The following is a 71,170-nucleotide window of genomic DNA, read 5'->3' as shown; positions in this document are numbered from 1 at the left end:
TGATGTCGAGGTGTAAAGTGTAACAATAACTATAATTTATGGTGCAAAACGTGCCTTCGAAAAGTTTATAATACAAAGTGTAGTCAGAAGTATAGTTTAGGGTGGAAAAGTATAATTTTCACACACAAAAAAATTGATGTCGAGGTGTAAAGTGTAACAATAACTATAGTTTAGGGTACAAAACGTACATTCAAAAAGTTTATATTTTAAAGTGTAATCAAATATATAGCTTAGGGTGGAAAGTGTAATTTCTCCAAAAATAGGAAGTTAAAATAATTTTTTATGAGAAATGATATGTCTACAATATTTTCACAATATTTTTACAACAAATCTTAAGTGGCAAGTTGTTACTGGTTATTATGGTTGAGGCAAAAAAATAATCTTAATGTTAGGTTCAAATTTAAACCAATAATAACTAACTATCTATAATTTGTTGTCAAAATATTGTAAAAATATTGTGAACGTAGCATCTCTATTTTTTTTATATTACAATAAAGGTGTGCAAAATTGTGAGCTTGACTGATTTTTTGCCGTATTCTAATTTTCAACTTCCTTATATTTTGGATAACTACCTGTCGAACTATTATGGATTGTACTTTAATAGACCCTGTCTTGAACTTTCTATTTAGTTGAATAAGAGAAATGTTAAGAATACACACTTTTACATAATTTTGGCCACAACTCGGCATGTAGTGAGTTGTAATTAATTAAAGTGTATCTTTATATAGCCCATTAACACAATCTAACCAATTACAACTTGCCATATAACGAGTTATAGCACAAAATTATGCAAAAGTATGTGCCCTAAAATTTCTCGTTGAATGAATCTCCTTTTTACTAAAATTGAATAAAAATTAAAAATTATGAGCCTCTAAAATTTATATATCGAAATATCATAAAATTTTCTCTTTTTTTTCTTCAATTTTATTTAGATTGTAGAATTATATTACAAATTATAAGTATATACAAAGAGTAAATAAAATATACAAATATATGACTTTTTTTTAACTTAACATAAAATACAAGTATATCACTTTTCTAATACAGCTTTTACCAATTATATTACAAATCTTAAATACATACAAAGAGCAAATAAAATATACAAATATATATCTCTTTTCAACTTAACTGAAAATATATAGATATCACTTTTCCAATACAATTTTCACCTTAGCTAAAATTGATGATGATTATTATTTTATTTTTTTGGTTGCTAAAAATGAAATGATAAGTTGTGATTAATATACAATTACTTTAATGAATTGACTAATCACAAATTTGGTCAGATGATAAGAATGACACTATATTCTATTAATGTAGTTACTTTTATACTCTAATTTTTGTTATCTACTTGGGGGAAATGGTATTGGATAATGGATGTGAATTGTCAAATTAAATATTCTTTAAACTACTACCGAAATGGAGTTTTCTTTTTAAAAAGTTGGCTTTGAATTGAATCTACAAACTTTATTCTCCACTACTCTTTACTAAACAACAACAACAAAACACTTTATAATTTTATACATCACAGAAAGATTAGATATTATTAAATTTATAAGAATTAAAATTACATCATCAATTTTTTTTTACAATGAATTTCACCATCGATTCCTTCTCCAAAAAAAAAAAAAAAATCACCATTGGTTACTTTAAAAAAAAAACTATTCTAAATAACTTATATCTAAAATATTATAAGAATATGTTGCCATTAAAAATGTTGTCATAGTATGGAAGGGCCGTCTGTTAGCAGTGTTTAAGTATTGTTGTTCAGATTTCGCTATTGTAGAACTACATGTTTGAGTGTTATAAAAATACGTGTAAAAAATGTTATCATTGTTTAAACACTAAAAACTGTTGTTTAAACAACAATACCAAACAGCCCCTAAAATTGATATCCAGTGCAATAGCAATACTATTAATCATTGGATGTGTGAGAGAAGTAACAAAAAAAAAAAATTAAGTAAAATGGTAAAAAATTGAAGGTTAGAAATTATTTTATTAAGGACTAATAATTAATCATTATTTACACAATTTTTTTTTTTAGAAATAATTACAATATATTACTAACCCCGTAACTTGAACTCTTTCCCCCTTAAACTCCCAAGCACTTCGTACATGATGAGGTATCAATTCAGCTACAAGGCATTTGACATTATTTACACAAATTCAGTCAAATTTGATTTGAATTAAATATTAAAAATATAATAAATATTAGTTAAAATGAAACAAGGATTTTTGTTTCTTGTATTCCCGATATTGCAAGCTTGGGTAGTAGGTACGCTACCCCAACTTGCATTTAAAAAAAGGTCAATTCCAAAATTTTAAGCACAAAAAAATTAAAGAATAACTTGTGTGACCAAAAAGAAAATTACTTTATTCTCTCATAAAATATACTTATGAATAAACTATACAAGTAAATATTGAAAAGTGATATAAGTATATAACCACATTATGGACTGGTCAACGGTCAGAGATGACCCATACATTGTTTTTATTCCCTTATTTCTGAATCAATCAGTGGCATTGATGTTGTTGATGATCAAGTCAAATTGTCAACCCCTTTTCCTTTTATTAAAATTAAATTTGGCAGTGTATGGTATGGGCATTTTTGATGTCACAAACCTTAGTCCAATACATTTCCAATTATAACCAGGTAACAGACTGACATGTCTGCCTTTGGAGACAATCTATCATCTATGGGACATGGGTTTAGGTTATGAACTGTGCCCAACTTGTTCATCCTATTTCTAAGTTTTATTTTTGGTTTGATTTATATAAAAATATAAAAAAAAATTCTCAACTATTGAATTCACAATTTGTTAATTTGATAATTTATCATTAAAATACTATCACTTTTATACGAAATTACTAGCTTATTTTTATCGATACTTTTATAAGAAATGTTAACAAATATCCTTAGTAAACCATTTTTAAAAAGATAGAATTTTAAAAGTCTTTTTAATTTCTCATAAAAGCGATATAAAAATTTTATTAAAATAATTTATTAACAATTACCTTAAAGGGACCCTTTAACATGACCCTATTTTTATTAGAATAATGTTACAATCACAAATTATTTTAAAATATTTTTACAAACGATTATTATGGCCAACTTCTTACTGATTCTCATTCGGGTTCACTAATAACATCAGTTTTTTTTTTTTGGTAAAAAATTTGTATCTCTATAATTTTTCTTTTTATTATATACTCATCATAATGTGTCAACTCAATAATTATGAACTATGATTGTGAAAGTTATTGTATAAGTAGATTTGTTGTATGTTTATTTTTTTGATAGTGTCCTTCCATCATTTGTTTATTTAATGTTCATCCTGTTGGGACCCATTTTAATAATGTATAGCATGTTCCCTAGTAATTGATTAATTTTTTAAGATCACATTAAATGTATTTAATTATAAGAAATAGATATGAAAACTATTTTTTTGGTCCAGATGAAGAATGTTTGTGATAATTTTGCATTAAGAGGGGAGTTGTTTGAAATAATTTTGCATACTTTAATGGTATATAGTTTTATTGTACCTTATAATTGCATTGAATTTAATAGTCATTAAAAATGATAACATTATTTGGGTTGAGCTAGTCAAGAACATGTATCTAACTTTTACTCTTATTATAATCCTTATAATTATACTTTAATTATGAGAAATTATTACCAGGTTGAAAACCACCGCAATTTATGTTGAACATTTGTGTCAATATGGTGATCATAAAGAATGATTAGAGACATTAATACTGATTAGTTTACCTTTATAAGACTTATATTGTCTCGTTTAAAGCCATACAATCCTAAAAAGTCAAAAAGTAAAAGAGGCTTTTGTTCCCAATTAACCGAACAATTTACTTGGATTGCTTTCATGACATCAACCCCATTTGAATTATGAATTCTTTTTGCTCCATCAATTCAAGCAAATTAGCATTCACTTTACCTAGCAAAAAAAAAAGTGAAAAAAAAATTTTAAAAAATAGCCTTTCACTTTATTATGGTCTCAGTGTTTGGTCATTGTCTTGATGACAATATCAAAAGCTTTCTACGCAAAGGCTGTCTATTGCATTATTATTATGAATATTTGATGCCTACAACAAAGTTAAAAAAGGGCTGCTATAGATTATACAGAAGATAGACATGATAACCCTCTAGTTAAAAAAGAGAGCCCTAGTAAAAAAGAAAAAAAGCTAGTAAACTACAAATTGTTTCACCTAACTACTACTTCCTTGTCGGCCTTCTCTTTTGTTTTACCTTTTTTTTTTTTGTGTAATTGTGTGCCGCTCAAGTCTTACTCAACCCCTAACAAGCAGACAATGCTGCTTGTGCATTGTAGATGGACACTTTTACTTTTCATCTTTGGCGGTAATCAAGCTATAAAGCTCATCGTTGATGTTGTTTTCATGAAGTTTATATTAATTTACCACACCATCGTTACCTTAGGTCAAATGCACATTAAGTTTTTAACTTTTTCTTTTTTTTGGCTGAATGTAAAAAGAGATTCTCGGTGTATAGACTCATCAACCACACGTCACGTGACGGTAATGAATAATAATACTACATGTACTGCTGAGATCTTGCTAAAACTATCGCTTGAACCGCTTACCAATGAAGCAATTTAAAGACTCTTATTATCAAGCCACACCTACGATGGTCATTCTTAACCTTTTTGAGATGGGATATATTCAAACTCTAGAATGAACTATTAGAAACTAGTCAAGTGCTTCGAGTAATTTATTATTTAGCCTAAAAAAAAATGTAGGAGTTGTCAATCTTAATGATGTAAGGATGAGATTATATTGCATTACTATATTTATCTGATACAATAATCGTCATGCATGAGCGAAGTTGCCTCGTGCCTCTACATGTTGCAAGATCCCAATAAAAAAGTATTTGAAAAACATTCCATGATTTATGCAAGCATGCATAAAGATTAAAGAAACTTTGTAGTACAATTTAATAAGATGATATATTTATCTATTCACATCACATGGGTTCAAACTTCAAACACATGATTGCTATGTGTCATGTAATGCTTGTTGTTATTAATGGTGCAATAAAAATGGGCAAAAGTTGGTGTACCAACAAATCAAAAATAGGGTTATAGTTTGGCTAACAAGAAGCCCATGATTCTAAAAAACAAAACCAAAAAAGAAGAAGAAAAAACCCACCTATAAAAAATTGAAAGATTCATGTATTTTTTTTTGGCATTGGACAAGAGCTAGCTAGCTCTCTGTCATGTCATTTCTATGATATATGATATATGATCATGATTTTTGAGTTCTAAATCTAGCAGACATTACATGTAATTGAATATATTTTATTTATAGGGTATGCCTACATCTTAAGGAACAAATAATTCTCTGGAAACCCCCACACGTCCACCCCAAGATTCTAGCCCTAATAAATCTTTCCTACAGTCCACGATATTCCAAGGTGCATGGTTGTGTAATTGTGAAACAGCACCAAATTCTCTTCACAGTTGACTCGTACATTTTTCATGCTCATAATTTATAGGTTTTTTAAGAAACCCAAATCCCAACAACTCTTTCTTTTAGACCTAGTTTACCTTAATTGCCAATGAACCCTACCCTTTCTTTTTGGTGATTCATACACAAATTAAGTTAATACCACTTGGAATATAGAGGATGCATCTCATTTAGCCAATTAAATCTCTCTCTCTCTCTCTCTCAAATATTGAGCTCACGAATGGGTTGTATAAAGAACATTATTGGTGTCTCTAACTCTTAATTTAGTCTATATAAAAATATGACACAGCCGACATGTATTAAAAAAAAATTCAGACATCTAGTTGGTAGTTTGATTTATAAAGAATTTCAATTATGATTTTTCATAGTTGATCAGTTCTGGCCGACAATTTATGAAGATTTCCAACTATGATTTAGTCTATATGTTATTTTGGCCTTTTCTAAACACTTGGGTTTCAAATTTCAATTAATTGTACATGATAAGAATTTAAAACTCTTGAAAATCTGGGGTACCATTGGAGTATTAGTTTGCACATCATAATAATCACAAAAAGTTCAACTCTACTTCATGCAATTAGGTAGCTAGGGTGGGGAAGAATCTCTTCGTATATTTGATTCAGGACAAGATATGAAAGCTCAATCTCAATCATTGAAGTGGGGATGGTAATGGGTCGGATTTGTGGGTTGTCTAAATCAACTTGATCCTGAGGTTTAGGATTTTTTAAGGGTTTATGGGTTTGGAAAATATTTGAGTTTTTTTTAACTTAGATACCAGAATCAAACCTAATTGTCAATTTAAATGATTAAAATGCATATATTTTTAATTTTATTTACATAAAAAATTAAAGTATATGGTTTTTATAATAAAAGTAAGTGTTCCTATATTTCTCTCCTAAAATATTACTTAAGTGTAAAAGTGCTTACTAATGCTTAAATTTTGTTATATAGTCAGGGGTGGCTCCAAGACCAACCTAGGGGTTCAAATCAACCCCTTGACCTAGTCCAAAAAAAAAAAATTATATATAATTTTTTTGACCCCTACAATAAAACTTTGAACACCCTAACTTTAATTTTTTTGTTAAACCCAATTGAAATAAGTTTGAACATGATCCTTAGTTTTTCTCTATGTTTGATTTGTATTTATGTTTTCTTAGTGCTCTACACATTTCCAAGTCCAAAAACTCTTTTACTATTTACTCCAATTCCGAGAGAATGATAGTGTGCATATTTAAAAAACTATACACTTCAAAAGCAAAATTTTATTAGCCGTATACTTTTTGTATAAAAAAAACAAAACAAAACAAAATTTTATTACTGGAATATTATTTTTCTTAGTTTCACACTTAGGAGTAGGGCTACTTACTCCTAGGCCCAGTCTTGCTCCTAAGTGTGTTACTATTCTTATTTATTATTTATTCAATTGATACAACTTATAAATATAAATTATATAATAAGTTATTATTAATTTGATAAAAATATATGATTAGTTTTTTAATTCTATTCGTTTCCCCATCCAATAATTGTTGTCTTAACGATCTTTCGAATGTTAATTTTTTTTAAGATTATTTTACAATATAGTTGTGTTGTACATAACATGAACCTTATACATACAGAGAAAAAAAATCATTTTCTTTTTTACTCATGCCTCCTCTGCCAATAAATTCATGGTTCCGCCATTATTGACCCCTCTAAATAAAAATCCTAAAGTTGCCACTGTAAATAATTTTTTTTTTTAACAAAGTTAAATAGTAATATTTTTAATTTTTAATTCTAGGTTGAATCAATTAAATGGGACCCGTTTTAATAACTTATGATAGGATAAATTTATGTTTTTCAAATATTATATAGGATTCGATGGGTTTAGGATAGAATGTCTAAAATTTAAGGTTTAGTGAGGATTTGATATGTAAAAATATAGTTAGACTGTTTTATAAATAAATAAAAGTCAATAACTATTGAAGATTTTTATATTTGTTTTTATATATATTGAGGTGTTTTAGTTCAAAATAGAGTCTTTCCAAGATAGCATATATGTTAGATTTAGTCTAATAATAAGGTTATTACTTGGAAATCGATCAGATGAATTAAACCAAAATAATAATAATAATAATAATAATAATAATAATAAAGGTTATTACTTGGAGAACATGGATTTGTAGAGTTTATAAATTGATCTCCAAGTTGAAAAACCATATTAATTTTTGCCACATCAAATATGGACTGCTGGAAGGTTTTATGAAACATTACCATGAAGTAGCTTCATTTGTTTCACTAAAAAATCATATGTAGAGATAATTTTTAGCATTTTTCTATTTGGTAATATCAGAAGAAAAAATATATATCAAAGAAAAGCTCTCTCTTAATTTTCTTTATTTAACTAGGTGTGAGATAAAATATTTTTCCGCAAAAAATTTCTGAAAAACAACTTTATCTCACACAAAGCTTAATAAGGAAAACAATTCTATTTCACGCCAAGCTAAATAAAAGAAGTCAAAAAATAGTTTTTTCAATTTATTTTAAGGTAGCAATCCAATATAGGAAAATGAGATAGTTTTTTTAGAAAATACTTTTTAGAAATTGCTTCATTTTTTATAAAAATGTTAATATCAAAACAAATAGATCGCTAGACAACTAAGTATATTGCAAAACACAAACTTAGTTTAAAAACAAAAAACAAACACACAAAAAAAAAAAGAAAAAAAAAAAGAGAGATTCTATCATAAATGCACTCACAAGCTTTACTAAAAAGCTATGATAACTACTAAGGGAGAGTACTGTGTGCTGTCCAACTTAGTTGATTTCCTTATTACATTTTTATTTAAAATTAAAAAAAAAATTACCCTTTTTTGGGGAAGGGAGGAAGAGGTGAGTCTAACCCATAACACAAAGATTGAGAATAGGGCTAGATGTCAATTGGGCTACAAGCTTGTTAACGATTCACTCTTTACTTTCACTTGATTTGCTTCATCGGTTGCATTAAGAAGTTTTTTTTTTTTTTTTTTGGGCTAAGTATGGTTGCATTAATCAATTAATCCTTGATTTATTTGCTTAGATATAGCTAAGATTTTTTTTTTTATAAAAAAAAAAAAAAAAAGGTTCATGGGTGTAGTCACTGTTTTCGGCCCACTTAAATCCTATTCATGAATAGCGTGAGACTTGCCACCACTTAAACTCACAACTTCGGACTTGCAAAATGATGAGGGCTTCTTTCCACTAAACCATCTCCCGGGTGCATGCATGAGCACATCTGCACGTGTAAGTGTATGTAAGGTTAGGTACTGTATAAGAAGATAACGGGCCAACAATAGCCATTGCATTTGATCTTAGCAAAGATAAGACCATAAATATATGACAAGTCTTGCCATTAAAAAGATGATTCGTGTCACTATCATGGCATGGCCTATTGTTTCAATTAACTCAAATCTAGTGGAGTTCAGCGTGGACATGCAAATAAATTATTGCCATTCACTTATTGAAACAATACACGACGCCTACACTATTCATAATTTCATACCATGATGTGACATGCTCCTCATGAATTGTAAACTAGCCTTCGATTTCATCTGCGCAAGAGTTTTAATCCCACATAGCACATCTAAAATTTTCTGTTCCCTTTTGTCTTTCTGTAATGCGATAGGATAGAATTTGAATGCAATAGGAGCTCCAATTATTTAAGGATATGAATCATGTGAAAGATGGTTGAATGATTCAAGGTTTGGTTAAAGCAACATTCTACTTTGTGTTTTCAATGGTATAAGGATTTTGTTTGTTTGAACAATACAGAGAGTAACGAATCCCATATAGGTGTTAATGATTTACATGTAGAAGAATACATATGAATGTTTAATATGTCCATAATTGTTCGATAGAGTGAAATTTTGGAACTTGAAAAAATATGGAGTATGAGATCCATCAATATCTACTTTGGTAGAGGTTTATCGATTCCATAATGTTAGAAAACAAGAAACCAAATCCACATAAACATTGAAATTTAAACTTATGTGGGTCACCCAAAATTAGGATTTCATTCACAAAAGCACTATATCTTTATCATATATGACAACTATTAGAGGACCTCCAAAGATTGAATATAGCTTCTTCTTCTTTTTTTAAAGAGTTTCAACCTATAATATCCGTTTATAGTGATAATTATTTATTATAAGCATATATACACCCTCAGGCTACATGAATATAATCATTACAATAAATAGCCTCCAACATTTTAAGTACATTCAAGTATCAAAATTGTTGGTGTGGATTTGCATTTCAAACATTTTATCGTTTCTTGTAAGTCCCACGTTGGTTTGAAGTGGATTTGTTCATGTGTTTATAAGTCACTGTTCACCTTTAGTGACATCTTAAGATAATGGGTTTAATGTGAACTTCGACTCTTACTTAATCACGCGTGATTGTTTGGACAACATTTTTTTTCAATCTATGTCCTAAACCCCACCCTAATCGACACAAGATATCCACTCCAATTACAATTCAAATAACCCAAGACAATGGGTTTAGTGTGAACTTTGAGTCTTACTTAATCACGCGTGATTGTTCAGACACCATTTTTTTTCAATCTATGTCCTAAACCCCACCCTAATCAACACAAGATATCCACTCCAATTACAATTCAAATAACCCAAGACAAGATAGAAGGCTTATCTTTTTAATATCTTTCAAGAAACGAAATGGATAAAAAAGAAAAGAAAAAAAGTTTTAAGCCAAAACTGGCTAGGGGTAGTGGGATAGATATTTTACAAAGATGATTGTGATATTGATATTTATGTTGATTGGGCCTTACCCTCCGAAAGTACTACGGCTAGGATAAATCTATTTGAAAAGTAAGTGTTGTAAAACTTTAAGGAAGTGTTAGACAATCCTCCACCAAACAAGCTTGTGGTTGTGGGGTAGGTCTCTAATGGCTGCATTTCTCAGCATAGTGTTAATTGCAATGGGTACCCACTGGCCGCTTTTTGTCTTTAAGCATGGACCTTGCACCATTGCCCTCTATTTTTTTTTTTTCTTCTTGTCATTTTCTCTCGTTCTATTCACAGCTAAGAGGGCACAAGTTTGGTTAGAGGAATTAGAATCATTTAGATTGGTTTTAATTGACTTCAAAGCTATTTTAATTTCTGCAGCAGAAATTACAATTGTACACGTTTTCTGTACATCATGTTTCTCTATCATTATTCCCATGCCATATTATTAGTTACAAAGCCATGTTAAGAGAATAAATGAATGCCATAGCAAAAGCTTTTTGTTTTTAATTTTTGTTTAGTAACACTACAAAGCACTGCCAAGTTTGTAATTATTACTAATAATGCAATCCAATGCAATGCCAACTTTGTCTGGTGTCTTTTCTAAGTTTTCTTTATGATTTAATCACATTGAGCTCTATAAGACATGAAATAATGTAAAGAATCATTAAAGAAACAATTATAAGCATCAAAACGTCTGCTCAATTATTCAAGGAAAATGAATAATCCAGTACCTGGTTCATGTGCCCCAAGCTGGAGGGAGAAAAGAAAATGTCAAAAATGTAATTCAAGTAATTGATTTGGAAAACTAATTAAAAAAAATTGAACTATTTAGGGTCTAAATAAAAAAGATATTTGAACATGTTTATTGTATAAGTTAGCATATTATTAGAAGGTTTGGCTTGCATCCAAAGCTATATTCACTAGATGCAATATAAACATAACACTTATCTAAATTAATCACGTATTGGTCTTATGTCCTGTTTAATGTACTGGACTAAAGTTTTACCTACTAACAATTGGATCATCATTACCAAAGCTTAATGGATTCAATGAATCGCCTATTAAGTTTGATTAGTCAAATTTACCTACTAAAATAGGTACACAATTTGTTTTATAAAATAATTATAAATTGGCAAAAATATTTATTTTAATGTGAGCACATAGTATGAGACCTACTTCGATGATTTTGATGTGCAAAAATGAAATGTGCATTAATTACGATGGATACCATACCAGCCTTTCATATAGCATCATTATAGTTTGACATTGACCCAAAAAAAAAATTCAATCTTCAGGCGGTTTGGTTTCTTGCTCTTTTAGTGTTTTTTTAATTTTAAATTAGGAATTTAAAAAAGAAAAGAAAAAAGCTATTGAGCCAACTAAAAATCAAGCTCCAAAAAGGCCCAAAAATTAAAAAGAAGAAGAAGCTATTGGGCCAACTAAAAGTCAAGCTCCAAAAAGCCCAAAGTTTTTATTTCAAAAATTCAAAAAAGTGAACCCGACGTGAATCGAACACGCAACCTTCTGATCTGGAGTCAGACGCGCTACCATTGCGCCACGGATCCGTTCTTACATTTAATTGTAGTTTTATTATTAATATACTTTGTATACTTATAGCCTCACAGATAATAATAGCAACTCAAGAAGTTTAGGCCATGTTTAGCTCACAATGTTAAGAGTTGATTCAAGATTGTAATTCCACAGGTATCATTATATAACATCTGATATTATACACAAGATTGCAACTCAATCCTGGCTACACTCTTTTTTTGTTTCCTCCTTTTCTGTCATACAAACCAAAACATCACTTAACACACAAATATTCAGTTGCTTAACAATTTGTTATCTCTTCATATCATTCAAAGTGACGAAGTTCAAACTGTAGAATTGATGGTTTACTTTTTGAATTATTCTGAATGCTTATCTTCTTCTTTTCCTTTTTTAAAGGGCATTCTCAATATTTCATAGCCAGTAGTTACTGAATTTTTAATGGTTTGAATCTAAAGGAGTTTCTCAACCACAATGAATATTATTGCAAGGTGAGAAATTGAAGGTGGAGGGCCCTTGGAAGTCACTTTCAAGTTGGTAAAAGGTTCCAAAAGATCCAATGGAGCAGGCTATGAAAATTCCCCATCATAGTTAGCCACAATAAAGTTTTTACAACTCTGTCCACGTTCAGTACAAATGTACAATCAACTCTACTTCAATTATTGCAGTCACTCAAACTCCAAAGTCATTACTATTAACCGCAAGTTTCCTTCTGGAAGATAACAATGCTAAATTATTTTGCACGCCCTTGGAATCAACTTTGTTTAATTTGTAGGAATTTTACACCATTATAATTATTGTTACTATGTTTAAAAAAAAACTGCATTTTGTGCTAGTCTCAAGGCACTTGAACACTATACAATCATAGGACGTTCAAATTGGTCAAGAATGGCACTGGAATTGCAGTGACTTATTCCAATTTCTCGCCTAAATAAGTATTATTCTTCAACATTTGCAGTTAAATAAAAAGAGAATTGTGGGCTAAGGGAAAGAGATCATGAAAAATTGACAATATAATTAGCCTGTTAGTGGCCAAATGCTTTCATTGAACTCAGTGAGGCCGTGAGGGTATGTGTGACAAGGAAAAAAAGAGTTAGACAAAATGCTCAGTTGGGTATTCATTCTCATATCCATTATAATCATAGTACAATCTCTCTCCCTTTCGTATATCTCTGTTTGCAATCAGTAAGACCCGACACTGACCGTTGACATCAAACCTCACACATTTGAGATTCTGCTTTTTTCTCCCTTCCCTGCATCAAAAGATCAGCTTGCTTCATTAGATTGCACCAAACATAGCCCCTATCCATTCAAAAATATCTAAAATTTTATAGTGGATATGTGATGCCCAATTGGATGGCTATAGAAAATAAGCATTAAGCTGTATATGAGTGCCCCGTGGTAATTAAAGAAGCTTAATGCAGCTTATGAAAATATTGAGATATTTCTAGGGCTGGGAAGGGCAGAGGTAGATATTAGATTGTAATTTAGACTAGAACAAAAACAATAGGTGACTAGGTGAGTATCTTGTGCTCTTTACACAATTAAATGGCCTATTAATTTCTCTGAACACTCAGGTTCAAATCCATTCTACCAAATTTAAAACAACCTTACACAAATTTCCACACACGTATTTCAAAAAACTACAAACAACTCAACTCAAACTCTTCTACCAAACGGGCCTTTAGCTACTCTAAAGGTCTCATAAGTCCTAAATAAACTGCTTTCTATTTTCATTGCCAGTAATGACTCCTATTATGTATTGATACTGCCAGTGGCAATCCATGTGCTGGAATGCTATCTGACTATGATATGCAGTATATTATGTTTCACAGAACAAAACAAAATTCCGCAGTGTCATAAACGTCCTATAAGTGTCTAAATCATGAAAAAATAATGTATCCCTCTCATCCATCTGTCCCAGCATGAAGATTTTTCCGGAGGCTATTATTTGACAGGCGTAGCTAGTGCTGTGATTGAAAGGGAGAAATTCAAGATTTGAGATGGAAGATGAGCTTACGGCGAGTGATTGTTAATGCCATTGATGAAGCGCGCAATGTTACTACGCTTGTCAGGACAAATGACAAGGCTTTTTGAAGTGTCAGTCGCAGAAAGCAATGTCATCATGCTATCTCCATCATCATTTTCACGATTCTTCAAGTAATCAACATCTCCAACATATTCTGTAATTATCGTCAAGTCCTTTATAAATCTATCTGCCTCAACCGTGAACCTGTTTAATCAAACAAGGTTACTAAGCTAGGAACCAAATGTGCAACAATCAAATTTAGGGCTGAACTGTATATTGCTTACCCTTCTTGAGGATCAAAAACAACCATGAGAGGTGGCCATTCCCCTGTCTCCATCATGCTCTGACACAAATTTAAGGTTTCATTATCTTCTTTTGACAACACCTGAAATGCAATTATGACATAATGGTATTAGATATTGACCAATCCATTTCAAAACATTACCTCAAGCATCAAAAGAGTATTTCACGTCTATATCCCTCATGTGAGATTTGAGAACTAATAACAATGTATATGTACAGTTTTTGAATGACCAAAAATGTTCTTCAAATAAAGAATACATAAATCACATTACACAATCCTTGAATTGATACTGTCTTGCAGGGCATTAAAATTGTATTATAGCACATCAGTAGTCTACCTGCATTCCCCCCAGCTCAAGGGCTGCACGATTAGCTGACCGCGATGCCATGCCAGGTCTGTATGTGAGTTCATTACTAAATTCTGTCCGAGTGGCTGTCAATGCCGTTGCAAGTGAAGCCATTTGCTCCAATCTCCTCGCAGGATCCTCACTCGGGTTGAATGGTAACAACCTTCTTCTCTTCTTTGACATCACTATGCTACTAGGTCGCCTCCGTTTCTTTCGGTAATCTAAAACAAAATACATACCACATTAGTTTCAAACTAATAAGAGATAGAAAAACACAAATGTTAGACAGAAGAATTGCAACATTGTTCAAAACTCTCTTTACCTTCAATTACTTTGTTGCTTGAGTCTGAAGATCTTTGAATGCGAAAGAAATCCACAATTTTGGTTTGAACAAGGGGGAATGCTGCACATCATCATTGAAGAAACCAATTTGATATGAGACAAATTGCAATGCAAATGGACAGACAATATTTTAGGCTGTTCAATCTTCAATCTTTACCAGTTATGCTAAATGATTAATTAAATATTAACAAAGGGCAAAATTTAGTACAATTTTATAAGTATCGTCTCTCAAGCTCTCCAATTAAATTCAACAATGTGGCCCGTTAACCAATGCAATACAACCATGAGATTTATTAGCTTATCAACAAATAATGTCCTTAAGTTCTCAAATATTTTGAAAATGATACTCTTAGGCTTGAATAAATAAGGGACATATTAAAAGGGTTTACTTTATAATGTGCCCAAAAAAAAAACCCATATGAACTATTAGGCTAATTTTCGACCAACTCTGCTCTATCCCCTCAATCTAAATGGACTATTAGGAAAAAAAAAAATATTGCATACAATGTGCAAAATGGGCATGAAATGTATAAATCAACCATCAAAAGTCCTTGATTTAATTAAAAGGGGTCAAATCAAAAGCCCATATCTAATACATGCACACAATAAAACCCATAAATACGCATCAAAACAAAGCATTTGACACAACCCAGTTAGCAATTAGCATCAAATATAATAAAAATAAAAACCCAATAATAAAAATCTATAAAAACAAGCATTTGACTATCCAAATCTACATGAACTTACACTTCAACTTGTTGTGGCGATTTGAGCAAGAGTGACAAAACCAAGAGCCTTTGGGGACGGAAACGAGGATGGGTCTAAGGCAAAACAAATGGTACCCTTTGTCGCATTGGTCACACAGAAGAAGCTTCGACGCGAAATTACCCGACCCACATTCCTCGCAGCAAACGCCGCCGTACTCCAAATCCGACCCCGACCCCGACCCGGACCCATTTTCTGACTCCGACCCATCTTCCACTTCCACTGGCTTCGGAGCTTGAGTCCTTCGCCTCAGCACCATTCTCGCTGTTGGTCTCGACGCCATTGCTGAAAAGCTTCAAAGAAATTTCTCAATTTTTGTTGTTGTTGTTGTAATTACATGATTGGTATTGTGTGAATTTATTTACGTTGAATGAAATGATTTGGCGCTAAATTTTTGTTTCGCGGGAAATGGGTAATTTTGGCGCCACTGTTTTTTCAAGCGTTTGGGCTGCCCACGTGGACTGAACCCGCGCCAATTTTTGTGTTTTTTGCCGGCAAAGGTTCATGTTTTGTTGTTGGGCCTTATGCTGTGGCCTTTTTTGAGTATGATCCATAACAATTTTATATTAATTTCATTTCATGTTGTTTTTCTTTTACGGTAATAAATTAATAATTAATTATGGTCACGCCCAGACAGAAGACGTTAATTCAAGTCACGCCTCTCTACCTGTTTTTTTTCATCAAAAATATAAATTAATAATTATTTAGTATTTCGAGAGTACTAGTACCTATTATATTCATGTAAGAGAGAGAGAATTTAAGGAGAATCATATTGTTGTAATTTGATTATACTAGATAATTAATCATTCGCTTTGCAATAATGGCTTTTTCTTTTTATGGACTTTTTTGTTGTTGTTGATGATTCGATAGCTGAAGAAAGGAGGATTTAACCCTAAACGTGCCCATTAAAAACATTTTTTTTTTAAAAATGTCTATTGAACTACAAGATTTTTTATGGTTTAGAGATATTAACTGCCTTTTTTTTTTTACCAGAGCATTTTTTATGACTATAGGATGATAACAAATATTGTGTATTATGGTTTTATACAGGGACAAAATCGAGATTTGAACTTGGGGGAGCATGGGAGTATAAATGTGATATTTGTGAACATAATCTTGAATGATGCTTCATTAAACTAATATCAATTTTCATAGGTGTTATTTTTAAATTTGGTTTGAATTTTTTTAGAAATTGGGGTATTAACAATAGAGGTTGGCAATGCAAATTGACTTCTAAAAATTTTTTTTTTTTCTTTTGATTAAATATTATAAAGAATATCAAATATAACAGGCCAGCATTGAAAAAAAAAAAAAAAAAGGAGAAATACTTCATGGAGGGGGAAAAGAAGAAAAGAAAGTCAAAAAACACCCTATGGACAAAGGGTGTTTTATTTTAGAGAGGATGAATGCTACCTGCATTCTTTATTTAATTGGTATTGATAAAGAGAAAAATGACTGGATGTCTTAAAGGTATTATTTTTAAATACATTTTTAGGAATTTTTATGGGAAAAAAAAAAAGTAATTCATTTTTTTAAAAGTACTATTCAATAACATTTCCACAACACTTTCACTGTAAATTATAGGTGATAAATTGTTACCAATTTAAATTTAAACCTTCCACTTAAATTACTTTTTCTACCTACCGATAATAACTCATAACAAGGTGGAAAGCGAAGATCGCAGCTAGAGCTGATCCACTGGGTAGCATAATACTTTGAGGAGTTTTACGCCAATACGAGTTCTAAGTCTACTGCAAGTTCACCAAGTATTCAAGTGGTCAGGTGGCTATCTCCTCAGGGTCCTATGTACAAGGCCAACGTAGATGGGACAGTTTTTTCATAACTGAAAGCTGTGGGTGTTGGGGTGGTCATATAGGATTATGAAGGGAGGGTCATTAGTGTGCCATTAGAAACTGTCAAAGCAGAAGCTAAGGCATTTGAAATGGGGATGCAGTTTGCAAAGGATGTGGGCATTCAAGATCTTAGAGGGAATTTGCAAACTAGCATAGTGAGGAGAAATAATATCATAAGTTAACATGCGATTGAAATAAAATTGCAAACTAGCATCTCGAGTTTTATAGACTCGATTTCAGTCTAAAACTTGAGGGTTAAAAACTCGACTCCCACTTGGTGAGTTGGAAATATGATGCTAGATAGATATTGACTAGGGGTGTGCGTAGTTCGGTCGGTGCAACTTTTTTTTCTAAACTTATCACCGAACCAATAGAAATCGGTTTTCTCATAACTAGAACCGATGCACACCACCTAGGGTCGGTTTTCCAACCTTTTGCAGTCAGTTAAAAAAAAATTCAAGCCAAATATCAATACACCAACCTATTCGAGACTTCAAGCAAATACAAACTTTTATTTATTTATTAAGCTGTCAAAGTAAGCTATCAAAGTCAAACTCTAATTTTTTAGCAATTAACCTGTTCAATGTCCAATAGTTCATCTAAACAAAATGTCCAACAGAGTAACAGTTGAAGCCAAATATCTTTTTTTTTAAATCGCTACTACTCAATTCAACTCTAACAAAGTAACAATTGAAGTTGAAATGGACTTAGAGTCTTAGAAAAATATTCACATCGTTAAATAGCTCAAGAACTTAAGTTAAGGGCGAGAGGTGAGAGAGAAACAGAACCCTAACAAAAAAAATCATTTTCAACAGCACCATGTGAAACATATTATTGCATTGTTTTCTTCTTCAATACAAAGATAGAAGCAAATCCCAAAACCATCCCCTTTTCTACTTTATATCCTCAGCAACCAAAGTACCAAACACACTAAGGGTGAGTTTGGTTGGACTTTTTGAAAAAGTGCATAATGAAAAAGTGTTTTTTCAAAAGTGAGTTTTCAACCAAAGTACCAAACACGTACCTTCTCTTTTCTATTTTGTCCTTCTTTTCCCTTTTCCTCCAAAACATTCATTCCGCAGAGTTCTTTCTTCTTCTTCTTCTTCTTTTTTTTTTTTTTCCCTTCTTCTTCCTTTCTCTCTTTTCATTCCGCAGAGCTCTTTCATTTTTTCTTTTTCTTTTTCTTCTTCTTCCTTTCTCTCTTTTCATTCCGCAAACCTCTTTTCTTTTTTCTTTTTTTTCTCTCTTACCACTTCATCTGCAATGAGAGTCATTGTGCGTGAGACTCTGAAGGTATTGAAGGGCAATTTGGTAATTGGCAGCTCACCCCAACGGATATATTAAACGCTCACCAACTTTTAACAAAATGGACCGTATCAACTCCAAATATCAAACGCTAGAATTACACACAAATATAAAACACAACTTTTTTCAAAAAGTTGCATTTTATTATAACCAAACGCAATTTTTGGGCTGGCTTTTTTGAAAACTCAACTTTTGGGGTGAAAACGCTGAAACAAACGGGTACTAAGTTCACTAACAGTCTAACATAGTCAAAAAGTCAAAGCAATCAAACTTTATGCTTTGGATTTCTCTACAGACTATCACAAAGCCACAAACCATTTCTACGATTACCCATAAAAAATTATTATTTTAATCCAATACCTGATGTGGTGTTTGTTGTCTGGTGAGCGGTGAGAAAGTGAGAATTGAGAACCATGAGGCGAGAGAGAAGAGTTAGGCGAGATAGAAGAGTTAGGTGAGAGGAGGAAAAGAAAGAATATATAGTAGGCCCGCTTGACCTAGCACGAAACGACAACGTTTAGTGTTTTTTTTTTTTTTTTTAAACCCAAGAGAAACGCATCGTTTTGTTTTTCAAAAAAAAGCCGTTGCTACCCACTGCAGTAAGCACGCCATTATATACATATATATCAGTCGGTTCGGGAGATTTCGGTTTTGGGGTTTCAATTCCTTTGGCTTCATCGCACCGGCGTTGGACTGCCTTTCACCCTCCGCTAGTCGGCCTTGGCTCAATTGATCAGTCCCACCAGCGGTGCAGCTACATTGGTGCCGGTTGGTCTTGTTGGCTTCGGTACTGGTTTGCACAATTCTAATCTCAAGTCTTATAGACTCAAGTTCTAAAAAGCAAAACCGAGCCTCTAAGACTCGATTTTGGTACTTGAATAACAACATACCTAAAGAAGAATAGATTTGAAGCTCCGAAGAATAGAGGAAGAACAAAGAATGCAAGAGCTCTGATCTAGTCGATTGGACGATTGAGCGCTGGGTGGGCGATTGGACGAGCCGGTCTTTAGATCAGTAGCGTCGAAGAACGAAGAAGAACACTGGGTCAAAAGAACGCGAGGAAGAAAAAGGAAAATAAAATAGTGAAACTCGAGTTCCACATGGATTTATTTCCACTTCAAATGCCACCACTTACAAATCAAGACTTAGAAATTCGAGTTTTAGACACTTGAGATGTTAGTTTCCCACATTGTTTTGAAACGTGACAACTAACTAAATTGTTTGATATTTAAGGTTATATGGAAAAAAAAAAAAATTCTAATGTCTCATGCTGGAAGGTGACTCTCTCATTGTGTAGCGTGCTTTAAATAATCTGGCATTACCTCCTCTATCAGTGGACGCTATTATTTTAGGCATGCAAGCTTCCTATGCAGACTTTCGTCATCTTACATTTTCTCATGTACGACGTCAAGGGAATAAACTCATCTATTAGCAAAATATGCCAAGGGTATTGATGATTTTCTGTGCTTGGATTGAAGATAATCTTTATTTTGGAGAACAAACTTTTACCCACAGTGTAACTTCTTTTCAATAATTTAATAAAATTTAAGTCTTCCTATAAAAATAATAATAATAACAACTTACCACTCATGATTTGTTATGAAAGTGTTGTGGACTGAATATAATATTTCTCTAATTTTTTTATGGCATTTTATATTTTCAATAAAAGTTGTATCAAAACTTGATTAAAATAGTTTATTAATGATAGAAATATATATTATTTATTAAAATAAATTAATTTAGAGTAGAATTGATTAGGTTAGTTTAGATTAGGATTAGTTTCATTGATATGTTATAGGAATTTAGTTTTTTTTCTTTGACCCGACCCAAAAAAAAGCCTCTTTATTTATAACGAGAAGAGCCGATCCACGCTGCCGCCATTTTCCACATGGATACCCAAAACCCAAGTCCCCTCAAAATCCACATCGTCTCCTCCGCCGACTCGCCCGAGTTCACTCACCTAACTCAGTCCCTGACTCGCTCCTCGCTCGTCGCGCTCGACGCCGAGTGGAAACCCATTCGCACCCACCAATCCTCTTTCCCCACCGTCGCTCTTCTCCAACTTGCCTGCCAACTCGGCCCCCGACTCACCCCTGACTCGGACGAGTCAACCGAGTCACTTGACTCGGTGACTTTCCTTCTCGACCTGCTCTCAATTCCTCTGCCTTCAATCTGGGAAATTCTCAGGGATGTTTTTGTTTCCCCTGATATATTGAAACTGGGTTTTAGATTTAAGCAGGATTTGGTTTACTTGTCCTCCACTTTCTGTGCACAAGGCTGTGATCCTGGGTTTGACAGAGTAAGCGCTTTAATTTTTTTTTTTTCCTGTATGGTTGCTGAGAAAAGTGTAGGAATTTGTAAAAATGAAGTGGGTTTCAATTGGGTTTTTCATTTTGCGTTTATGGCCTTCAATTCATGATCATCTTAGTGGCAAATGGCAATTCAAATTATGTTTTTGACCAACATGTTGTAAAAATTTGAGCTTGGAGTGTATATGAAATTGAGTTATATATATATGAGAATTATGGGGATTATGTTTAGTACAATGTGGAGTTATTTCTGTAACAATTATGGGGATTATGTTTAGTACAATGTGGAGTTATTTCTGTAACATTCTATTTGAAAATGCTGACAATTTTGTTGCTGCATTCTTCAGATATCTATTCATTAAAAGAACAAAACTTGATGTTCTTTTGAGTTAGTTAGTTAAGGGTGAGCTTGTTACGCCTAAGATATCCTTAATTTTTATTATGAAATGTGAAGCTTGAATCGTATAATGTATGATAATTGATAAGTGGTAGAATATTGTTGATGTCTTGTTTTTTTATTAACTAAGCAAACAACATGTTTTGGAATATACTTCATTATATGGTAAAAGTTTTCAAATATTGAAGCTGACATGCCTTAAGTTTTCAGTAGAGAAGCGAGAAACCACTTTGATTATTAGGAAAGAGGGGGATACTTATTTAGTAGTAGGGGAGTGGGAAAATGTTTTTCATGTTTATATCAATTTCCTCATTGAAAGTCAAAACCGGGGGGGGGGGGGGAGGGGTGTAGAGGATTCTTGTAGACGGGAACTAAGGCGGTCTCCACAATTTTTAAGGTAATGTATGTGTGTATATATGGAGGAATCATAGAATTCTTATATTTATGTATATTTTGCTATTAGTTTAAACTTATTGGACATTTCTTTATACAATATTATACTATGTTTAATAGATCGATGGAAAATAGGTTGAGCCCTTTTTGGATATTACAAGTGCATATAATCATCTGCAACATAAGCAGCATGGAAAGAAGAAACCAAAGCAAACTAAGAGCTTAGCAAACATCTGTGAAGAAGTGTTGGGCTTTTCTCTTTCAAAGGTTTGGTCTTTAACTCCTATATTTTGTTTGTTTAATGCTCAAGATAAGATCCTCTTCAATAGTGTTTCCTGTTATTTCATGAATCCAGGTTGTCTTGTTGTTGCCATTTTAATATGAAAAATTATAAGATTTGTTGTTTCCTTAAACTTAATTTATTTATTTATTAATTGGAATTAGTATTAATGATAATCTATAACATGTTAAACATAAGACTGAAAAATATGTGCACCAATGACTATCTTTATTTGGTTCACCATACTAGAAAAGAAGAAAAAAAGAGAGGGAAAGATCTTGAATGTTTTCAATCTTTAAAGCCTTAAGTTGAAATTACTAAAATATTTTACGATATCCTTTGTATCTGTGCAGATGTGATGCTTAATGATGATAAAAAGTTCCAATCTACAGTATACAATTCCCATGCCTTGGTCATTGCATAAAGAGAAAAACTTTTGAACATTGATTAGTAATGTTGGTGTAACATTTGAATGAGGAATCAAAAGTCTCGCTAATCTCTGGGACATGTTTTTCCACTATTTGCATACACTGCACTAGACTTTTTTTTTTTTTTTTTAATAAAATTTTTATAATACAGGATTTGTACACAAAATACTCCAAAAAAATACAAACACCAGTCATTAGATTCAAAGAGAGAGCGAACTGATAAAACCTAAAAGATAATTCTCTTGGGCTTTTGGTGCAATTAATGGCTGTCGCACCTGCCCAAGTTAAATGACAAGATATGTTGTTTCCTAGGGATTTCAGTTCCCAGACTGGATCAGGATGACAGTTTCAATTCTACAAGTTGTTAATGTAATTTATATCTCCTTTAGGAACTTCAATGTAGTGATTGGTCACGTCGTCCTCTTACAGAAGAGCAGAAAACATACGCAGCGATGGATGCACACTGTTTGCTCGAAATATTTAATATCTTTCAGGCAAAGGTTGTGAAAGAAGGTATGTGGTGCATTGAAATTTTGAGCTTTGTTAAACCTATTTTAGAATTGTATGCCAGTGAGCTCTGGGACAACATTAAGAAGTCTTTGATTGTGTATCATATTTGCTCTTTTGTACCTTTGAAGATAGTTTTTAGCTTTATAGAATCGCATGAATGAATACACACACACACGCCTTCTTATTTGTTTGATGGCTTTAGCATATTATGCCTTTTCAGTTTTGTTGCTGGAAACTATATAACCACAAGTTTAATTTATTATAAAATGTTCTTCTTGTGTGTGGATTGACAGATATATCACACGTACTGGTAAGTTGTCCTCTTCATGATCTCCACAACTTCTGAAGCATGAATTTCCCCACAGAATTGTGTCATCCGAAATTTTATTGTTCTACTGCATGTCCTAGAATTTTAGTTGGTCCAATAAGCTTATTTCCATTCAAAGTTTCAGGAAATGATGCGTCTGATGTAGTAAATTAATTCTTGCACCACTTTAATGAGTCATCTAACGACTACTCTGAATTTTCATGAATATTTAGGAACTAATTTGATGTGATGGCTATAAATAATTATATTTGATCCTTATATCAAAAAAATCAGAAAGGATGACTCATTGCCAATTTATATTGGTGGATATATATTGAAGGTGGTAAAAAGTTGGACAGAGATACCATGGATTTTTTACTGCTTCCCTGGCTATCCAAATTGGACATCTCTTGAAAGGCTGCAGAAGCAGCTAAGAAAGCTGGGACAATTATTCTCCCTGGATTCAATATTCAAACATCATTTGGTTAACATCAGATATGAGGAACAATAGATGAACACCGTTAAGCTGTTTTCCTGCCCTACTAGATCCCTAGATGATACACGGTTCTGGTGGGTGGGTTCGTGTACATGTGGTTTACTCCCCAAGGATCAAAGGGCCCTGCCTTGGTGAGGTTTCATGACATTGAAAAAAAAAAAGTTCTCTAGATAATCTCACTGCCTTATTCATCGACGATTATCTGAATGATGAAAGTGAATTACATGCTTGACCGTTTAATTGTATATCAGTTACTGGCAAATAATTTTTTTTTTTTTTGTGCCACTTGATTTGTACTTTGTCCTTGATGTATACTTCTTGTATACTCAGGTGACACCCTTACTTTTTTAATATATTTTTTATTGCTTATCAAAAAAAAATTTGTTTTTGCCAGTAATCTTCCAATATGGCGGGCAATTTCACATTTTGCAACACTATTATATCATCTTCATTCTTTGCATTTCCAAATTATTTTGTGTTTCAAGTCAATACTTCTCCTTATGTCATAGTTCATGGATTAGCACTGTGAAATCAAATACACTAGTGAAACATTGAACATCCAGAATTACTTATAAGAAAAGCAAAACATAAAACAACCAGAATCCTCTATTTCCCCTCTTCACTTAATTATTGAGGCAATATCCAGTTTGTAATGGAAATCTCTTGGGCTCTTCATTGCAGGGAATTATTTTCACAATATCAACAAACCAGCTCCCCCTGATGCGAATCTTGGCTTGAAAGGGGTTCTTGAGAAGGATGATATGAATAGTAAAATTTTAAGGATCAAATTTTGTGAAGCTTTAGATATAGTCCGGGCTACAGCTTCTGATTTTCCTCAAAGAATAGTTACAGTTGGGGGAATGAGGTCAATGTGCACCATGCCTATAGATGAATCTCTTTTGAAGGTTGTAAAAAAATATGGGGAAAAGATTATGTTGAAAGAGTCGGACAAAAAGCCCAAGGCCTCCAAAAAGAAGGGAAAGAGACGGTCATCGGTGGCTGAGAATTGCAAAGAAAACCGATTAGAAAACTTAGATGGTTGGCAAGGCCCCCCACCATGGGATTTGTCCTTGGGGAGTGATGGATGCCCTAAATTTCTATGCGATGTGATGGTAAGTACTTTATCTTATCTGTGTATGTGATACATCATTCAAAGTTACAAGGTCTTAGTTTTTTACTTTTTGTACACGGTTGAATGCCAATTACCTGAAAATTTTAAGGCAAAACACTTATCAGTGGCAGGTTATTAAACTTGTCACTGACCAACTAACAATGAAACCCTCTCTTTTCAACTTTTCTTTCCCTCTCTACAAGAATCACCCCAGTAATATTGTAATACAAACCCTTAGATTCATTACCTCCATGCAATCTAGGATTTAAATGATTGTGATTATTTTGTATGCATGAGGCTGATAGAACATTTACACAGGTTGAAGGCTTGGCAAAACATTTACGGTGTGTTGGTATAGATGCTGCAATACCATATTTGAAAAAGCCCGAGTCCAGGTGCTCCTTAAATGAATGATTTCAATAAATAAATAAATATATTTTTAACCTTAAATTGTTGATTATAGTGTCAACTTTGTCGTATTTCTTATGCAAACTGAAATTTTTTTTCATTCCTTTTAGGGAGTTAATAGAACAAGCACTCAAAGAGAAGAGAGTGCTCTTGACACGGGATGCTAAGCTGCTAAGACACGAGTATCTGTTAAAGAATCAAATATATAGGGTGAAGAGTCTTCTAAAAAATGAACAGCTACGTGAGGTATGCATTCAGTTATTACAAAAGAAGATTGTTTTGTTTTGACATTCAAGGTTTATCTATGAGAACTGCTTTACAATTATAAATCATTAAAATTTTAAGAAATCATTTTTTTTTTGATAAATAACGTAAGATATATATATATATATATATATATATATATATATTTTAAGAAATCATGTAACCATGCAATTGATAAAAATGGCTAAAAACAATTTTAGTACCCCCCAATAAATCAGATTCTTCTCACCTTAATTATCCAATTTAAGTACTGGTTTGAATTTAAATATTTGAAGTTGAACTATTAGTAAGTAGCACTATTTGGTTAGTGTTGCATTTGTTTTAAAAATTAAGCCAAAATGCAAAAACATTCCCTAGGGTTTAGGTCAATTGCCAAAATAACCCCCCTAGGGGTTTCCATTCTTCCTTATAACTCCCTGAGGTTTCCATATCTGTCAAATTGACCATTGGGATTAACTTCTCTTAGCTCTTATGAACAGAAAAATCATATAACTATCACATGACTACAATAAAAAGACTCACCTACTGATTCGTGCAACTAGTCACATGATTTTTCCATCCATAAGAGCTGAAGGAAATTAGTCCCATGGATTAATTTGGCGGATGTGAAAACCTTTGGGAGTTATAACTTGTAAGGAAGAATTAAAACCCCAGGGGGTGTTTTTGCAACTAACTCAAACTCCAGGGGTGTTTTTGCATTTAGGCCTAAAATTATCTTGATGCTTGAAATATTATCAAAATTTTAAGAGATCTAAATTTCTGAATCAGATAAATTTGATGAAGATGATCATAGATTTAATAAGTAATTCTTCAATTGGAACTCTGTTTAGAAGCGTGTACCCAGATGTGTCTGTCATGACACTACTATCCTTAAAAAAAAAAAAAATCTTAGTAAAGATGCAAGGGGAGGAGGATGAGCGCTGTTAATATCTAATACTATAAAGAATACTGAGTGATAATTCCATTAAGAAGAAAGATAGTACAAAGTCTGAATATGAAATCTGGTTTTTGAAGGTAACCATGTAAAGAGTATGAATGGTAATTGACTGGATATAACTATAAATGGGAAATGTAGAAGATGTCTGTGTTGCAGAGCAAAAGACAGGTTAAGGTTATGGTGAAGTGTGATGAGAATGTGCTGATGGCTAAGATTGGATGCCTTGATGTTTTGTCAATTGTTTCAGGTCATTGAAACTTTCCAGTTGAAAATTAGTGAGGATCAGCTGATGTCAAGGTGCTCCAAATGCAATGGGAGGTTCATTCAAAAGCCCCTATCCACTGAAGAGGCTGTCGAAGCTGCAAAAGGTTTCCAAAGAATACCCAACTGCTTGTTTAACAAGAATATAGAGTTTTGGCAGTGCATGGACTGCCGCCAACTTTACTGGGAGGTACAATTTATCTATTCATTTTTTTCTCTGCCATTTCTATAGATTTATATATGTTTGAGGCAATTGAACCTTAACTCACTAGCCAATGATTGGAGGCACTGGTCTTGAGTGTAAGGCCAAGTTGACTAGATAGTTTTGAAGCAAAAAAATATTGTATTGATCCATATTATCATCATATCAAATTTTGTTCTTGCTGGGAGAGAAGATTCTTATATTTCATATTAATCCACTATCTAAAAAGACGTTTTGGTACTGCATGTGTGGCCGGTTTACCTTGTGGCAGTATTGGACATCACATATAATGTAGGCATGTGGTGTGTTTCACTAAGGACCAGATGGACAAAAGGCCAAATTTCATATAAATTGGTGTGTGTAAAATCTGGATTTCATCAAGAATGACATTTCTTGTAGATTGCTTGACAACTAAAATGCTGAAAACTTGGAAAATGGGGGATCCAATTTTTTATTATTATCTGGGGATAGATGGTTCTCTCTGGCCTTTTCATTTGTCAAATTAAGAGTTGCAATCTTCTTCATAGACTTCTCTCTGGAACCATCCTGAATGAGAAGGATTCATCTTTAGCTCTGTCTTTGAAATATATGGCCAGAAACCCTCTTGAATGGATCATAAGATCTGGATCAAATGTCTCACTCATTGCATGAATTAAAAAGTATGTTCTATTGTCGGGTTATTTTGATTAAAAAATCACTTTGAACTTATCAGAACTGTCGATATGATGTGACGCTGGGGTAGATGGTGCTGGTAGCTGACTTTTTAACATGAGTTTAATGTGCACATTATTCTTACAGGGAACCCAATATCGCAATGCAGTCCAGAAGTTCATTGATGTATGCAAGTTGAACTAGTAATCTGTAAGTTCATAATCATTTTGCACTAAGAAGGCATTGGTGCCACTTTATGACCCTCCTGTCTGAGTCGGCGTCCTTTTCACTTATCCGTATCTGTGTAATTATACTTGATTCCATGTGTTCAGTTTGTGTATTTTTCTCACCCATATCTAGCATATGATCATGACATCTCCCCTCTTCCACCCACCCCCCCCCCCGTCCCCACCCCCACCCCTACTTTGTTTCAGTGTTGTTGTGTATAAAACTGGCTGGACCCTTAATCTTTGGGGAAAAGCTGTCGGCCAAATTGAATAAACTAAAAGGTGTTGTAGAATGGGCATGCCTTTTATCTATAATATATTGTTCCAATTCTTTTTTGATTCCTAGTTATTTTTATTGTCACCAACTTGATGTTCTTCCAATGAATCATACCTTCTTTGTTGGGGGGCTAAAATTGGTGTTAAGAACTTTTCAAGCATCTGACTATTCCTGTGACTGTGTGTAGTTCCATTCCACGCACACACCAAGTAATTATAAGAAGGAATCCTAGAGAATGACCCTAAAATGTTAGCTCGAGGTTTTGAATTCAAAACCTCATGGATCTCCTGAGATCTTAAAAACCACTAAAGCCAGCTTATACTTGTTACTAATGAACTACAAAACTTTTATTGATAGATAAGGCATTTAGGCATGTTATCAACACGCAATCCTACTTGTGTGACATAACAAACTAATACAACTATTGGACCTCTCACCTTTGGTGCAAAGCATTAATGTTTGACGACAAAAGTCATATTGATTCGATAATAATAACCATTTCACTGCTTTGCTGGAAATTCTTTTCGCATTTTATAAAGGGAATGTTCCATGATAATAACTAATACAGATCAGCTGTTTTGTTATATTAATTTATTTGTTTTTATAAAGTTTTTAAAAGCCTATAATTGTATTTTTTGTAAACTTTTGACAAATGAGTAAATGACTTCCCCACCAAAAAACCAATCCAGATGGGCATTTAATTTGACCCCAAACGATGGGTTACAAAACATTGTCATGCTAATTATGGGTTAACCTCACTTTCTTATGGCCATTTTTACAAGTTTATGGACTTATACTGCCTGTTTGGTTTGCTGTGTTGATTTGATTTATGTCTTCTTTATAAAATTAAACACCATTACCTTTTGAGTTGGGTCATCAATGCACTAAGCTTTGATGTGATTGGCCCAAAAGTATATTATAATTTAATGAATCAAATATTAGTTGTTAGGCAAGCAGGATACACAGGAAGATATGGAAACCTTACAAGCATGATACTTGTATACTTTGGCTGATAGGTGCCTTCACAGTCCACACACATGCTTGCTTGCTTGATGGATAGGCCTTTATTGATTTTGAATGTCTTTTGGGTCCCACAGTTAATTTTTGCTTAGTGGTGGGTCCACCTAAGTTGGACCAACTCACTAGGTCTCTTTCTTGTAAAGATTGTAATATGACCCTAGGTTGATGAGAATTTCTGGTAGAGCGGTGAAATGCGTAAAGATTGGAAAAAACACAAAAGGATAAAATTAATATTCATTCTCTTTTTGCCGTAAGAATATCTATTTGAAAAGTTGGCAAAAAAGTCTTCCTTAGTGTCATTTTACAAAACTTTATATGAATTTCTCACTTCTTTTTAGAGAAATTTTAGGGGCGATGACATTGACTATGAACCAATTTTGGGTTATTTAGCGTACCGAGGTTAGCCCAAAAATTAATTACATAACCTTGATTGTCAACTATAGATTAGTTGAAATTTTAAAATTACTGTGAGAAGAAATTAATTAATTATTAATCAATATTCCATTTTTCATCAATTCTATAAGAGCTTAACCCTTCTAGACTATAAGAATATCCACTTATTTCTTCCTTTAGCTTTACATCCATCCCAAGTATCATTTCTGTTACAACTATGAGACAAGCTCTGACACATTAACTATATCTATTACATGTATCATAAATCTTTACTGAATGTGACATAGTGCAATAAAAACAAATCCATCAATTTTCACCAAAAAAAAAAAGTTCTCTTTTTGACAAAGAAATTCCTTTATGGTCTTAAATCTCAAGTTTAAATACATATGGTCGGATTTTCTGGTAAACCCTAAAACTAAAACTATGAGTAATGTTTGAAATATGATACAATCATTGAACATTTGTAGACTTTGAACTATACCCAACCTTTTGAAGCTTTGATACTTTTCCTTCTTCTTCTTCTTCTGGAAGAGATAGAATCATATCATGTCATATCTATATAATAAAAGCCATATAATTTGTTTTAGTTTGTATCAAATCTATATAATAAAAGTCATATAATATGTTTTAGTTTGTATCAAATCTATATAATAAAAGTCGTATAATATGTTTTAGTTTGTATCAAGTGACACAATGCAAACATTATTAGTGTTATGATATGCTTTCATCATGTAATGCACAATAAATATATCAAAATTATTATTATGATTTTTTTTAAATGAGACTTATTTTGACAAAGCTTAAATTTTTAGTCTCCTGAAATTTATAAGAGGTATATTTTTCAATTTTAAATTATTTTTCGTTCATTATTTTAAAATTATAAAATTCATTTTATTTATTAATTTATGTTCATGGGAACAACATTTTTTATATTTATTTATAGAAAGTCATTTAGAATCTTCTGTGAAACCATTAACTACAACTTTTTATTATTATATATAAAGTCATTTATAGCCTTATATAAATCCATTAACCACTCTTTATAATAAAATCACAATAAAAATTGTGAGATGAAAAAGAAAGTGAAGAAGATGTTAGACATGTTAGAAAAATCATATATGATATATATCACAATTTATGCTTCGAGTGAGAGCGTAAGTTCACATAATATTCTAAACTAATACTTTAACTTCTAGTGGCAAAATCAAAATATTGATCTTTTAATGAAAAATCATTAGTTTTTCTTTTTTTGTCGGACACGGCTTGTTTCTAGTGCACTAGACACGTTAGACATAGACATATATTTGCATTTTAATATGTTAAATGCAATTGATACACTGGACACAATTCCAACCATTTTTTTGTCAAGTTTTACATTACATTTTAATAGTAATAGAAGAAAGTCAAGAAACAGTGGTTGTGAGTGAGAACGTGGTAGGAACAACTATCAATACCAATGAGATATTCATAATTCTTCAATTAAAAACAACGCACTATACCACCAAAAGCAGAAGCACATTAGAGCAAACTAATAAAAATGGAAAGGTTTATGGAATAAACATCCAAAAATTTTATAAAGACAAGTGTTAGTGTGCTATTAAAAAGCACTAGTCACATACTTCTCGTATGCCTTTTTATAATAAATTTCACAATTGTTGAGTTGTCAAATTATTGATTCTTATTTGAATCCATCATGAACATTACATGATAATCTATCATTTCAATATACCATCTCAGTAGTTGTGGACAATTTTGTAAAAAAAAAAAAAATCATGACTTTGGACGAATTGCTAAACATTTAGTAGACTTGTAATAAATCTCCATAAAAGAGAAAAGAAAAATGATTGAAGGGATTTTTTTGAACCAGTGGATGCCCCTAACTTGTCTAAATTCCTCAAACTGCACAAGGAAAAATTGCTTCGTTACAACTGACTTTTGGTGGCCACCAATTTTCCAGACCTTGCAGATTTCCAAGCCCAAGATTTATCCATTAACACAGTATTTTTACTCTAGCTCTAGGGCCTATTTGAATGACGCTTATTTGACTGAAATTGAAAATTTATTACTGAAAATACTGTAGATAAAAATAAAAGTTAGTTGAAATAGTACAATGAAGCTCATAAATAGTATCAAAAAGTGCAGTAAGACCCATATATAATAATAAAAACAGACTGAATAGTGAAATAATTTATAATTTTCATTGGTTATCAAAGTCATACTTAAAATTGCTTGTTACATCATAAAATAATCGCTCTATAGCCATACTTTTGGAAAATAACACCGATTGGGTGCCAATTATTACACCAAAGAAAGATCCTGCTACCATCTCCCACATCAAATTAGGACTTCATAAATTTCCTAGAACCATCTCTCAGTTTCAGAATAGCTCACTCTACTCCATGCATTATCTTGAGAAGATTCCAGAGACATTTGCCTTTTAGAAGGCACTCATGCATGCACCCAAGCAATCCAAAGGCTTTAATTTTTCAACCCCAAGTCACCTTTTTTAAGCAAAAAGATTTTATATCTCATACTACCTAATATCCTCTTTTACTTGAATATTGGCAATTCTATATAGACAGTTAAGGGTCGTAAACGAGCCGTGTTTTGTAAAGTAGCAAGTTTCAATCAAAAAGATTTTATCTCATGCTATCTAAGATCCTCCTTGACTTAAATGTTGCACATTCTATATAGAAAGTCAAGGCCCAAGGGTAATAAACCAGCTGTGTTTTGTAAAGTAGTGAGTTTAAAGCAAAAAGATTTTATCTCATGCTACCTAAGATCCTCTTTTACTTGAATATTGTCAATTCTATATAAAAAGTCAATGGTTATAAATGAGCTGTGTTTTGTAAAGCAGTAAGTATTCCAGCTCGACTCAACAATTAAAGTAAAACGTTCAAACTTGACTTGAGTTCAAACTTGTCAAAAAGTTTGAAAACTTGAGCTCAGTTTGGCTTAGATTGATTAATTAGTCAAGCTGAGCTTAAGCTCAGTATCAAGCCTTTTTTAAATTTTTTTTTTATATTACTATTAAGCTTTTAAGTTTGAGATATAATACAAGTACATTATCAAACTTATATCAAACTTATCATCAAGCCTATTTTGTTTAAGGGAGTGATCCCAACTCTCATATACATATAATCTTAACAAAATATGGGTTTAATTTGTTGAACTCATATAAAGCTTATTATCAAGCTCATATATGAGCCTAAACTCAACTTATTTTATATCAAGCTTTAATGTTCATGAGTATATTCATAAACAAATATTTTTTTGCTTGAGTTTAACTTATTTATCAAACAAACCTATAACTAATGCTCAAACTTAGCTTGTTTATAAAAAAACAAAAATAAACAAGTTTTTATCGAGCTAAATCCAAATTATTTATAAATAGTTTAACTCATTTACAACCCTATGTGAATGAAACTTTGCTCCAAGAATTATAATTATATTTCTTATTTTGCTAGTCTTACAGCACCGTCACAATACATATTCTATACATGTCGGTTTCGCATAAAGCACATATGACAAGCATGTATAAAAATTTCGCCTAATGCAAGGGTATGAGAAAATAAAGAAATATTTCTTGAGTTCCTTCGGTAACACAAATAAACTCACCACTTTTACCGCAATGCTTTTATACGATAAATTGTGACGGATTACAACTCATATTCATACAGACTTAACTTTTTTTTTTTTATAAAATTTCCGCAATCACCTATATAGAAAATTATGGCAAAAAAAAAATAGTGCCTTTTGCGTGTTAGTAGATTTTATTATTATTATTATTATTTATTTTATATTTCCCTTTTCTGTTTTCAAAGTATGATAGTAGACTAGTAGTCCAGAGACAGACATGTGGGTCCTATGATGTGAACCCACTACTCTACCCCCATCAAATCACATTTGCCATATGGTATTTAAGCTGCACTATTCGCCATGAAATCACATCTCTGATTGATGCCAAAGCAGAAGTTTATAAAGATGATGCTAGCTACAGTTCAACCGTTGCCGGAACTTGCAGTTCCTGCTATGGATAATGTTATTGCACGAAAACTATAAACTTTTGTCTTAAGTTATTGATGTTACATTCAATTATTTACAAAAACTGTCTCATCCTTTTTTTTAAAACCCAATTCCAACTTCTTCTTTTTTTATAGCTAAAATTTAGTAAAATTTTCTTTAAGATTTATAACTTTATATATAAGTTATTGACAAGTTTTGAGAAGAGAATTGAAGTTATGGAGTTGCATATAGGATGTAGCAATGTTTTTTCTCACAAACTTCAACTTCATCATTTCATTATTAGTAATTCAACTGACATTTTTCTTAATGTTTTCAATAAAAATGTTCATAATCTTAGTTATCCTCTTATTGTTTGTTCTTTATTCTTTGACTTAATGATGGATATAGAATTATTAAAAGTTTGAAAACCAAATGTTAAAAGACTAAAATTCTCTCTCATTTATTAAATATGCAAATCTCATTATGAATTCAAATCATGAGACTCACTATTAATATCACTATTATGATAGTTTGTTTAACTCATTAGATCTAACTCGACCTATTATGTATATAAATGCATTTTACTGCCTTATTTTCATACTTTAGTTTAATTAATTTTGATATTTTAATGAATTTGAAAATTTAAAATATAATTTAAATTAATTTTCATTCTCTTTTTGCTTTAAGAAGATCTATTTGAAAAGTTGGAAAAAAAGTCTTCCTTAGTGTCATTTTACAAAACTTTATATGAATTTTTCACTTCTTTTTAGAGGAATTTCAGGGGCGGTAACATTGACTGAGAACCAATTATAGGTTATTTAACATACCAAAGTTAGCCTAAAAACTAATTACATAATTTTATGTTAAAAGATTTAATTGTCCGTGTTTGAAAAGTTTATGATACAAAATATAATCTGAAATATAGTTTAAAGTAATAAAATGTAGTTGTTCTTCAATTTTTACACAGGATTGGATTATATAGCGACAAAAATAAATTGAATTGAAAAAACTCTCCAACTCGATCTGAAGAGCGGCATTCGATGATGGGTCGGAGAGGAATATGGGGGGTGACGTGTCAGGAGTAAAACAGAATCATCGGACGGTGGGTGAAGGGAAGATGATGATGATGATGATGATGATGATGATGATTTGGTGGTGTCTTGGGGACGCTGTACAATGCACACGCGGGGTGCTATGATTGATGGGATGTGTGAGGTTACGACACGTTTCGCTATCTTATGGGCTTCTTTCTCGTGGGGATATTCTCATTGTCCGAATTCTTTTTGCCACGTGTCCGATTGTCTTGTTTCATAGGCTCTCATAGCTATAATATCCTTAGCTTGTATTTACGATTTGGAGCCACTGCCTCTCTCTCTCTCTCTTAGTCTCTGCCACTCTGCCACTGCCGCCGACACTAAAAGGAGAATCTCTCTGTCTCTGTTATGTTATGTGGCGAACTTACTGCCTCAGCTTTTAGCTCTCATCCCTGCACTCTCAAGTAGGACGCAAGCTCTCCCCTTAAGGAATTAAAAAAAAAGAACATTGAAACAGTAATATTCGAGCAAGATTAAGGCGTGTTTGAATAACAATAAAAAAAAAAATTAAAATTATTTTACTATTTAACTTATTCAATAATATTTATAATTTTTTTGTACTATTTCAATTAATTTTTACTTTTATTTACAGTATTTTCAGTAATAAATTTTCAGTTTCAGCAAAATAAGCGATATTTAAACAAATTCTAAGTGTTTGTTCGGCTTTAACTTAAAAAACCAGCTTATTTTACTATTCAGCTTATTTTTGCTACTATTTATGGGTTTCACTGTATTTTTGATACTATCCATGGTTTTCACTGTACTATTTTAACTAACTTTTATCTTTATCTTCGGTACTTTCAGCAAAAAGTTTTCAGTTTTAGCAAAATAAGCGGATCCCAAACAGACTCTAAGTCTTGTTTTACAAAATTTTCCACAACTTTACCTCAGAGCACTCTTGAGGGTCGAAAATAAAATAGCGAGTCTATGATTTCACCATTCATGATTGTGGTAAAGTTGTCAAAAGTTTACAATGTTAGACTTACTCTAAGTAAGAGTAAGTTTAGTGGTACAAATTTTTCTATAAGTTTGCCACAATTTTGTCATGTGACGACTCGTGAGGGATAAAAATAAAATAGTGGGTCAATAATTTCACCATTTACAAGTCTCCATATAGCAAAGTCGTGGCAAAGTTGTCGAAAAGTTTGTGATACTAGACTTACTCTATGAGTAAGAGTGAGTCTAGTGACAAAATTTTCCACAACTTTGCTAAATGATGACTCGTTAGTGGTGAAATCATAGACTCACATAGGCCAATTATTATTTTTTTTTAAAACCCTATAATTATATTTTTATGTGTCCATAAAAATTTAAATGCTTATTATGTGACCATCTAAAAATCCTATAAAAAAAATGCCACAAAATTAATTGTTACATTTTTACATAATAAAAAAGAATTATTTTAACTTTGATCACTTTTTATCTTAACGAGCATATTTTTACATGCGATGTTAACACTTTATTTATTTATTTATTGATGTTTATATTTAAAATATAAAATGTATGATGTGTACATACAATAATAGAGTCTTTTGGGTAAATATTGGTAAAAATCAAGTTTTTTGGGATTATAGTCACTGTTCAAAGTTATTTGGGGAAATGAGGAGAGAGAGTGAATTTCGGCAACAGTGTTGCCGAAATTCGAAGAAAAGTATGAGAGAGAAAATGCAATCTGAGGAGAGAGAAATTTTGAGAATTTCGGCAACAGTGTTGCCGAAATTCCTTCTGCCCAGCCTGCCCGCGTGAGTGCTCAAAAGGAAAAAATAAAAACGGTTTGCGGCAATCCCATTGCCGAAAATGGAGGGAAAAAAAAAAAAATTGAATTATGGCAATGGTAGTGCCGAAATAGTGGGGGAGAAAAAAAAAAAAAAAAAAGAAGAAGAGAAATGTGGCAATGGTAGTGCCGAAATAGTGGGGAGAAAAAGAAAAAAAAAATGTGGCAATGGTAGTGCCGAAATAGTGGGGGAGAAAAAAAAAGAAAAAAAAAAAAGAAAGAAATGTGGCAATGGTAGTGCCGAAATAGTGGAAGAGAAAAAAAAAATGTGGCAATGGTAGTGCCGAAATAGTGGGAGAGAAAAAAAAAAAAAAAAAGGAATTGCCGGAGGGGAAAACGACAAACTCAAGTACGCTGAGTGTTTGATTCTTGTCTTGTCCGTCTGTTTGAAACAAATTCAAGTACCGTTTGATTATTATTCAAAGTACTTAAATTCTAAAACGTACATGAAAGAAAGTTATAGAAGAGAAAAAATGATTGATGTGTACCATAAATAAAAAATAAAATAAAAACTGAGATTTTTGTAGAGATTCTTTGTAATGACATTGCCGAAATAAAAGGAAAAAAAAAACGTAAACAACATTTTTATTTTTGCAATAAATTATAGGTGGTTAGTTGTTGTTGGTTCAAATTTGAACCTAACGCTAAGATATTTTTTTGCCCTAACAATAACAACTAGTAATAACCTGACACTTATAATTTGTTGTGAAAATATTCACCTCTTCCTCTCATTTTTTTTTTTTTTTCTCCCCCACTATTTCGGCACTACCATTGCCACATTTCTCTTTTTTTTTTTTTTTTTTCTCCCCCCAATTTCGGCACTACCATTGCCACATTTCTCTTTTTTTTTTTTTTTTTCTCCCCCCTATTTCGGCACTACCATTGCCACATTTCTCTTTTTTTTTTTTTTTTTTTTTCTCCCCCACTATTTCGGCACTACCATTGCCATAATTCAATTTTTTTTTTCTTTTCCCTCCATTTTCGGCAATGGGATTGCCGCAAACCGTTTTTATTTTTTCCTTTTGAGCACTCATGCGGGCAGGCTGGGCAGAAGGAATTTCGGCAACACTGTTGCCGAAATTCTCAAAATTTCTCTCTCCTCAAATTGCATTTTCTCTCTCATACTTTTCTTCGAATTTCGGCAACACTGTTGCCGAAATTCACTCTCTCTCCTCATTTCCCCAAATAACTTTGAACAGTGACTATAATCCCAAAAAACTTGATTTTTACCAATATTTACCCAAAAGACTCTACAATAATAAGTGTCTAAAATAAATAAAGAGTGTGGAACACGTTATCATCTATTTGGCCAATAGACTTTCTCTAAAGTTTCTTGAGTTACTTTCCCGTTTATGTCGTTATCTCCTATGGAGGTAAATGATAAAGAGATGTTTTAAACCTGGGTGAGCAAAGATGCTAGAATATTTTACTCGTTAGCGTTTGAATTGACTCTTGCGTTTTACGTTTAGCGTTTTCAGCGTTTTTAGTGTTTTTTTTTTTTTTTTGAACAACATCTGGCGCACTGTCTACATGATCAGTATATTAAGACAAATGAACAGTATTGGTAAGTTTGAATAGTAACCAAATTTTTTTTAATTTTTTTTCAGTTTTTAGCAAAATAAGCGGTATCCAAACGCACCCTTATTGTTAAGTAAAATGGAAATAGTTGGAGAGTTTAAGGGTATTTTTGGTTGGGATGAAAACAGGGAGGATAGAAAATAGGGTGAAAAATGACATTTCCACCGTTTAGTTCAGGAGAGAAAACAAGAGAGACAAAAAATGTGGATGAAAATTATCTCTTTGAGCCCACATTTTTTTATCCCCTCAATTTGGGAGGAAAAGATGCTGAATGATGTAATTTACACAAATACCCTCACTTTGTTGAACTCACCTACCCCTCTCACTTTTCCACTATTTCTTATATATTATATAACAAGGACATAATAGTCAATTTATATAAACTACATTTTTCATCCTTTCCCTTTTCTCTCCAACCAAACAAAAAAGTTTTTCACCCTCACACTTTTCCACTCCTCCAGCCAAACACACCTGAGGGAAAATCAAATCTTTTATATCTTCCTACTTTTTCATCTTCTCACTTTTTTACTTTTATAACCAAACGGATCCTAAATTGTTGCAATAAAGGAAGTTCTGAAGATTTTCTAGTAATATATATTTTTTGTATTTTGCTGGTAAGTTGTAATTAGTGCAATATTCCTTTCATGTGAACTACTATTAAAAGTAACATTTTTTATTTTAAAATAATCACAAAATGCCATTTCAAAAATTGTTAAAAGTATTGTGATTTGTGTGTGTGTGTATTACATGTATGTTAGAGTGAGATTTTTATTTTAAGGCTTGTTTGATATAATGAATGATAATTACAATAGGATTGATAATCTATATTATTGGGAATATAAGGTGTTGTAATGTAATAACTATTATTTTTTATATGTTTGGTTGTAAAATTATAATACAATCATACATATATATATATATATATATTTTTTTTTTTGAAATATCTTACTTATAATATCATATTTACATGAATTAAAAAATTACAAATGAATAATTTTGCATTACTATACCATATAACAACACACACACACAGATATATGTGTGTGTGTCTATATGTATGAATTGTAATAAAATTATACACAATCTTACAACACTTATCTAAATATACACAAGCACAGTAGCTTATGTAAAACATTTCCTCCATTTCTATTCACTCTTTCTCTATCCTCTAAACATAAAATCAAAAATTTGCTCCCTTCTCTTGCACCCTCATCAGATTGTGTTTGTGGATCTTCGTGTTGGGCCACAACAGTGACTACCAATCTAGTCATTGGTGATTATAGTGGCCTTCGATTTAGCCTTGTGTGGTTTGTTTTGTGTCATTGGACATGGATGGTGTTGGGTTTGTGGGCGGTGGCAGAGCTTGGACTCAAGGTTTTGAAGTACAGGCCATTCAAAAAATCAAAAAAGAATAAGAGAGATTTAAAGTTTTTGAAGTCGGTTTGAGGTTCAATTAAAGTCGAACCATAACGTGTCATTTAATTTTTGTTAAATTTAATTCATAAATTGTGTTTATATATAATAATTTTTTTTGTAGCCTAATGGTTGACATATCTTCCCAAAGATGTCAAATGTGAATCTATATATATATTTCATTCATTGTGAAAAGTGGAAGAGAGTTTTACTATGATTTTAAAAACTATATTTATTTATATTTAATTACTATGATACATATCCATAGCATGGACAATAAGAAATGAACACAATACTTTCTCCATTAGAGAGTATGACTCAACTGTGGAGGCAGTCCTTGTCACAAAGCCTATGAGGGGCAATTTTCTGTCTATGCCAAAACATCATTCCAAAGCACTCAAAACTGGATCCCACACACTGTTGCTTCTGTCGCTTCTAATTTACAATATTGCAGAACCACCCTCCTCCCTTTCCCTCTTTTCACTCTCTGTTTGTCTACATGATACTTCTACTTTCCTTGGCAAGTGGGGGCCTCATACATTCATTCTCATTTTGGAATAAGACATTTTTCATTCTCTATTTCTCACTTGGTCTTGGCAAGTAATACAAGTAAAAGTTCTAAAGTTCTAAGTTTCAAACCCTGTTTAAAACCATGTACCGCTGCTCAGTCATCCAAACCCAGTGTTAAAAAGTCAAGAAAATAGTACCTTGGAATGTTTTACGTGTCCAATTATTGGGTGCTTTTTATAAAAATAATGTTTATTATTATGATGTCCAATAACATCATGGTAACTGGTATTAAGATGACTTTTCTAAGCAATTTTATTTTCAGTTCAAAAGAATTTAAAAATTTGGGAAATCAATTATCAAAATGGCAGGTTGGAAAAGAAGGAACTTTGAAGTAAATTAATTAAGCTATAATGGGATAGAACTTAAGGGACAAAAGTCACAAAACAAACAAAAACCAAAAACTTGTAGGTTACTTTACCATTATAGTTTATAGGTCCCATGAAAGAAATTGGTTTCTCATTTTAAACACATCATGCCTACACAAGGTGATTCAGCTTGAAATTGACTTATATAAAGACACCTCTCTCTCTCTTTTCAACACAGAAAATTTAATAAAATATATATGAGGCAAAATGAGAATAGCAAGAATCATTGTTCCTCATTCTCTGGTCAGAAAAAAGAACCCACTAAAGTCCACAGTCACACGCACAAACACACCCACAAGGAATAAGATTGACTAACTGAAAGTGAACATTTTTTCCTGCTAATTATTGTACAGCACGCGTGTACACAATATTAGTATATTTACAAATATTAGGATTTTTTTTTTTGATAATTACTAATTAGTAAAATAAGTATAAACAGTTTCCATTATTTTATAGATACAAGTTTTTATACTTTGTTAAAAGATCTCAAAAACTAAGATAGCACGAGAGATTTAGAGAGCAAAACTGAGATCATATCTACACCTATTCAAACCTATTCTCTCAGGTGGTACTCTTAAAATAGAACATATATGACTATGATTATGAAGAGTGAAAATGACAACAATACCCTCTCACTCACAGATATAGAGTTGGCCAACACATGGAACCACCACATATGCCATTTCTCAAGTGTTTCATATTGCTTTAAGACTATCAGCTTGAAAAGTGGGTGATTTTCTTCTCTTGGAAGACCATAGCTTTTCCTCTTCCTTTTTTTTTCTGACTCTTAAATCCATGGATACAGCTCAGTGGCCACAGGTAAAAGAGACTACTTTTTCATTTTTTTTTCCTCTATGAAATTATGAAATTTTGTTCTTAGCTTGGGATTTTCAAAGCTAATAAAGAATATTTTGCTTTAAGTTTTAAAAATTTTTACTCTCTGGTTGCTTGTTTTATAAGTATACCCTTTTCATTTTTTCCATGAGATGATGTTGTTTCAGCTCAGCTCCCCACTTATAGTTTGAATTTATGGTGCTATCTTTTAAGATCTTTCATGTTGTTCATGAAAGTACTGCACTTTTTTTTTCCCACCATCTATAAAGCACTCAGAAAAAGTTATTAAAATTTGTTTTTATTGCTGGTGTAATCTTCAAAGTGTAAAGCAGCTTCCTTGTTTTCTTTGTCTTGTTTGTTTCCTACTATACTTTCCTTTCTCTTTTCTTTGTCTTTAAATTCTTTTTCAGTGACAAATACTTTTGTTTTGATCTTAAACTGATGGCCTTTTCCTGTCCTTTCTTTCTTTCCTTTTTATTTTTTGAAATTTATTATCAGGGAATTGGAGTGGTTAAACCTATGGAAGCTTCAAGGCAAATGAAGACAAGGCCTCAAAAGGATCAAGCTCTCAACTGTCCAAGGTGTAATTCAACTAACACCAAGTTTTGTTACTATAATAACTATAGTCTCTCTCAGCCAAGATACTTTTGCAAGACTTGTAGAAGGTATTGGACTGAAGGTGGGTCTTTAAGAAATGTTCCTGTGGGTGGAGGTTCAAGGAAGAACAAAAGATCAACTCCATCAACACCACCATCAGCATCAACATCACCTGCTTCATCTTCAAAGAATAAGCTTCCTGATCTGACTTCTCCACCAAGTTTCCCTCAGTCTGCTTCTCAAAACCCTAAGATCCATCAAGGCCAAGATCTTAACCTAGCATATCCACCAGCTCATGAGGACTACAACACCATATCTAAGTTTATTGAGGTACCCTATAGTGACAACAGCAACAACAACAACAACAACTGCAAAAGCCACCATCAAAACCCTAGTACCTCCTCTGCTTCACCTCAACTCTCAGCCATGGAACTGCTCAAAACTGGGATTACATCAAGAGGGTTGAGCTCTTTCATGCCCATGTCAGTTTCTGATTCCAGTGCAATGTATTCAACTGGGTTTCCTTTGCATGAATTCAAGCCAAGTCTCAATTTTTCTCTTGAGGGGTTTCAAGGTGGATATGGGAGTAGTCTTCATCAAGGGGTGCAAGAAACTGGTGCAAGGCTCTTGTTTCCTATTGAGGATATGAAACAAGTCCCAAACACAAGTGAATTTGATCAGAATAGAGGCCAGGGAGATTCTTCTGGTTATTGGAATGGAATGTTAGGAGGTGGATCATGGTAAATAATTTAAGCCCCAAAAAGAGAAATGGATGATGAACAAGAAGTTGGTGATTTTAATCACTTTTTTTTCTTCTCTTTTTTTTTTTTGGGTTTTTCTTCCACTTGGGTGGGTGACTTGTTTTGAGTTAATCAAAACTAACAAATAGGGTACATGGGTTTCTTTCTTTCTTTCTTTTAAAGTATTTGCTTCCCTTTCCTTCTCTCTCCCTTATTTTTCTTAGTTCTATGTACTTTTTGTTTTTGTTTTTGTTTTTTTTTTTTTCTTTCTTTGCACTTTGATCAATGTGGATGTTTGAAGCTTTATTTTAGGTTGGCTTCAAAAGTGTGTCACGGAATGCTGTGTAAAGATAGAACAAGATGCCAAGGAAAGACTGATGATATCTCTTTTTAGGGCTTCATTAAGATGAAAAAGAAACCTGACTTCTAGTTCTTTGGCCTTTGTATCATGGTCCTCGGTAGTACTCCTTATGTTTCTTCTATCACAGCAAAGGGTTCAGTGTATCATGTTGTTCATCTTGCTACAAAATTTTAATAATCTTCCATGTTTGTTAGGTAGCAAGAGTTTAGTAAAAAATATATATATTCTGCAGAAGCATGTACTAAAGTTAAATTAATGAGCAAATGACTATCTTAATCTTTGTCTATTATTAATTAACACTGGGATTTGTGGCTTTGATTATTATTGATAATTTATTTTTATGGATTATATCTATTTCCTTTGCACTTTAAAGCTTAAAGGTGAGTTGGAATGATGGCTGTCAATCCTTTACAGCAAAAGTTCTCTCTTTTTTGTTCTCTTTTTTGCTTTGCCAACAGGTCAGAAGTGTCAGGTTCTTTATCAACACTATCTGGGTCGTAGAGATTCTTCAACCCCATTAAAGCACTTTCATGAAGCAAATAGGATCTGATCAAAGAAATACCAGAACTACTAGGTATGACCCCATGAACCATTTCTGCACATGCCACACCCACTTTAATCACCAAAAAGTGGGAATCATAAGGAAAAAAAAAAATACTAATAACAAAAGTGCCGTACCACTTTTTAAACAGAGCTAGATCAGTTTAATTCACAGTGTAATAGTGTATAGTAGTCAGAGTCTTTCACCCAAAAAAAAAAAAAAAAAAAACCTATAACCTTAGCTCAAAAACAGTTTAAAGTTTTAACCATCTCCACCAAAACCTTACCTAAATGTATTTTATTCTTTTAAAGTCACTCATAGTTCAACTCTCATTCATCACATTGTGCTCCATTTTCCTGAATCATCATCATTATTACTCTCCATGTCCTATATATATTCTCTTTTTTTTTTTTCTTCTTTAATATGTATAAATATTTTGCTTGACTGTAACTCATACTGTTTGGCTATGGTGTGGGACCCACAAACATTCCCCTAGGTAAGCGTGCTGTGGAGTGTGGAATAATCTCCTCCACTCCAAAAATCCTCCAGATCTATTGACCCTCCATTTATTAATATATATACTATATAGTAGTAGTATATAATATATAGTATATATAGTATAGTATAAGGGTAAGAGAACAATTCATTGATTTCCTTTATTTGTTGTCTAGGGTGTTTAGCACTAGGGTTTTAATTAAAGTGTGGTTTGATTGCAATGGGGGGCACCACCTTATCATGGAGGTCCTTTTCTTTGCCAAACATGAGTATCTACTCTATTAATCTCTCTTTCAATCTTTTTTCTTTTGCTCTCTCATTTTCGTCAATGAAATGGGTGAAAATATTTAAGACTTTCACTAAACTTCAGCCCCTAGTGTCGGCGACAATTAGGGTTCATGGGGAATAACTTTGACTAAGAATGTGGTGGCCAAATAGTAGTTTACTAGTAGCGTAGGCAGTGGTACTGCAAATCTTACTACATTAAACTTATAAATTAATGTGTTACTAACCACAAAAAGTAAAATTCAAATATTTATACACAAGTAAGTTGAAACCCACCAATCACATTCGTTGTCATATTAATTTGTAATTTTTATATAATAAAAGTTATATTATCTTCACATATTCTGAGAAATTATACGTCTTTATAGTGGATTACTATTCCACCAAAATACTCTTATTTATTTAAAATTACCAAATCAATTTAAAAAGAAAGTCAGTTTCTGTTTAATTTTTTTTTTTAATGTTATCATAAATTGACTTGGCAATGTTAACCAAATGAGAGTTTTTTAATGAAATGATGGACAAGTAATATGATTTACCATAATAACTGTATAATTTTTGAGCATTTTCACAGTTCATTACGCACGTAGTTTTCAACGCCACATTAATTTCCCATCATTACCCAATATGTTTTGGTCGAACCATTAAGCAAGGTCCTTCTTGGGTAGGGATAGCTTTTGTTAAATTTGAATTTCAACGGTAGGCATTGTGGTCCTAAAGAGCTAATAAGACTATTTTTTTTTCAATTCACCTATGTTCATGTTGTACGACTTCTTAGCCGATATCATAAAACCATGTGACAATAATTTTTCTAGTGGTCACCTTTCACAATCACATTTAAGCTTCACGTTTAATTTCTACAAATTCCATTTAATTAGGTCTAGACAGGCCAGAATTCAAACGTAGCAAATTCAAATACAGGCTACAATAATGTCATATATAATCACTGGATCAAAATTGTGTATTCTGCACGTTGTTGACGTTTCTTTCTTTATCACAAGCATGTTATTAGAATTGCTATAGAGCAGACAAGACAGTATGTGCACAAATGAATAAAACTTATGTTTGATACTTAGGATTCATTTTATCCTCCATAAACTACAATATATCATGTATCTAACTTTTTTTTGACTAAACTTGGGCCTTACAAGGGAGCAAAAATAAAAGAAATATGTGCACAAACAAATAAAAAAATCTTTTATACTCTACCAAATACAGTATGCCATGTATCTAATTTTTATGATTAAACTTTGGCTTTATAAGGGGATCAAAAAAAATGTGACACTGCTATTGATGGAACATCGATAGAACATAAAGTGAAGTACACAAAATAAAACATAATTTTTATTCCCAAGCTCATAGTGTAACAAGAATAAAAATGTATAGTTAAGCCACTAGTAAGAGCTCGTCAATATGTTCATCTATTGGTGATACTTGAGCAGTGGGAAAATTCATGGGTATTTTGTAAATTAATAATACAAATTACATCCTAGTTCCTGCATTTTCTTTTCCTCCGACCAATGAAGTCTCTTATTATTGACACAACATGATACTTACAAAAATGAAAGTATTTTATCGATGCAGCATGCATGATAGCCACAAAAAATAAAATACGTCTATTTCAGATTGAGGTTAGTTGCACCTAGGTATTGAGATCCATCTATTTCAACGAATGCACTTGAGTGCTAAAACCCTTGAATTCAAAATACACAGAAAATTGAAGAAACTCTTTTGAATTTTCTTAATGAAAATAATGCAAGGGAGCATAGTGCTATAATTAATGTCATCAACAATGGACAAGATTCTTTCTAATAATCAAAGTAATACGTGTAGCATGATGATCATTTGGTAGGAACAAAAAGATGTACATTGAATTATTGGGGTTGAGCATTTGTGCGTTAACAACTTTCGGAGTTTGGCTTTCTGTGATTAAAAGTTTAAAACTCAAAACTGCCATGACCAATTGTTCATGATTCATTTAAAGCACCGTATTGTTCGAGGAAATCGAAATCATGGCCACCTTTACGTGACTAGCTCTATCCTAATAATCCATCTACCAATGTTCTAAAGTCGCTCCCTTGCATTATGCACAGCAATTTAGCTCAACAAGTTTCATAGTTTTTTTTAGGGGAAGTTTCGATCACCATTTCAAAAGACACTTTTTTCTGTCGCCAAATATGTTAAAGATCTAGCAATAATAGGCTTTAAAAGCATGCTACCAACCCACTGCCTTATAGTCCGCTATAACTTTTCCTTTTCATTTCTTCTTTAGGTTTTGAGGTCATGGGATCCTTTATCTTCTCTTAGTTACCTTTTGAAACAAGGATTGGAATTTGGAAAGTTCAAGGACCCATGTTCTTATGGGTAATCTACACTATGGACTTTCTTTACCATTTGGCCTTTTTTTTTTTTTTTTTTTTTCCTTTTAAAAATTTGAGGTACAAATTTTTAAAATTTCTCTTTTGTTAGGTTCATAATGCGTAGGTTGGCAAACCATAAACAAAAAGTTAAATCTTGTGTGTTTTTAGATTTCATTTCAAGTTCAAGACTCATGCCTAGAATAGCGTAGCTATTCAACAGATCGAGAATTGCAAATCCTAATTCTCAATCAAACCCATTAAGTCATCCAATCTCTAGATTTCGAGCTCTAATTGCTAGACTATAAATGGGCCGATTATAATTAAATAACTATAAGAAATTTGGAGAGAGTTGTGTTTGTAGGCCTAGAGTTTAGTACTAAGTCACTACTAGAGGTAACATTAAAATTTGGTTAATTTTATTGTAACAGCTTCAACTCCAACTCTACTAGTGTATATTTCTCCTTGACAATTAGCAGTAAACCTCCGAAATTTTTTTTTCTGTTACAGTTTTCACTTTGCAACTATATTGTCGTGTTATTTATTTGTAGCACTTTATTTGTTTGGCTATATTGTTACGTGGCATGATTAACCAAATATGAACGTACAAATCATAATTGGTTTGTTAATCGATCTGGTATAAATTGGTTAAAACTTAGCCACAAAGCATTAATATTGGTGGTGGTAAAATATATAGCTATTTTACCACCTCAAACACCAAAAAGAGCCCAACATCAATGGTGCCAAACCATTTTTTTATCCAACTTGCTATAGTGAACTGCCAAGACTAGCAGTTCACTGTAGCAAGAAGGGATAAAATTTTTTATTTTATTTTATGCTTTTACATCAATTCTCTCTTCTTCTTTTTTTTCTTTTTTTTCATCAACTAAACACTATTCATTTTAGCTCCACCAACATAGATGTTCTCGGAGGTCTATATTTCTCAACAACTTTTTAAAGGTACAACTGTATTTTTATATGATAATCAATTAAACAGAATAAATTGATGATAATAAGTTCATCCAAACATGAGATAAGGTAATTTACAATTAAATTTCTCATAATCAAACTTATGCATTTAGCATATATGGAATGGTGCATTCGTCAAGTTAAACTGGAAGATATATTCATCAAAACCTTAAAATTTTGATTAGCAGGATTAAATAGAAATTCATCAAAGCATCGGAATCTGATTCAGTATCACAGATTCACAGCTCCACAAGTTACCAAAGGCATTAAAATTGAAACAGCAGAGCACCATGAACAAGTCATCAAAAGCCCTCAAACACAAATCATCCGAGTGACTAAACAAGTCACCAAAGACTTGAAAACTAATCACCGGATCAATGATATAGAAGTCATCAAAGGCCTGAAAATTAAAATAGCAGATTGTTTGAAAGTTACCAAGGCCGGAAATATTGAAATAGTTGGTCGATGAACTTGAGTGCTTTGATAATCAGTAAGTTGTGAATTAAACAATGAAGTGTGAGAAAAACGTGCAAAGATCAAAACAAGGGAGAAAGTATGATCTAAAAGTAGTGAATGCAAGGTACATGTTCATAAAAAAAAAAAAAGTAGAGTTCTTTCCTTTTCTTTTTCGACTGTGTGAGAAAATTTTACAAATGAAAAAAATTCTATCATGTATCAGATATATATAATACCACTTTCTTAGAAATTGTTAATTTTGTTTCACATGTTTCAAGAAATGTCCACAATATTTTATGGCACTTCGACCCACAATATCATATATTTATATTTTATGCATGATGTAAAAAAAAAAAAAATGTAAACATGGTAAAATACGAAACAAATCAAAACCTTTAACAGCAAAACAAATGAACAAAACATTGATTTTAAAAATATAGTAATAATAAAATTGTGGACGGGATATATACCATTCGAGTCGAAATAGACTTTTTCTATATTTCAAGTTTTCTTGTCTTTTCATTTTGTCCATTTCATGATTATGATTTTATTATCAGTGTACAAACCGCCATATCATTTAAAGTTTTAAATGAAGTGGTCTTTGTCCCCCATTCAATTTGGTTTTATGTAACCTGAGTAGCTCGACCTGTTTGCGAGGTCTATCCACAAATATGTGGTGACAGACTAACTGGTAACAGTAAGAAGCAGAGGCACATCACTATCCTTCAGACCCAGTTGCCCACTACCATCTTTCTCTTTTCACTTCACAGCCGCAGCCAAAGCCAAAATGCCGACCCAATCATTGGAACCCATCATTCACCTACCACCATTACCACCACAGCCACTTGGTTCCAACAGGCCTAACAAAACCACTAGCCTCTCCTTTCAGAGGCCTAAACTAACCCACCAACCCTTGCACACCCACCTCTCCATGCTTGATAAACCAGTGGATTCAAACACATATGCTTCAATTCTAGAATCTTGTAAATGCCCAAGTTTAGGAAAACAGATACATGCCCACTCACTTAAAACTGGGTTTCATGGGCATGAGTTTGTAGAAACCAAGTTGCTTCAAATGTATGGAAGATGTGGGTGTTTGGAATTTGCATATTTGTTGTTTGAAACAATGCCGCTGAGAAACTTGTATTCTTGGAATGCCATTCTCAGTGTGTATGTGGATAACGGATTCTTTGAGGAAGCATTTTTGCTTTATCAAGAATTACAATTTGAACATATTGGCTTGGAGTTTTTCGTGTTTCCGGTGGTCTTTAAGATTTGTAGTGGTCTTGGGATAGTAGACTTAGGAAGACAATTACATGGGATTGTAGTGAAGTATCAGTTTGCTTCAAATATTTATGTGGGTAATGCTCTGATAGATATGTATGGCAAATGTAAAAGCTTAGATGATGCCAAGAAGGTTTTAGCAACGATGCCCAAGAAGGACCGTGTTTCATGGAATTCTATTGTCACGGCTTGTGCTGCCAATGGGATGGTTTATGAGGCATTGGAGTTTTTGAAAAGAATGTCTTCGGAGGATTCGATGCCCAATCTTATTTCTTGGAGTGCAGTCATTGGGGGGTTTTCGCAGAATGGCTATGATGAAGAAGCAATTGAACTGCTTTACCAAATGCAAGCAGCTGGAATTGAACCAAATGCACGAACCCTAGCAAGTGTTCTTCCAGCTTGCGCTAGACTAGAAAAGCTAAGTCTTGGCAAAGAACTCCATGGCTATATAATAAGACATGGGTTTATGTCTAACCCTTTTGTCGTGAATGGATTAGTTGATGTGTATAGGAGGTGTGCTGATATGGGAACTGCTTTCAAGTTATTTTCTAAGTTTTCAATGAAAAATGTTGTGTCATATAATACAATGATTGTTGGGTATTGTGAGAATGGTGATATCTCAAAGGCCAAGGAGCTGTTTGATCAGATGAAGCTAGCTGGCAATGAGAAGGATATAATTTCATGGAACTCGATGATTTCAGGGTATGCAGATAGCTTCATGTATGATGAAGCTTTGAGCATGTTTCGAGATTTACTGATGGAAGGGTTTGAACCTGATTCCTTCACTCTAGGAAGCATTCTTAGTGCTTGTGCTGATATGGCTTCTTTGAGACAAGGGAAGGAAATACATTCTCAGGCCATTGTTAGAGGTCTGCAATCTAACACCTTTGTGGGTGGAGCTTTGGTAGAAATGTACTGTAAATGCCACAATTTAGCGGCTGCTCAGGTGGCTTTTGATGCAGTAAGTGAAAGGGACACACCAACTTGGAATGCCTTAATCTCAGGCTATGCATACTGTAATGAGAAAGAACGTGTTCATGATCTTATTCAAAAAATGAAAGGAGATGGTTTTGACCCAAATGTATATACATGGAATGGTATTATTGCCGGCTGTGTGGAAAATGAACATTATGATTCAGCCATGAAATTGTTCACTGAAATGCAGAAATCAAATTTGAGACCTGATATTTACACAGTTGGAATCATTTTACCGGCGTGCGCAAGGTTGGCTACAATTGAGCGAGGTAAGCAGGTTCATGCACATTCAATCAGATTGGATTATGACTCGGACATCCACATTGGAGCAGCACTTTTGGACATGTATGCAAAATGTGGAAGTATAAAGAATGCGAAGCTGGCTTATAACAGGATCAAGAAACCTAATTTGGTTTCTCACAATGCCATGCTTACTGCATATGCCATGCATGGACATGGGCAGGAGGGAATTGCATTGTTTCGTAAAATGTTGGAAGATGGTTTTAGACCAGATAATGTGACTTTCCTATCAGTTCTTTCTTCCTGTGTCCATGCCGGATCAGTTGAATCAGGTTATGAATTCCTTGATCTGATGGGATATTACAATGTGGAACCCACATTGAAACACTATACATGTATGGTTGATCTCTTTAGTCGTGCAGGCCAGCTTAATGATGCTTATGAACTTTTAAAGAAAATTCCCATGGAACCTGATTTGGTGATGTGGAGTGCTTTGCTTGGAGGATGTGTAGTTCACGGTAATGTTGCATTAGGAGAAATTGCAGCAGAACAGCTCATAGAGTTGGAACCACATAATACTGCAAACTATATTCTATTAGCAAAGTTATATGCTCATGCAGGGAGATGGGATGACCTAGCTAAAACAAGACAGATTATGAATGATAGAAGAATGCAAAAGAGCCCAGGATGCAGTTGGATTGAAGATAGAGATGAGATTCATGTGTTTCTTGCAAGTGACAAATCACACAAGCGAGCAGAGGAAATATACTATACTTTAAATAATTTGATTATTCACATGAAAGGAGGGTTTACAATTTCTGTTTAAGTGCAGCTAAATAAAATAAGATTTGGTGCTCTATGTTGTATCATACAAAATATAAATATCTAAACATAACTTTCTGAAATATTCTTCCTCGATGCCTTTAACCCAATAATAAAACAAGTTTCGGCTTGGGAGGAAAAAGAGGACTGGCTAATAACGGTGCATTTTCTATTTGTTGGAAATGCCACTGAGTAACGGCATTATCTACAGCAATATTCATAAGCTAAGATTCAGTACAGGTCCAGTGACTCAAGCACCCTGCGAGCTTGGATATGTAAAGCAGTCAGTCTTTCCTTCGGATCAAGTGTTGAGCCAAATTGACTGGCTGCCCATATCAAGGAAGCAGATTTCTCTCCTAGAAGTCGCCTTATATCTTCATGTATGGCTGCCAACGGAGGCCTTTCCCTCCCATTTACATGCCCTATGAGTAGCAACAAGAACTCACCACATTTCAACCTAATCACAGGAAAAAGATATTTCTTATCACCGTGTATTGAATTGGTAAGAAATAAAACAGACAAGGGGGTAAAAAAAGAGAGAGATAGTGAAGAATTAATGAGCTGTAAATCAACTACTACCCACATGTCAATAATAGGCACATTCAAAGGTCTTAATGATGAGAGTTCCCTCCAACACAGCTTACCTAATCAAATGAACCAAGGTATGGACAAAGGAAAAAGACAAGAATTTATTTTTTAGATCAATACTATGTTTAGGCGAAGAGTCAAGTTGAAATGGCTTTAACCTCACAACAAAACGAAAACAAAAAGGGTAGTCTAGGAAAAGGCAGTAAATACTGCAAGCATGCAATCATGCGGCGACTCTGTACAGGACTTCAAAGGTTACGCTAGTGTAATTCCAAAGAAATTTGCACATAGTTGGAACTTGTTTTTGGGCAAATGTCCCATGTTGCCCAATTCTACGTCTCCCTGACAGCTCTACTGTCAGATTCATTTTGCATTCTCAAGACAATTCTCTGTCTCCCTAACACTCGATTAGAGACACAATTGGTCTCTATAAATTGGTCTCTTCTCAACTTGCTTACAAGACTACAAATTTAACCATATAAAAACACAATCATTTGAAAAGGAAACCAGAACAAAAAATGGTTACAAAAGTGCCAATTCCAAAGATTAAAATTATTGACCACTCTTTTAAGGTGAAAAAAAAAGGATAAGGAAGATACATTCACCCAAGCACTGTGAGAAGATAAAAAAAAAAGGGGGCATGGAAGCTAGCATTAGAGAAAACTTCAAGTTGAAGTAAAGAAAGTTTAACATACTTCTTTGAAATTTTTCCATAGAATATTCCAAACCAGCAGGGCCAGCTAATAAGTTGTTACCATATGTTTCAAATTAGAAATATAGAACATGGTTTATATTGAAAGTAAAAGCGATTTGATTTTGCCATCAGAGAGGAACCATCATATTGCATGGTAAGGTGTTTACAAGCATTAAAGTGAAGCAGGACAAAAGAAATTACCTGAGATTTTCATCCACTTGTTTGTCTCTTATGAGCTCTGCAACTTCCTCGATACCATTACATGCCTCAAATTCCTAGAAAATAAGGAACAAAGTACACAACACATGTTGAACAAATATTAAGGCCATTGTATGGCTGGTAAGGTGACCTTGATTTACTAAATATTATGAGCCTCACTCTAGAAACTCATCTTCTCTCTTGAGCATACTTGAACAAATATTAAGGCCATACAGCAATAGGTAGAAGAAACAACAAAATAAGGATTAAACTTTGATCAACTGAAACAAAACCATCAAAAGAAGGTACAATTAATTATCATTAGAAGCCAGCTACAAGAAGACATATCATTATTTGGCCAAAACAAAAATTCTAATCCATAACAAATGAACAGTAAAATAAGAGTCAAAATAGTGAAATACCATTTGATTGGCTGATGAGTCCAACATTATTGAGACTAAAGCATCTAAGCATGCACCTTGCTCAAGTACTCCACGAGTTGATAATATGTTCATTAACACCTGCATAATAGAAAATTAGATCTAAGTTTGGTATTAAGAATTCTGACAATTATAAAAAAAAATTATAAAAGAATAAAAGAATTCACACATTCATATACTGCAAACTCTAACTCCCATCAACATTGGCAAATAATTAACAGCCAAGAACAGAACCAAAAAAAAAAATTGACTGTTATGACTATATATATATATATATTTTTTAAATTGGTAAGTTACATTTACGGGAATCTGCCTCTCCAAACAAAATTGGGGGTAAGGCTGCCTACCATGACCTCTCCAAAATCCCGCAAAAGTGGGAGCTCTGTGCATTAAGTACGACCTTTCTTTTTAAAGTTACATACGCATTAGTGGTTCTTGAAACCACGATCTCACCAACAATCTCATCGTTATAGGGAGCAGAAAGTGTCATTTGAGCTATAGGTCATTGGGCAATCAATACAAATTTCACTGGTTAAACAGAAAGGCACAAGAGGAATGCAAGGTTTCCCCAAGACAATACATTGAAGAAAAGAGCGTTCAATAGTCAAAGATAAAGTTTACAGACACAAGAAAAATTAACATATAACCTCTACAAGTAACAGAGTTACACTTACACATGACAGTGAGAATGACAGTAACATTGTCACACTGGTTGAACATTGAGCAGTTCCATCATACCACAAAAATAAGGAAAATGCTAAAGCCACAAATTATTTTACAAACTACTGATGTGGAGGGTGGTGTTAACGGTGGACTCAAATGAGAACTAGTAATGTAGGGTTTCCCCAAGACAATACATTGAAGAAAAGAGTGTTCAATAGTCAAGGATAAACTTTACAGACACAAGAAAAATTATCATATAACCTCTACAAGTAACAGAGTTACACTTACACATGACAGTGATAATGACAGTAACATTGTCACACTGGTTGAACATTGAACAGTGACTCCATTATACCATAAAAATAAGCAAAATGCTAAAGCCACAAACTATTTTACAAACTGCTAATGTGGCGGGTGGTGTTACCGGTGGACCCAGATGAGAACAAGTAATGCTATAGCCACAGATATTTCACAACATTTTATTGGTTTTTATCTAGACCCATCATTAATATCACTTTTTCATTTACCAATAATCATTCACCATAGTTTGTAAAAAATTTTGTAAAATAATTTGTATCTCTAGCATTATTCAGATGTGAACCATTAAGAATTTGCCAAATCAATCATTTGGATCCATATCATGGATGCACTTCCTAAATGAGTTTCACTATAAAGCATTCAAAAATTTTTTTTTTTTTTTTGAATGAGCTAATGCACAAGATAATAGGAGCATAAAGATTAGATATATTTTTTTTAAATGGGTATTAATTAAAAACTGGGAATGTAACAAATCATGAAAAATTAAGATGAATATAGAAAGATAGAGACCTGAATAGCGTTATGTTGATGGGCCAAAGCAGTGCTCTCACTATGAAGCAAACAACAACCTTCCAAAACTCGAAGCGCGAGTGCCACCTCAGCATCAGTAGACGGACTCGTTATCTTCAAAGCCTCAACACCTTCATATATGTGATCTATACTCTCCACTTCCTCTTCTTCCCTTTCTTTCAACGAGTGCTTAAACACAGCCCTAACCACTGGTTTTTTTTTTTTTTTTTTTTTTTTTTAACAGAAAAAAAAAGTTAGTTAATTAGTTAGTTAAAGATGAAATTGAAGAAGACGACGTCGTCGTTGTTGTTGTTATAACCTTGGAGTTCAGGGAGGGACTGAGTCTGGCAGAAGAGGTGGACGGTGGAGTCGGACTCGGCGACGGATCGGAGGAACTTGAGGAGGTTGCGGAGGCCGCGGAGGCGGAGGAAGGAGAACTCGGCGCGGGCGTCGCGGAGGCCGGTTTTGAGAGCGAGAGTGACTTCGCGGTAGAGCCTCTGCCGGTTCAGCGAGTTCACTAGCTCCTGCACCGCCATCTCCGGCGGCGGTTGCTGCTGCTGCTGCTGCTGCTGTTGCGGTTGTGATTCTGATTCCGGCGATGGTTTCGGAGATAATAGTCCCTCCGCCCACAGCGCCTTCTTCAGGTACATTTCTCACTCTCTCTCTCTCTCTCGCTCGCTCGCTCTCGCTTTCGTTGCTGTTTGTTTCTGTGGAAAATGATTTTTTTTTTTCTTTTTTGTTGTGGTTTGTTGAAACGTAGCTTTTTGTGTTTTAACGAGTTAAAACGACAGCGTATTCTTTCTCCGTTGAAAGCTACAAATATTAAAGTGATGAGTTTGATGTATGGAAAAGTAGGAGTATGAATTTTTTTTTTTTTTTTTTTTACCATTAATAAGTGTTTAGTAGTAGCTTAGAAGGGATGGAAAAAAAATGATAGAAATTAAATTATTGTTATATCTTTATTATATTTATAGTAATGTCTTTTTATCCTTATATCTACTTTTTTTCCTTCAAGAGAAATTATTAGACCCTCTTAAAGTGGTCATTTTAATTAGTTCAATTGGTAAAAAAATTTATGGTTGAATTAGATATTTGAGATTTAATTATCATATACACCAAAAATTTATTAGTGTCTTGATCTGATAATAAAGAGTTATTATCAAGAGTGGGTGCTATAGGTTGAAACTCTTTAAAAAAAAAAAACCTAATAAAACGATGTCATTTATGCAAATGTGACATCACCTAGTGATTTTTATTTATTTATTAATTGTTGTGTTGATTAAGAATCTAACTCACACATTTATATAAGTGACATTATTTCATTGGTTGGGATTTGGGAGAACCACTTCAATAGTCCTCCCGATGGACCTAATAATTTCTCCCATTTTGGGGAGATTATTTCCAAGAGGACAAATCACCCACCCATTCTCCTTTCACTCCATTTTCTCTTCTTAACTAAATAATGGAAAATACATATTTTTTATCCCCCTGTTCCATCTTTGGCTTTTTCCCCCCAATCAAATATAGCACTAGTCATGGGTTCCAAATAATTCAACTGGTAAATTTTTTTATGATTGAATAAAAGATTTAGAGTTTAATCCCTGCTTACACCAAAAATTGACTGGTGTATTGGTGTGTGTGTGTATATCATCTTCATCATCAGTTGACATATTTTAAGAGGATTATGACTTAATTTGTTTGAATATTATCTATAGATATGATTAAACAATAAGGTATCAAATTATTGTTTTTTTTTTTTCTCTTAGAAAAAGGTATAAAATTATTATTTGTAGTTTATTAATAATACAAATAGTTTTTTTTTTTTTGAGAATATATAGATAGTCAAATTTTGTAAGAAGTATATATAATTTTTAATAATATAAGATTGGTGAATATAATTATTATAAACAAAAACCATTTTATTTAATTAACTTGAATATATATTCAACTATAATTTAATTATTAATTATTAATTATTAATTATTAGTATAGAATTGTAAATGGGTCCAAAAAATAATTAATCATGGTGTTACTATATATGAAAAATGAATAAATTAATCAAGCTTGTGAATAAATAATTTATTTAGTTTAACAAAAAATTGAATAAATATATAATTATATTCCTGCAATAAAAAAGCTAGGAGGCATATACCATTATTGACATTAGAAAATGATAGTGGACCAGCATAATTCTTCCTAGTACATGCCTACAAGGTTTTAAATTCAGTACTAATCTTTACATAAAAAAGAAAAGAAAAGAATCAGTACAAGTCAACAAATTCAGAATGGACCAAGGAAAATAACCCACTGTGTGTGTTTGTGTGAGTTATTTATTTATTATTTTCTAAAATTTGTTTTTGAGATGGTTGTGGTAGAGAATCTTTAGAGTCAGATTGTTAATTTATTTTCTTTTCTTCCCTGCCCTTTTTAGGTGCTTCTTTTCTTACCAGCCAAATGAAGAATAAACAACTCATGCAACTTGTTCTCTGACCTTTTCTTGCAGCTTGTTCTCCAAACTTTTCGGTTTTTATTTTTATTTTTATTTTTATAAATAATTTAAAAAGAAGAAGAAGAAGAAAATTGAAAGGTTAAGTTAAAAATATACCCATCATTCTTATTTACTGGACTTGATTGCTATTTGTTCATGTCAAATTTTCAAATTAAAGGTTTTTTTTTTTTTTTTTTTTCTCTTTTGTTTGGTGGCTGTGTGTGTGTGTGTATATATATATATTTCTGTTTATTAGCTTTAAGCTCCTTCATTTATTAAAGTTACAGGCTGTTTATCCATTGATGCACAAAGCAAGCTGTATGCCAGTTTTAATGGAATAATTAAAGTGTAAGTTAATAAAACACACAAGAAATAGTAATAAAGTTGTATATCATATTTCAAACATGCTGTTTCTTTATTTGTGAGAGGAAAATAATTTTACACACACAAGCTTTGTTTTTAATTGAAATCATGACTTCACACACCCGCTTTGTTTTTAACTGATTTCAAGTCAAGATTTTAGTTTTTTTTAAAAGCATATGTGTACAGTGTGTGATAACCATTGCTCATTGTGAAAATAGGTTTATTTCCTTGTTACCATGGCTATATCTTTGGATATCCACTAAATATTAATTGATCAAGAGGTGATTGGTATGCCGTTTCAATTTCATTTCATTTCATTAAGAATGATGAAATTCTATAGGGTGCATGAGGATGGGGGTTTAAAAGAGGTGATTGGTAAGCTGTTTTACCTTCAATTATAGAGACACCGATTCTCATACTCAAACCTGCAAATAATTAACCATTAAGATTTAACAAAAAGGTAGATAGGAAAACAAAAGGTAGATAGGAAAACAACCATGCTTATATCAGAAAGTAATGGTGTCACTTTCAAATTGTATAAAGCGACTGAACAGAAACCATTCATGTAAATGACCTTGTAATTTTACAAAAAACATAATAAGCTTACAGAATCAGGTAGACATGGAAATGGCCATGGTGATGGAAAGAAAGACATATCAAGCATGCTTTGCGTGCAGATGGTATCTGCAGTTAGGGTATATATGCAAGCAAAGTTGCATATTCTGTTCACATTACCAAACATCTAGCTGAAAAGAGATACCATAGAAATAAAAACCTGAAAAGCAGCTCCACTAGAACATGCTTTCAACCATAGCACATTGTTAGATCTAATTTTTTTTTTGCTGTTACAAGCCTTCCAAATCAATGTGTTACTGCATTACTATGCTTATTTGAATAGACAGACTTTTTAAGGACTAAGATTAACCCCCAAACACTTTGCAAGACACCAAATTTTCTTCTCTTTGGCCTTTTAAAAAACTAAACAGAACCGGCTAGAGTTTTATATCTAAAAATCCATATCAGATAATAAAAAAAAAAAAAAAAAAAACTGCACACTTGAACAATACCGTGATTTTATTAACACAGAATTTGAATACTCAAATTACAAATTCCAGAGATAAGCACATCGCACAAATGAACAATAAGAAACAATGACATTTGCAAATGGGTGAGAGCTTCCTGTACAAGATGAACATGTACCGCTAGAAAGTAAACATCAGTGCTGGAAGGAATGGGTTGAGGACCCCCTAACAAAATGCTACCAGTTCTCCTTAACAATCTTTGACTTCTCCAATATGAACTTTCCTTCCTTGTACTTCTGTGTTGCCTCATAAGCTCGTTCATACTTCCAACCCAACACCTCATTGCAATCAGCACAAAAGATATCAGCTACAGTGTGGAGACCAGTCATGAGATGCCTATCTTCTTTTGGCCCTATCGCAATGTTCATTGCGTGGGAGAACAAAAAAGCTCGGCCATTTCTTCCCTAATAACAAAATTATGGAAAATAATGTTGGACCAAAAATAAGCCCAAAACTTATTACCACAGTCAACATTAACACAAACATTCAAGAACAAAAATAGAAACATTGATTGGAGTTTTGATACAAGATATGAAAATGGCACTGATAACACCAAACATAAATCAGCCAAAACAATCAGAATTTTGTTTTATGAAATGATAGAGTAGCATGCTATTGGAGGGAACTGGGAGCACTAGACATAAGGCTTGATCTGGTTGTGTGAAACAGGACACAAGCCTTGCTTATATCAGAGTTAGTACGAAGGGGATTGGCATAATGGCATTGCAAAGGAAGGCTCTTACAGGGTGATTATTGTTACCCCTAGGAATTTTTGGATATATAGCTACTTTGTTGTGCTACAGGTTATTATAAACATGGTTAAAATTGCAGTGTTCCAGTTGCCAGTTGTTCTTGTTTTGGTTGGTGAAGTACTGAGCTGCTCTTATTTCCTGAGTGTACTTTGTAGTGAAGCTGAAAAACTATCAGTGTCAATTAAACCAATTTACCCAAAAAAGGAAAAGAAGTTCTGAGTTCAATTCTCTCTCTTTGCTCTTTTTGTTGGGGTCTAAATTCAATATAGATCCTTTCTTCCTTTATGATTTGTTCCTTAATCCAAGAATTCTTACATTTATTCTTTCCTTTTTTGGTAAATCAAGAGTTGGTATATGCAAATTTTGAGTTTTTCATTCATGGGTTCCTCATAAATTTCAAGAACAATCTTCTACAGTCACTTTAAAACCAAGAATAATATTATAACCAAAAAGAAAACATTGGAATAAGGGTTTTCAAGCATACTCACCTGAAAAGCCTTGGAAATTATATCATCATGAAGTGAAACATGGTTCCGACAATTACAACAGCTGTACAATCGCGGCCCTATCAATTCAGCCATTAACCAACAAATTTTTCAGCTCCAAAGACCAATATACCTGCCAACCCAGAAACCCAAAAAGAGTCAAGAACACAGAGAACATAAAAAAGCTTAGGTGGATGAAACCCAATTTAGACTACAATTCTGTGAGACCAATAAGGATGCAAAAAAGAGGAAAAAGCAAAACACTTCTTTACCTACAACAAGCTCAAATGATGAAATGATGATGACCCAAAAGTCTGAGAAATATAAGAACACAGAAGGGGTTGTTAGCGTGCAAGACTAAACCAAAGTTGGGTTATACAAGGTTGAGTAAAGATTCCATATAAGATATTAAGGTCTGACAGTGACAGAATTAGTATCAAAGAGTAAACAACAAGAACATGAAAAAAAATTTGTACAAATTAAATTATTGGATTACATAAAAAAAAAAAAGTTGGTTTTTTTAAATAGCACCGATTGAAAAGTTGAAGTCTTTAAGAAAAAATCTATGGAAAGAGAAGGGACAAAGGAAAACCCATTAAAGAAATGAATGAAAATGATAATGTAAAATGGATAAGAACCTGAGCTGTAAAATCAGGTATTAATTTAAGGAAGTGTTTTTTATTCCTTGCTTAGAGAATGAAATTTAGAATTCTTGCTCTTAACTTATTACAAGTCAATCAATACAATACAAAATAAAATGATTAGAAATTAGATAGATATGAAAGATAAATTTTCTATTTTTGTTTCTATTTTCTGTGCTCACCTGACCAGTCTGACTCAGATTCACGGTGGCAGCTCTCTAGAATTAGAGTTTGATTCGGTGAACTTAAGAAAAAGAAAGAGAGAGAGAGAGAGAAAGAGAGATATGATTCTTTAATTCTACTGTGGACTTAGTTAGGGGACAAGGCTCACGCGCGAGCTTACCTGCCCTTCACACGTACATGTTTCTATTTTTTTCCGAGTAAATTTTACTGGGAATAAAAATTATAAATTATATATCTTTTAAGATTTATTTTTGGTAGAGTCTTTTTGTGCAATCTACAACTGCAAGTTCAAAAAAGATGCCATTTTGGAAAGTTAAAATAGTACTAAAACTAATGGTGAGATCGGATGGAATTAAACATATAAATTAAGAACATATTAAAGTTAAAGACTAAAATGAAAAAAAAATGGCTAAATTGAGAATAAGTAAAGTTAGAGGATGTAATTTATAATTTAGTCTTTTACCAACTTAAGGAGTACATATTAATCTAACAAAGCTTGTCTTAATAATTTTTTTTTAATTATATGAAAAATGTGAAAGAAAGTTGTGCAAATTTTACTATGAAAACAATTATAAATTGATATGATAATGAATTTTGTTGGTGTCATATTAATAATATAATAAATTAATTTCTTAATTATATAATTTATTTATATTTTAATGTTGACACTTTAGTTTATAAAGTTTATAAATTAAATTAGTGGTATCCACAGCATTGCAAGTTAAATCTTACAGTTTACAAAGGAAAAAAAAAAAAAAGAGAAGAGGGTTTGGAATGAGTAGGCAAATAATTATTGTTCTTCTCTATTTATTTGGCAAACAATAAGAGAAAAACTACAGGCGTTTTGACTTTCTAGGCATAGAAAAGGCCAAATGGGCAAAAGCAGAAGAGAAATTCCTTTTGAGTTGTTGAGTAAACATTAAGAATTTTCGATGCAATGGCTGAATTGACTTGACACTTTCATATTGCAAAATTCTAGGGGACACAAAATGAGCTGATTCAAATAGCCTAACCACTCTCTTTTGAGGCGATCAAACTTTGTCACAACTATCTGCACATCCTAATGTCATCAAGTTAAAAAGACAACTGAAAGCTCAAGCATTCTTACACCTTTTTATTGCTTTCAGGAATAGATCAACCAAGTAAACTATCAGAATATTTTCTAGGCGAATTCTTATCAGGACCTGAAGATCCACTTTTAGTCTGCATCATTTGGGTCTCCATCTTTTAGCTACATAAGGATTGATAGGGATAAATCCCAGACTAGATGGATTCAATTTGCCAATTTAAGTGTAAGTGATGGTAATAGACGGTCTGGACAGCCCAACAAGTCAAAAGACCAGCATATGGAGTCATGTCTTGAACGGACAAACTCCTTGAAGCGGACGAAGCCTTTAATGTGGACGAATGCAATGGAAACAGGCAACAGCCACACGCCACCTACGTGGACTAAGTGGCCTCCAAGAATCCTTATATGGAAAAACCTTGCATTTTACGCCCAACCACAATCAGGGGAAGCCCTACAAGGAAATGATCCCTTGAAATATGAGCATTAATGAGGATCTTCCCTACAAGGAAATATCCTCTCCACCAAGAAATTAAGAAAGACTCTACACTACTATAAAAACCCCAAAACCCACACAAATCAAGGTACGCATAATAATACCCTAGCTTTGGCACTCTAGAGTGATAGAAAATTCTTTTTTCTAATTTAACCTTCGGAGGGTTTTTGGCTGGTATCACACCGGTACTCTTTGGAAGGCTTTCTTTTTATTTGGGTCGCGTAGGTTACCAAGGACACGTGAGGACCATTCAGCTTACTGACGATTTTTAGCATCATCAATTGGCGTCGTCTATGAGAAAGCGATAGCCATATTGCCACTTTCTAAACAAAAGAGTTGTATGGAACTCACACGGTCGATGGCAACAACAAACAATCAGGAGAGTGAACCATGCAGCGCTGCCCTCGGAAGATAGGTGTAGACTTTGGCAGCAGCTGTAGAACACCTTACAAAGCAAAACTATGATCTAGAAGAACAGTTGGGCCAAATGGACGTCGAGCCCCGAAATTAGGAAGAAGAACAGGAGGGTCACAGCCTTCAGCACACCAACGATAGGCAGAACAGAGAGGGACCAGAAGGTAACAATGCCTTAAGTAGGCCATTTGTCACAGATACTGCTCCGTCGCACATGGTCGCGGAGATGCAGATGATGAAGGAGAGGATGGACTTCATAATGAACGCTCTCAGGGGATGGGTGTCAAACGACCTTGACGAGCTGGTCCACCGAACGAACTCGCCCTTTACTGCACCCCTCACATTATTCCCCCTTCCACCGAAATTTCGTATGCCATAGGTAGAAGCCTATGACGAGTCCAAGGATCCCTTGGACCACCTAAAGTCATTCAAAACCCTCATGCACTTACAAGGTGTTGTGGATGAGATCATGTGTCGAGCTTTCCCAACTACGCTGAAGGGTCTCGCAAGGATATGGTTTAGCAGGTTGACACATAACTCCATCGGTACCTTTTAGGAGCTAAGTGCGTAGTTCGCATCGCACTTTATCGGGGGGCACAGGTATAAGAAGTCCACTACATGCCTGATGAGCATTAAGCAACAGGAGGACGAGACACTGAGGTCTTACATAACCCGCTTCAACAAAGAAGCCCTTTCAATAGACGAAGCTGATGACAAGATACTTGTTGCTACGTTTACCAATGAGTTGCGAAAGGGAAAGTTTTAGTTCTTTTTATACAAAAACGACCTGAAGACCATGTCAGATGTGCTTTACCGAGCCATTAAGTACATGAACGCGAAAGATGCATTGATGGCTCGAGAGGAGAAGCCCAAGAAAAGTGACAGACAAGAAGACACGCGGCAAGAGTGAGGACGGAAGACCTCTAGAACAGGAGACTGACGGGAGGATAGGCATTCCAAGCCACCCTCTAGAAGGTTTTTAAACTTTACCCCGCTGACTGCCCCAATCGATTAGGTCCTGATGTAGATCAAGGATGATACAACCTTACACATGGCCAGACAAGTTAAAAAGGGATCCAAGCAAGAGGTTTAGAGACAAGTATTGTCGTTTTCATTGCGATCACGGTCACAACACATCTAAATGCTATGACTTGAAGCAACAAATCGAGGACTTTATCAGACAGGGAAAACTACAAAGGTTCGTTAGAAGGGAAGGCGAGCACCCCAGGCCACCTTTAGGGGACATCAGAATTATTGTAGGGGGCACCGCAACATCTAGCTCATCTAGGAAAGCCTGCAAAACCTACCTTAGGATGGTTCAAAATGTCTAGTTGACGAGTTTCGTTCCAAAGATGGCATGGGTTGACAACCCTATAGTTGGGTTTTTAAAGGAAAATGCTCAACGATTCCACCACCCCCACGACGATGCACTTGTTGTTGGCATACGGGTAGGGGATTACAATACTCACTGGGTCCTAGTTGATAATGGGAGCTTTGCTAATATCCTTTATTACCTAGCGTTCCAACAGATGAGGATTGAGAGAGAACGGCTCATACCCACCAATGCATCGCTCGTCAGGTTTAGGGGAACAAAAGTATACCCCTTTGGTGTGGTTACATTACCCGTGACGGTCGGTGATTACCCTTGGCAAATTACAAAGGATGTCACATTCGTTGTCGTGGATTGTTCATCTGCTTACAATGCCATATTGGGCCGACCCACCCTCAATTCGTGGAAGGCCGTGATGTCAACCTATCACTTGATGATCAAATTCCCAATAGAGTACGGAGTAGGAGAGATGCATGGAGATCAAGTGGCAGCACGCGAGTGCTACATAGTAATGTTAGAGATGGATGACCAATTATAGACTATGAGCATAGAAGAGCAATGAATGGTTGCAGAGCTCGTTGAGGGGTTGGAAGAGATACTTCTTGATAACTCCAAACCTGAGCGGACGACTAGGTTCGGCACCTTCGCTAGTCCTCTCATTCGCCAAGCAATCACGACATTTCTAAGGGAGAACCAATATGTCTTTTCCTGAAGCCACAAGGACATTCCCGAGATCGACCCTTCAATCATGGTTCACAGATTGAATGTGTCACCCTCCTTTCCCCTATTTAATAGAAGAAACGGGTGTTTGCTCAGGAACGAAACAGGGCTATAGCAGAAGAAGTTCGCAAATTGCAGGATGCAGAATTCATTAAGGAGGTGTACTACCCCGACTGGCTGGCCAATATAGTAATGGTCAAGAAGGCGAACAGAAAGTGGAGGATGTGTGTAGACTCCAAGGACTTAAACAAGGCGTGCCCTAAAGAGAGCTTAATGTCCTGGTAAATTCAACAGCAAGACACCAATTGCTAAGCTTCATGGACGCTATTTCTAGTTACAACCATATGAAGCTGGACGAGGCTGATCAGGAGGAGACCTCATTCGTCACCAGCTTGCGCATCAAATTGATGTCGTTTGATCTCAAGAACGTGGGTGCAACCTATCAAAGGTTCATGAACAAAATGTTTGCGCATCAGATTGTGAGGAATGTCCAAGTCTATGTAGACGATATGCTAGTAAAAATTCGATCGAAAGACAACCATTTAAACGACCTTAAAGAGACCTTTGATACCCTCTGCTCTTATAACATGAAACTCAATCCTAGCAAATGTGCATTTAAGGTAAAGGTTGGAAAATTCCTAGGGTTCATGGTGTCTCAGAGAGGCATCGAAGTCAACCCAAACAAGATCTGAGCCATAATGGAGATGACACCACCCAGGAACATAAAGGAAGTTTAAAGCCTCAACGATAAGGTAGCGACATTGACAGGTTCGTGTCAAGGGCAACGAACAAATGCTTGCCATTCTTCCGTACATTGAAGAAATCCTTCAAGTGGATGGACGAATTTCAACGAGCATTCAAAGACCTGAAAGCATACCTCTGTTCCCCACCATTGCTAAATCCTTCCAAGCTAGGAGAGGATCTACTTCTCTACCTAGCCTTCTCCTCAGCTGCCGTCGGTGCAGCCTTGGTTAGAGAAGAAGACAGGGTAGAGAAGCCCGTGTATTACATGATTTGAGCACTCCGAGGCGTAGAAAAGAGGTACCCCCCGATGGAAAAGCTAGCCTTCGCCTTAATAACCGCAGCTCGCAAACTCAAACTATACTTCTAAGCCCACATTATAGTTGTTCTGACAGACAAAACCATACAAAGAGGAATGAGTAATCTTGAAGCTGCTGGACAATGGCATTATGGGTAATCGAGTTGAGCGAATTTTACATACCATACTACCCACGCACTGTGCCATGAAGGGACAGGTAGTTGTTGACTTCATCGTGGAGTTCACTAATATGGAAGGCTAGAGGGTAGAAGAGCATCTTCAATGGACTATCCACACGAACGAGTCATCCAACAGGCAAGCTGGGGGAGCAGGTATAGTACTCCACTCTTCAGAAGGGGACAAGATCAAGTGCATGGTTCGTCTTGATTTCCCTACGGCCAATAATGAGGCAGAGTACGAAGCTTTAGTGGCAGGTCTGGACCTCGCCAAAGCAACAAAGGCCATAAGTATGGTTGTTTATTACAATTCTCAAGTGGTCACAAGTCAGGTAAACGGTGACTACGAATGCAAAAGTGAACGGATGAAGAAATACCTGAAGCAAGTGAAGAGATGGATGGTCAACCTTCAGGCCAAGTTCAAGCAAATCCCAAGGGAAGAGAACAAGCAAACTAACCGTTTTGCCAAGGCCGCATCAGTGGAACACATGTTGATCCTCAGTGAGGTACTTTCTTTTGTTCAACTTTCATCTTTGATAGAGGGCATTGATGTAAAGGAAATAGGCTCAAACAGTAACTGAACCACACCAATAGTTTCATACTTGAAAGACGGCACACTACCTGACGGTAAGAAGGCCATAAGGAAGCTGAAGGTTCATGCTTCATGATTCGTCTTAATAAAGGACATCTTGTACAAGAGAGGCTTCTCTCAACTGTACCTAAGATGTCTGAGCCTTGAAGAAGCAGATTACATCATGAGGGAAGTTCACGAAGGGATTTATGGGAACCATTCGGGGTCATGGTCACTAGTGCACAAGCTGATTTGGGCAGGATATTATTGGCTTACCATGTAGAAGGATGCCTAAGCCTACGTCAAAGCTTGCGACAAATGTCAGAGGTTCGACAATATCATCAGAAAACCAATAAAAAAGCTCACTCCGATGGCAGCTTTGTGGCCTTTTGCTCAATGGGGGTTAGATATCATGGACCCACTCTTGACGGCGGTAAGGCAGATAAAATTCTTAGTGGTCGGTATACATTACTTTACCAAATGGGTGGAAGCTGAAGCACTAGCTACCATCACGGAGAAAAACATACGAAGCTTCATTTGGAGAAACATCATCTGCATGTACAAGATCCTTAGGGTATTAGTCTCAAACAATGGAAAGCAGTTTGACAACGAGTTATTTAGGGATTTTTGCTCATAGCTGGGGATCAAGAATCACTACTCCTCACCTGTCCACCCTTAGGCCAATGGATAAGTTGAGGTCACGAACCGATCCTTGCTCAAAATCATTAAGACTCAGCTCGAGGGGGCAAAGGCTATATGGCTGGACGAGTTGCCAAGTGTACTATGGGAATATTGGATGATGGCAAGGACACCAACAAGAGAAACTCCCTTCCGGCTAGCATATAGGAACGAAGCCGTTATCCCTGCTAAGGTCAAACTCACAAGCTATAGGGTGGAGAATCACAACGAGAACAGGAATGGCAAAGCCATGTGCCTACAACTGGACCTAGTAGACGAGGTTAGGGTAGCAACCAAATAAAGGTTAGCACGGTACCAAGACCTCATGACCAAGCACTACAATTCCAGAGTCAAGCACAGGGACTTCCAAGACGGAGACCTCGTCTTGAGGAAAGTAACGGGTGCTACAAGAGATCCCTCCCAAGGGAAGCTAGGACCCAATTGGGAAGGACCTTACAGGATCACTTCATGGCAAAGAAAAGACACCTATCACTTAGAGGCACTTGACGGATAGAAGTTGCATCATCCATGAAACATTGAGCACCTAAAGAAATACTACCAATAGACAACGACATACAGACCACCACTTCTCATTTTTAGTTTATTTCTTTCTAGTTTTTTATTATTATCTACAGTACTTTTAAGCCCAAAGGGTAGCTTTTGATTCGTTCAAGAACAATTTTTATGCACGTATTTATCATAATAAGAGGAGTTATTCAGATATGTCATGCATTTCTACAAAACCGCATCTATGACTAAGTCCTCAAAAGGACAGGCGCATCCTAAAGGGATAGCCTAATATTTCTATACATCCATAAGCGGACGGATACATCACAAAAGGATACCTTAAAATTTATATAAGTCCATAAGTGGACGGGCACGTCCTAAAGGGATGCCATGAAATTTATATATATCCATAAGTGAACGGATGCATCCTCAAGGATGCCTTAGAATTTATTTTTGAGTCCTTAAGTGGACGGATACATTCCAAGGGGTGCCTTGCAATTTATTAAAGTCCCTGAGTGGACAGGTGATCCTTAAGGATGCCTTAAAATTTATACAAGTCCAAGAGTGGACGAGTAGTTCCAATGGGTGCCTTGCAACCTGTTAAAGTACTTAACTAGACGGATGCATCCCCAAAGAATGACATAAAATTTATTCAAATCCTCATATGGATGGATGCATCCCAAAGGATGCCTTTGGGTTTTATCTCAAAGTGAACGGAGGCATTCCAAAAAATGCTTTGGAAATTATATAAGTCATCAAGTGGACGGATGCGTTCCAAGGGACGCTCAAATATATAGAAGTTCTTATATGGACGCATCGCATCCCACTAAACTATATATAAGCCCTTAAGTGGACGGACCCATGGGTACCTTGAAGAATATAATAATTTAGAATTAGTTATTGAAACACGAAAGTGAACGGACCACGATTATCTGAATGGTCTAGCCCTTGATATAGACAGACTAGGGTCATCCTAAGAATCTACTAAGTCACGCTTACAAAGCAAACGGATCACTCTTTGATTAATAACTAAAAGAATGGTCCAAACATTCAAGCCGATGGATAAAAGATGCAATATCTCTTAGATAAAACGGGAGCAAATAAACTTGTAATTTAAAAACCCAAAAAACTTGTGGGCAATGTTAATATTACACAACCATTGTTCTCAAAATAATTATAAAAAAAAAACTACAAAAGTCTAAGGTTGGTCTACAGGAGCCTCCTCATCCATTACTTTCTCAGCTGCCTTGGCCTCATCAGCAACGAATTTAGCTTGTACGTCCTAGGGAATGGCTCTCCCATCACCCTGAGTGTCGGGAGTGGCGTTGGCTTCAAAAAGCTTGTCCGTGCCTTTGGACTCGACGAACCTGGCTGGGGTCTGGGCCACACTATCTAAAGAGACCCGAGGCACTTCCAAATCAGGAAAAGAGCCTTGACCTGACGGAGGCACTTGTTAAAACCGTCAACATAGCAGCTGCCAAGCTCGGAAAGAAATCCATCGGAGTTGCAAAACTCCGTCTTCCCGTCCTCTTTGGCATGACAGACCTTCTCCCTCAAAGAAGATATCTCCCCTTCCTTGTCTTTGAGCACCTTCTTCAACGCCTCGGCCTGATTCCCCGTCTCCTTTAAGGTCTTCCTCAAGAAGTCAAGTTTTTTGACCTGGACCTCCCACGAGGCTTTAAGCTCATTACGCTCCGTCTCTGCTATCTCATCCTTCTCCTTTAGATGGTCCACCAACTTCTCACGAGCCATGCAATAGTCCATTAGCCCCTTCATCATCAGCACTCCCTGCGAAAGTGAAATACAAGATTAGAGATATGGGTAAGTAAGAGACGGGGGGAAAGAGGACGGAAAGGAAAAATAGACAGTTATGCACCTAAGCCAAACTGAAGAGGTCAGTTTCCCCTATGGCCTCTATTGCATGATTGCCCAGGTCTTCATAATCCTCATCCTTAATGATGGACGAGAGCTGCCCAAGAGCATATCGTGAGTCTTTGCGGAGGAGGGGGGCGCTGCTCAACGACGGGACCTTTGGACGTCATCAAGCCTTTCTCAACCTTGTGACGAGGGGTATGGGGTAGCTTGGTGGTTGGAGGCGTCTCGTTGATGGTTATGGTGAATACCAATCTGGACTTTTTGTTAGGAAGGTCAACTTTGTCCGTCGACTTTCTCTTCATGAATGGTTTAAGTAGGCCCGTCCCTGAAGTAGGAGGCACGCCTTCCTCTTATTTCTTCTTCTCCTGTGCAGCGGCTTGCTGACGGATATAAGCTCTCCTCTTATCGTCTTCCATTTCTACACCAAAGGGGACGGAAAGAAAAAGTTAGACAAAAGTTACAAAAGCAATTAAAGAAAGGAATAAGCGACGGACTCATGTTGGTGTGCTTGTGCGTTGTAGCGACGGGCAATGTCCGTAGAATCAGGACCCTCGCAATACCAATGCAAGGTATCTAAGGTGACAAGCTTCTTCCACGTTCTTTCTTCTAACGGGATGTTAAAAATCTTCTCTAAGAAGCTCCACTATATAGTCCTGAGCTGCAACAAGAGACGGTTATATTAACATTGTAAGACTGAAAAACTACAAATGGGTAAAATAAATAGACAAACTAAATAAATGAACGGACGCCTACCAGACGGGGGCAATATACCCCAAGTTCTATCAACCAAGGGCATTTTTTCCCGTTCATCAGGATGACACACCCAGTTTTCTCCCTAGATGAAGAAGTATCGTTCTTCCAATTTCGGTTGGAGTTAGGGGTCTAGTATACTAGCCTTAGCACCGACTTCCTTGGAAAAAAGCTAAAGATGCCTCTGGATTTGACGATCTCACTAGGATGGTAACAGTGGAAGAACTCCTCCATGGTTAAGTGCCATCGCTCCTTACTCAGAACCCTGTACAACACCTCCGCACCAAGGAAAATCCTCCAAGCATTCGGAGCAATCTAGGTGACGGCTAGACCTAGGTATTGGAGTAAGTGATGGTGGAGAGCATTCAAAGACAGTCTGAATCCTGCCTTGAACATTTGCTCATACACTCCGACGTCCTTAGCACCATAGTAATAGCACTTTTCAATTTAAGGGGTAGACAGATGGAGATGTCAACAGGAATCTGATACCTCTCACGTAAAGTGTTGAAGTGAGTTTTTTGAATGGTAGAGTTAAAATCATTGATCGTCCACGTAGGTGGGAGAACGAACTTCCTAAGGCCATCGGGGCTAACAACAAAGTTAATAGGAGATTCAACGTTCTCCTCGCTGTCTGAACCTCCACTCGTATCATTCTCTAACCCGTCCACATCTTCATCCTCATCCTCATCCTCCTCCTCGGAAGGTGAGATGGCAAACGGAACCCTTTAAGGAGAAGAGGCGCTGAGGTCTCCTTCACCTGACGGGTACACATTAT

At 34.2% G+C, this 71,170-nt stretch overlaps 7 protein-coding genes and 1 non-coding gene across 12 annotated transcripts; 4 read left to right on the top strand and 4 right to left on the bottom strand.

Moving 5' to 3' along the window:
* Positions 1-11,743: 11,743 nt before the first annotated feature.
* Positions 11,744-11,815, bottom strand: TRNAW-CCA (transfer RNA tryptophan (anticodon CCA)). Its single transcript has one exon. It is a non-coding gene; the product is annotated as a tRNA-Trp (tRNA).
* A 988-nt stretch (positions 11,816-12,803) lies between these two features.
* On the bottom strand, positions 12,804-15,915 carry LOC142620968 (histone-lysine N-methyltransferase ATXR6). Its single transcript, XM_075794289.1, has 6 exons — positions 15,567-15,915; positions 14,800-14,880; positions 14,469-14,698; positions 14,112-14,212; positions 13,819-14,031; positions 12,804-13,051 (listed from the first exon to the last, which is right to left on the bottom strand). Exons 1-6 carry the CDS (start codon positions 15,865-15,867, stop codon positions 12,892-12,894), a joined length of 1,086 nt encoding a protein of 361 aa, XP_075650404.1. The 5' UTR covers positions 15,868-15,915; the 3' UTR covers positions 12,804-12,891.
* A 4,685-nt stretch (positions 15,916-20,600) lies between these two features.
* On the top strand, positions 20,601-28,268 carry LOC142618530 (uncharacterized). The gene is made up of 8 exons (XM_075791480.1): positions 20,601-21,041; positions 21,977-22,108; positions 22,939-23,062; positions 24,544-24,974; positions 25,292-25,368; positions 25,492-25,627; positions 26,830-27,033; positions 27,844-28,268. Exons 1-8 carry the CDS (start codon positions 20,631-20,633, stop codon positions 27,898-27,900), a joined length of 1,572 nt encoding a protein of 523 aa, XP_075647595.1. The 5' UTR covers positions 20,601-20,630; the 3' UTR covers positions 27,901-28,268.
* A 12,670-nt stretch (positions 28,269-40,938) lies between these two features.
* On the top strand, positions 40,939-43,241 carry LOC142618323 (dof zinc finger protein 1-like). 2 transcript variants are annotated; one of them, XM_075791239.1, is made up of 2 exons: positions 40,939-41,231; positions 41,745-43,241. In XM_075791239.1, the coding sequence occupies exons 1-2, from the start codon at positions 41,208-41,210 to the stop codon at positions 42,585-42,587; spliced, it is 867 nt and encodes a 288-aa protein (XP_075647354.1). In that variant the 5' UTR covers positions 40,939-41,207; the 3' UTR covers positions 42,588-43,241. The 2 variants fall into 2 exon arrangements, with proteins under 2 accessions (XP_075647354.1, XP_075647355.1); XM_075791240.1 differs by lacking the exon at positions 40,939-41,231 and adding an exon at positions 41,401-41,569.
* Positions 43,242-48,717: 5,476 nt separating this feature from the next.
* Positions 48,718-51,445, top strand: LOC142619939 (pentatricopeptide repeat-containing protein At5g39350-like). The gene has a single exon (XM_075793330.1). It carries the CDS (start codon positions 48,835-48,837, stop codon positions 51,370-51,372), a length of 2,538 nt encoding a protein of 845 aa, XP_075649445.1. The 5' UTR covers positions 48,718-48,834; the 3' UTR covers positions 51,373-51,445.
* LOC142619940 (uncharacterized) lies at positions 51,303-55,527 on the bottom strand. The gene is made up of 5 exons (XM_075793332.1): positions 55,099-55,527; positions 54,780-54,988; positions 53,271-53,369; positions 52,852-52,925; positions 51,303-51,825 (listed from the first exon to the last, which is right to left on the bottom strand). The coding sequence occupies exons 1-5, from the start codon at positions 55,427-55,429 to the stop codon at positions 51,600-51,602; spliced, it is 939 nt and encodes a 312-aa protein (XP_075649447.1). The 5' UTR covers positions 55,430-55,527; the 3' UTR covers positions 51,303-51,599.
* Positions 55,528-58,686: 3,159 nt separating this feature from the next.
* LOC142620887 (protein yippee-like At4g27745) lies at positions 58,687-60,893 on the bottom strand. Of its 4 annotated transcripts, none has more exons than XM_075794192.1 (4): positions 60,773-60,877; positions 60,222-60,263; positions 59,953-60,082; positions 58,687-59,116 (listed from the first exon to the last, which is right to left on the bottom strand). In XM_075794192.1, exons 3-4 carry the CDS (start codon positions 60,043-60,045, stop codon positions 58,889-58,891), a joined length of 321 nt encoding a protein of 106 aa, XP_075650307.1. In that variant the 5' UTR covers positions 60,046-60,082; positions 60,222-60,263; positions 60,773-60,877; the 3' UTR covers positions 58,687-58,888. The 4 variants fall into 4 exon arrangements, with proteins under 4 accessions (XP_075650307.1, XP_075650308.1, XP_075650309.1 ...); XM_075794193.1 differs by lacking the exon at positions 60,773-60,877 and adding an exon at positions 60,588-60,664; XM_075794194.1 differs by lacking the exon at positions 60,222-60,263 and having other exon boundaries at positions 60,773-60,893.
* Positions 60,894-64,101: 3,208 nt separating this feature from the next.
* On the top strand, positions 64,102-66,595 carry LOC142620100 (uncharacterized). Its single transcript, XM_075793528.1, has 3 exons — positions 64,102-64,587; positions 64,875-65,080; positions 66,154-66,595. The coding sequence occupies exons 1-3, from the start codon at positions 64,102-64,104 to the stop codon at positions 66,593-66,595; spliced, it is 1,134 nt and encodes a 377-aa protein (XP_075649643.1).
* Positions 66,596-71,170: the final 4,575 nt, after the last annotated feature.

The sequence above is a fragment of the Castanea sativa genome, chromosome 12, assembly GCF_040712315.1.
Source record: "Castanea sativa cultivar Marrone di Chiusa Pesio chromosome 12, ASM4071231v1".
NCBI lineage: Eukaryota > Viridiplantae > Streptophyta > Magnoliopsida > Fagales > Fagaceae > Castanea > Castanea sativa.
Note: the sequence above shows the minus strand (reverse complement) of the source record. Positions and strands in the feature narration are given on the sequence as shown.

Excerpts from the sequence above, each read along its gene's own strand:
- LOC142620968 (XM_075794289.1), bottom strand. The coding sequence starts at position 15,867 with ATGGCGTCGAGACCAACAGCGAGAATGGTGCTGAGGCGAAGGACTCAA. Across the intron at positions 14,881-15,566 it reads TCGCCACAACAAGTTGAAGT|CATTCCCCCTTGTTCAAACC; the intron begins GTAAGTTCATGT and ends GATGATGTGCAG. Across the intron at positions 14,213-14,468 it reads TTGAGCTGGGGGGAATGCAG|GTGTTGTCAAAAGAAGATAA; the intron begins GTAGACTACTGA and ends ATTGCATTTCAG.
- LOC142618530 (XM_075791480.1), top strand. The coding sequence starts at position 20,631 with ATGGATACCCAAAACCCAAGTCCCCTCAAAATCCACATCGTCTCCTCC. Across the intron at positions 23,063-24,543 it reads GGCAAAGGTTGTGAAAGAAG|GGAATTATTTTCACAATATC; the intron begins GTATGTGGTGCA and ends TCTTCATTGCAG. Across the intron at positions 27,034-27,843 it reads GCCGCCAACTTTACTGGGAG|GGAACCCAATATCGCAATGC; the intron begins GTACAATTTATC and ends TTATTCTTACAG.
- LOC142618323 (XM_075791239.1), top strand. The coding sequence starts at position 41,208 with ATGGATACAGCTCAGTGGCCACAG. Across the intron at positions 41,232-41,744 it reads ATACAGCTCAGTGGCCACAG|GGAATTGGAGTGGTTAAACC; the intron begins GTAAAAGAGACT and ends ATTTATTATCAG.
- LOC142619939 (XM_075793330.1), top strand. The coding sequence starts at position 48,835 with ATGCCGACCCAATCATTGGAACCCATCATTCACCTACCACCATTACCA.
- LOC142619940 (XM_075793332.1), bottom strand. The coding sequence starts at position 55,429 with ATGTACCTGAAGAAGGCGCTGTGGGCGGAGGGACTATTATCTCCGAAA. Across the intron at positions 54,989-55,098 it reads GTCCCTCCCTGAACTCCAAG|TGGTTAGGGCTGTGTTTAAG; the intron begins GTTATAACAACA and ends AAAAAAAACCAG. Across the intron at positions 52,926-53,270 it reads ACTCATCAGCCAATCAAATG|GAATTTGAGGCATGTAATGG; the intron begins GTATTTCACTAT and ends CTTATTTTCTAG.
- LOC142620887 (XM_075794194.1), bottom strand. The coding sequence starts at position 60,045 with ATGGCTGAATTGATAGGGCCGCGATTGTACAGCTGTTGTAATTGTCGG. Across the intron at positions 59,117-59,952 it reads TAATTTCCAAGGCTTTTCAG|GGAAGAAATGGCCGAGCTTT; the intron begins GTGAGTATGCTT and ends TTTTGTTATTAG.
- LOC142620100 (XM_075793528.1), top strand. The coding sequence starts at position 64,102 with ATGGCATGGGTTGACAACCCTATAGTTGGGTTTTTAAAGGAAAATGCT. Across the intron at positions 64,588-64,874 it reads CAGCACGCGAGTGCTACATA|AAGAAACGGGTGTTTGCTCA; the intron begins GTAATGTTAGAG and ends CCTATTTAATAG. Across the intron at positions 65,081-66,153 it reads AAAGAGAGCTTAATGTCCTG|GCAAGCTGGGGGAGCAGGTA; the intron begins GTAAATTCAACA and ends GTCATCCAACAG.